The sequence below is a fragment of the Canis aureus genome, chromosome 4 (genome assembly GCF_053574225.1).
Source record: "Canis aureus isolate CA01 chromosome 4, VMU_Caureus_v.1.0, whole genome shotgun sequence".
Taxonomy (NCBI): Eukaryota; Metazoa; Chordata; class Mammalia; order Carnivora; family Canidae; genus Canis; species Canis aureus.
The window spans coordinates 76,802,641-76,874,229 of record NC_135614.1 but is presented as its reverse complement, the minus strand read 5'-3'; the positions used below and the strand labels follow the sequence as shown (position 1 = coordinate 76,874,229).

The 71,589-nt window shown below is 42.9% G+C and overlaps 1 protein-coding gene and 1 pseudogene across 4 annotated transcripts; one reads left to right on the top strand and one right to left on the bottom strand.

Annotated features, from left to right (window-relative positions):
* Nucleotides 1-34,717: 34,717 nt before the first annotated feature.
* Nucleotides 34,718-41,562, bottom strand: LOC144311743 (large ribosomal subunit protein eL21 pseudogene; annotated as a pseudogene).
* A 7,659-nt stretch (nucleotides 41,563-49,221) lies between these two features.
* SUB1 (SUB1 regulator of transcription) lies at nucleotides 49,222-69,779 on the top strand. 4 transcript variants are annotated; one of them, XM_077896331.1, is made up of 6 exons: nucleotides 49,638-49,726; nucleotides 50,187-50,246; nucleotides 51,880-51,952; nucleotides 53,778-53,900; nucleotides 64,966-65,074; nucleotides 66,774-69,779. In XM_077896331.1, the coding sequence occupies exons 1-6, from the start codon at nucleotides 49,653-49,655 to the stop codon at nucleotides 66,851-66,853; spliced, it is 519 nt and encodes a 172-aa protein (XP_077752457.1). In that variant the 5' UTR covers nucleotides 49,638-49,652; the 3' UTR covers nucleotides 66,854-69,779. The 4 variants fall into 4 exon arrangements, with proteins under 4 accessions (XP_077752460.1, XP_077752457.1, XP_077752459.1 ...); XM_077896334.1 differs by lacking the exons at nucleotides 49,638-49,726; nucleotides 50,187-50,246 and adding an exon at nucleotides 49,222-49,354; XM_077896333.1 differs by lacking the exon at nucleotides 50,187-50,246.
* The last annotated feature ends 1,810 nt before the right edge of the window (nucleotides 69,780-71,589 follow it).

Below are 71,589 nucleotides of genomic sequence, written 5' to 3'. Positions count from 1 at the left end.
ATAGACCGTCATTTTTAGTTCTTCTAGTGGTTATTGTTTTAACATTAAGTAATGGACATGCATGTCTCTTTCTTGTTCCAATGATTTTAGGCAATATCTTTGTGATTTTATTAAAAGTCAAAAAAGCTTGCCTTTCCCTTGAACTCCTCTCTCCGTGCTCTCCTTCCCAAGTCCTGACATCTGTCATTTTGTTTTCACGTTATCCAGGCTGGTAAGGTTTACATTCCATTTTTTTAAAAGTGTATTTTCATTTATTTATTAATGAGACACACAGAGAGAGAGAGAGAGAGGCAGAGACACAGGCAGCGGGAGAGGCAGGCTCCACGCAGGGAGCCCGATGTGGGACTCGATCCCTGGGTCTCCAGGATCATGCCCTGGGCTGAAGGCGGCGCTAAACCGCTGAGCCACCCGGGCTGCCCTACATTCCATTTTGTAACCATAACTTGTTGCTCCAGACTTTGTCCAGTTTGATTCTAAAAGGTCAAAGTCTCTGGGGGAGGAGAGAGATTTGGCAAGTCCCCTGAGACAAAGCCTGACCTGAAAGGGCCACCTAGATGGGCTAAGGGACTTTATTCGAGGCCTCCAGAAGTGAGTGGGAGCTGAGTTGTCACCTGTCATTACCCGTGCTCAGGGGCTAGGGCAGCTGTGCTTTGAGAACTTCCCAACAGTAGCCAGCACCTCACCCAGTGTCACCGCAAATGGCGACTCCCTAAACCTTTGCTCAGCCCCTATTTGTCTTACCATATATATGTGGCTAACCCCCAAAACGTAATATCCTGAGACATCAATAAATTCCCCCAAAAGGAGCCCTAAAACTCATCAGAGGCAATCCTCTACGCTGGTCCTGAGATCTGAGGGGCTGCAAAGGTACCCAGCTTAAGACTCTGCATCCAGCACCCCGGGGCTGGAGCAGTGGTTACACTTCATGGCTCCTGTAGACCTTTTGTAGACACCTTGGTTTCCTCCTCACTTCTCCATCTGCCTCTGTCATACCCACAGAACTTTGGGAGGCAATTTCCATGGCATTTCTACACATTTTATGGCAGCTTTTTTCCAGATAAACTGCAAGATTTTTTTCATAGCAAACATCCTTGGTAGCTAGAGATAATGTGTCTCTCTCTGGGTCAGAAGATGGTTCCTGACTAATATAATGAAGATACCGTCTTCCTCAGGGACATGGGGGTAAGGGAAAGGTTTGCTAGCAGTTCCCTTATAAGACTGGGAGTTTCCTCAGGTACAATATGGACCTCTGTGTGGGCAGTGCTCACCCCAGCAGGCTCCGCATCACCCTACTAGACATGGAGGGAAGCTTCGTCCTGGGAGTTAGACCTTCCCTCTGTATTTAAGGCAGTGGTTTCCTCGATTCTCTGCCTTTAAAATCCCTCCTCTGCTTCTCTTCTGTTCTCTTCCTTTACTGTCATTTGAATGAGGTGTCAGGTGTGGCCAGAGATAGATTATTAATGTGTGTGCTCTGATTACCTAGTTGGACCAGAAACTCCATTTGCAATTCAATATAAACTGAAGAAATAATACAGAGAGATCTTTTTGAGATTTTCAGGAGGCTCATATCATACAACATTCAATAGTAAATTGCAAGGCATATTGCATGATAAAAAGGGATATTTTTGCTGATTCCCAAATCTTTCTTTTTTGCATGACTCCACAGATTTTCACCATAGGGATCAGCAGAACCTCCCCCCGCCCTCCCCAGCAGAATCTTTTAAAGATCAGAGGCTGGGTGGAATTTTTTAGCAGCATGAAGAAGGGGAGACAGGGGAGACATGATGCCCTCCACTGCAAATCGTAGAGGTTGCCTCTGTGGATTGTTTTCCAGAACACTGTTCACACATTCCTGTTCACAGCCTACGGTTACCAGACTCCTGTGCAGCTAGGGCTCCTCAAAACACTCATCCAGTGAGACTTCGAGGCAGGAATGAGACCCCGGCTGAGGGCTAGGAGACTGTGTTTCCTGGAAAGCACCATGGTGGAGGTTTTAATTCTTCTGGAGCAATGGTGGTGGATTTCTGTTGTTTAATATCAGATGTCATGGGCATGGTTACTGCTAACTTATACAGCATCTTGTATTAACTAGAAAAAAATACCTAATGCAGCCTAAAGCACTTTAATTCCAACTGTAAAAAAAATTGTCATTAAGGGGCGCCTGGGTGGCTCAGTCAGTTAAGTGTCTGCCTTCTGCTCAGGTCGTGACCCCAGGGTCCTGGAATGGAGCCCCCGTCCCCCTTAACAGGCTCCCTGCTCAGCACAGAGTCTGCTTCTCCCTCCCTCTGCCCCTTCCCCTCGCTCCTTCTCTCTCTCTCTCTCTCTCTCCCCTGCATGGACTCTGTCTCAAGTAAATAAATAAAATCTTTTAAAAAATTGCCATTAGGACACTGATGTCTTAGAATAAGACACCATCTGCTGGAATTGTAATAAATAAGATGCCTACCATGTGAATAGCACAGTTTGGGATTATAAAGAGAATTCTAATCCAAGATGCTAAGTGGCCTGCATGGCAATAGTGAGGTCATTGTTAGTTTGCTAGGATCCTTCCCTAATCCAAGGCCAGTTCCCTTCATAGTCTTCTCAGAAATGCATAAGGAGGGGCGCCTGGGTGGCTCAGCTGTTGAGCCTCTGCCTTTGGCTCAGGTCTTGATCTCAGAGCCCTGGGATGGAGTCCCACATCAGCTCCCTGCATGGAGCCTGCTTCTCCCTCTGCCTGTGTCTCTGCCTCTCTCTGTGTGTCTTTCATGAATAGATAAATAAAATCTTTAGAAACAAATGCATAAGGCCGCTTGATACCTTTAATTAATCCCTTTCTGCATAAACTAACTACAGGGGTTCTTGTCAGCCACTCCCAACTCTGATGGATACAGACCGAAAACACAGAGAAAGTAGCAGCAGTGAGGAGGAGAGGGGGAAAACCAAATGAGTCTTTTTTTTTTTTTTTTAAGATTTTATTTAGTTATTCATGAGAGACACAGAGAGTAGAGAGAGACAGACACAGGCAGAGGGAGAAGCAGGCTCGGTGCAGGGAGCCCAATGCAGGATTTGATCCTGGGTCCCCAAGATCATGTCCTGGGCTGAAGGCGGCGCTAAACCACTGAGCCACCCGGGTTGCCCGCAAATGAGTCTTTGAGGTCTGTAGGAAGGAAAAAAGTTCACAGGAAGAGAGATGTGATCTTCCACTTAGCTGCTAGGAAGACAGAGTGAGTTCCTTGAAAAGACTCACACTCTGGTTATAGTTTCGAGAGAGGAGAAAAAATATATTTATGTGAAAAATGAATGCACTAGATATTTTTAAATCAGCAAAATATCCCTTTATATGCTGTGTTACAATTTGCAATGTACTAGTTGAGTGATCTTGACATAAATAAACGTGCGATTCCTTTGGTTTTACCTCCGTGTTGGAAAGGAAGTAGCTGTCTTGTCCATGCCACAAATTGATATGCTGATGGAGCCCAGACACCACGTCTGGAAGGATGTCCATTGGAAGGTTCACGTGGCTGACAGTGGGGGGTGCTGGAGGCCTGGGGGTGGCCTGTGTCCCCCTGTTTCATCAGCTTCCCTCCTGGTTTTCCTCACTGGTGTGGAAAACTGAGATTTTCACAGTTTTGAGCCAGATTGCCTCCTCTTCCCTTGCTACCCACCTTTTAGTTATCTTATTTCTGGTGAAAGCTAGGTGGGGGAAGGGCCGGGTCCTTGATTTTGTCATCAGTATAGAGACTGTATCTCCACTTATAGCTGCATCTTCTGCTTGCAGGCGGAAAACATACGGGCCCATAAGAGATAGCATAGAGACCTCCTGCCCTCATTTTCTACCACCTTGGATTTCTTTCTTTCTTCCTTTTTAAATATTTATTTATGTATTTGAGAGCATGCACACCCACGAGTGGGGGAGGGGCAGAGAGCCTCCTCAAGCAGACTCCCCACTGAGCCTGGAGCTGCTGCAGGGCTTCATTCCACGACCCATGAGATGGTGACCTGAGCCAAAACCAAGGGAGGCTCAACCAACTAGCCACCCAGGCACCCCTACCCCCTCAGATTTCTTATCTCCTCTGCCTGTCCATGGAGGCGCTTCCTTCCCTTACCCCTTTTGCCCTCTTCCTCAGTTTGAATTCAATCTTCCAGCCTCATCTGGTTCTTTCCCAATAGATCCAGGGCTTGGGGCCTGGAGGATGCTGGACCAGAGGGCAAGAGAGGCCTCTGGGAGGAACTGCCCTTGAGTAGTGGCAGAGGGAGGTACCCAAACCGTTGACACTTTCCAGTCTAACAGATCTTTGGGTTATGATGTTAAGAGGCATGGCTGCCTCCTTCTGTTATTCCAATCCATTTTGTGTTCAACCCTGGAGGAGGAACGGTAAGGGAGGCGGGAAATCCCTTTCCTGCCACATATAAAATATTGCAGATGTTAGCTGATGATTACAAAGACAGTAAGGCAGGCCAAGAAACTGGCGGGGGGGTGGGGGGGTGGAGAGGGGAGTTTGCCGAACTGACTGCTCAGGGCAGATGCTCTGGAGGATTAAATTACTGAGAGTGAGGTTGTCGATGCCATTCCTCGGCCCTGCTCCTGCTCAGTACGGCTGGCAGCTATTTCAAGCCTGTGGGCAAGAGAGAGTAGGCACTATTTGTCTTGAGGAGGTACTTTATTTTATTCCTTGTTCTGGAAAATGATACCCACCCCTGCATGTATGTGGGTGCCTTTTTTATGATGTGTTACTCAGAGATTCAGAGTAAGGAACAGTGGTAGACTGGACATTTTCTTTCTTTCTTTCTTTCTTTCTTTCTTTCTTTCTTTCTTTCTTTCTTTCTTTCTTTCTTTCTTCTTTCTTTTCTTTCTTTCTGATTTCACTTATCTAGAGAGAGAGAGTGTGTGAGTGGGGGGCAGAGGAAGAGAGAGAATCCCAAGCAGGCTCTATGCTCAGCACAGAGTCCCACATGGGGCTCGATCCCAGGACCCTGAGATCATGACCCGAGCTGAAATCAAGAGTTGGATGCTTGGGCAGCCTCGGTGGCTCAGCGGTTTAGCACTGCCTACAGCCTGGGGCGTGATCCTAGAGACCTGGGATCGAGTCCCACTTCGGGCTCCCTGCATGAAGCCTGCTTCCCCCTCTGCCTGTGTCTCTGCCTCTCTCTCTCTCTCTCCTCTCTGTGTATTCTCATGAATAAATAAATAAAAATAAAATCTAAAAAAAAAAAGAGTCAGATGCTTAATTGACTGAGCCACCCAAGCATCCCATGGATTTAGCTTCTTCTGCAGCCATTCTCCCCTCCTCTGGGAGCAGCCCTATGATTTTGTGTAGGGAACATCTTTCTTTGCTCTCAGTTTACCGAATCGGTAAGACTGAACCCATCTGACCCACCCCTATTCCAAGCTGGCGCTTATGTCAGCGTAAGCCATCTGTCACAGTGAATGTATGGGGGTGTCCATGTGACTTAAGTTGGGATGATGAGAGTCAGTCCCAGAACTTTGCTGTCACTTTGTGAAAGTGGGGCTTGCCCTCTGCTGTGGGTGCTAAGTGGATGGAATAGAAGTCTGCAGTGGCTCCTGGCTTTCTTGGTGAAAGCCTGATGGAGAATGTAGGCCAGTACAAGACATCCAGTTGTGTGATGACGAGAGAAGGTTCCTGAGAACGTTGTCTGAGGGTCTGCATCCAGCTGCAGCTGAAGCTGATACTGCCCCAGGACTTTTCATTACTCGTGCCTCTAAGTCTTCCTTCCCTCTGTCCTTTATTTGCACCATTTTGCATTTGGATTCCTGTCACTTGCAACAGGAAGGGTCCACGTGGCTCCAGAAAGCTCAGCAGGTCCCTCCACGGTTGCTCTACTGGGCAGAACAAAATAAGTCCCGCTAAGCCTTTGCCTCTGACACTGCTCTTGCAGTGGATGGAGCTTGCAGGCTTCTTTCCAGGTCATGTTTAACTCAGAGCACACAGCTGCCTCTGAGAAAGATTGCCAGCCAGGAGTCGGCAGCCAGAACTCAGCTAAACAACCAACGCACTCAGTTCTTTGCTATTGTATGCCAGAGCTCGCCAAGGACACCCAAGAACAAAAATGAAACATAATAAAGGTCTGTCATGAGTTCGGAAAGTCCAAGTTCCACTTGCACCCATGTGAAAAAAAAATTGTTCTCAGACCCCCTGGAAGAGATAACTCTTGGCTCACTGACATGAGCTGATGTGAAAATGTTCCTTGAGTGGAAGGCAGCAGCTGTGAAGGGTATGGGCAATTGGAAAGGAGAGGCCACTTTAATATTTGTTTGTCTAGCAAACATTGATTGGGTGCCTTCTATTGTGCTAATGACAGAAACACTAATAAAAGACAAGGTTCATGCTTTCAAGAGGCTCGCAGGTAGGTCAGAGAGTCGGGCCAGGAAATTGATGGATACATGCAATTAATGATACTTCCTATGGAGATAATAGAAACTAATAGAAAGGTGATGCCCCTCCAGTGGTGCCCATCGCTTCTTCCTTCATTCATAGAATCCTGATTTTATTCGAGGAGGCAAGATGCTCAGGTGGGCGGGCCCCACTCAAGGCTCCGGATGAACCATGATAGGCGCAAGCTAGTGATTCACATTTTGGGATGCATCAGAATCACCCTGGGAGGGGCTTTTAAAATCCGGAATCCCAAGCCTCACCCTGAGTTTCTGATTCACTAGGTCTAGGTGAGGCCCAAGAATTTGTATTTCCAGCAAATTCCAGGTGATGCTGCTGCTGCTGGCCTGAGTAGGGGTCATCTAAATCAAACGTGGTGGCCTAGTTCAGTGGGTCTGGCGTTTGGGTTTGGGGTGGGGAGGGGTACATGACCAAGTTCTGGCCAATGAAGTTTCGGGATTTTTCTGACTTTAGTGGCTGCGGTTCATGGTCACACCGCTCAGAAGTATGAAGAGGTAGGAGCAGACAAAGAGTGGTGGGCAGCAAAGCAAAGTCTATTGAGCTCCTGGAGAGAGAGGGAGCCCGAGAGGGTTGCTCTCAGAGTTAAAAACCCCCATGTTTAGGGGTTTTTATGAGCTCTTTTGCACTGAGGGTGTGCAGAGTTGTGCCAATTAGGGCTTTGGCCACGTATCTGTCTACCTATGAGGTAAACATCTATGTGCTGATGGGCTTTTTGCTGACATCCGGGGGCTTATGTCTTAACTGCCCCTTGCCTGTGACAGTGACAGATGCTTTGTAGGTTATTGTCTTATTTTAGGACATTTTGCAGAAGTCGTTTCTTTAAAGGCTGCAAAGGAGAATGCTGGTGTGGTTCTGTCTAAGCTGTGAAACAAGGTGTCAGTGCTGTTTTCTCTTAGCTGTCCTGACTCCGTAATTTCTAGTTGGGGACCCTGGCCCTGACTACCTAACTGTCCAACTAACTCGTAACAAAGTGAAAGGGAAAGCCTATGGAGAATTTCCAGGAAGAATGTTTACTTCCCAAGAAAAAGTGAGTTGAAAGGAGGCCTTCCCTTTCATCCAGCTTTGGGTGGAGTCACATATGTGAGGAGACACAATTGACTTGTTCTGACTCTTGGATGCGGCTGGGAGACTTGCAAAAATCCTGACATTGGTGAGGAACTAAGCAAACTCCAGAACCCCGCACCTTCAGACTCTGCTGTGTGAAATAATTAAATGTTATTCCCGCTTTCATTTAGAGCAGGAAATATTCCAGCTGATTCTGAGGGCCACTGATCTGAGAATGAGTGGGATGGAGTATCAGGAAAGGCTTCCAAGAGGAGGTGACTCACTCTTGTTTCCTGGCTCTTCAGGGAGAATGGTTCCCACTTGTGCTTTGGCAAAATGACAAATGATGACACCTTATAGACTCATTATATTATAGAGTCACTTTTGAACTGGGTAAAGGAGGAAGTTAAATTTATCAATACCAAGGGTTTATTTCACATATAAAAAACTGTGTAGGAACAGAGAGTGAAGAAAGCATTCAGTCTACCTGTGGTAGAGTCGAGGAACAATTTGTGTAGGAGGTGACATTTGGTCCAGGCCACTTATAGCTGATGCCAGGAGGAAAAGCATAGGGCTAGAGCCTAGTTGTAGTATTACCCATATGTTTGTAAGGCATAAGTGATCTTAAGAACATGTCATCCAGGGGAAATGGCATAGACAATAGTCCAAAGACCCAACAGAGCTTGGTGTCTCTGGGTAAAAGCACACAATGACATGATGACCTAGCGGCAGGATGGGTTGGACTGTGCCATGATATGAAAAAGTTGGAGAGCATTGGATTAGATAAAATTAGGAAGCAAATTCAAGGACGTCAGTTAAGTCAACCAAAAAAAAAAAAAAAAAAAAAAAAAGGACTATCCCAATCCTCAAAAGCTTCTGAAACCCAATCCCTTCTCTTATGGAGGCAGTCTTTGCCTTGGAGAGGGAATCGTTTCTCATTGTTCCATGCTCTGCTTGTCATTTTACAATGCCGGTAACCAAAATCTTAATACAACATGGCCTGGGGTGGAGTGGAGCAGGAAATGATAGAAAATGATCATTTAGATTATTTTGGGTTAAACGATGAGATTGCTCACAGCTGGGGGTTTCCAGTCCCAGGGCTCCATTCACCCGCCCCACCCAACCACCACAAGGATGAGGGGACCAGTAGCTCCACACATCTGTAACCCATTGCTTTTTTTTTTTTTAATTTTTATTTATTCATGATAGGCACACAGTGAGAGAGAGAGGGGCAGAGACACAGGCAGAGGGAGAAGCAGGCTCCATGCACCGGGAGCCCGACGTGGGATTCGATCCCGGATCTCCAGGATCGCGCCCTGGGCCAAAGGCAGGCGCCAAACCGCTGCGCCACCCAAGGATCCCACCCATTGCTTTTTTACTTATGAAAGTCCTGATGACGTATCTGAGAATGAATTTGAGGATCCTTAAACAAAGATGATGGGATATGATTTTAGTTTGGGCTGAATTTAGGGGAAAGAGTGCAGTTATATGCTAGTGCGGACGGAAGAGTCTGGCTTTTCTCTTTTTCAACAATGGAAAATAACTTTTGAAATGATGTATAATAATGTTCATTAAAACAAATAAAAAACTTGTGAATCAGATTTCACCTTTGGTCCCAGGAAAGATGTACCTTAGACCCACTGCCTGGGGAGGGCAGCTACTTCCTTTTGATCTTTCAGTGACAGCTTTTTTTGAGATACGATGCACCTGTAAAATTCACCTTTTTAAAGTGTACAGTTCAATGGTTTCAGTATATTCACAAGATTATGGAACTATCCTCTCCATCCAAGAGGACTGCCTGAGGGAACAGTAGGACCCAATGGAAACAGTCCGGGGGGGAGGTCAAGTGTTGAGAGGTTGCATCCCCATCTTCCAGAGTGGCGTGGGGTGTTGGAGGGAGCAGAGAGTAGGCTAGTGTAGAAGGGCAGTCAGAGGACTTCCTGAGCAGCTCCCCAGAGCTAATTGGGACAGAAGCATCATCTTGATCATTTAACTTGTTCAGAGAAACTGCCCAGCTGGAGTGGTCAGAAGTCACAGAGAGAGGGAGGGGCTGGCAGAAGGAAAAGAAAAGGAAGCATCAGGACACCCTTCCTCTAGCTGAGGGAAGAAATATGCTTCAAGTTCACTCCAAGCTAACAGTTCTGATGATTACACCTGACAAGACATTAATTTCTTTTTTTTTTTAAGATTTAAAATGTTTATTTATTTGAGAGAGAGTGAGGGCACATAAGTACAGAGGGAGAGAAAGAAGTGGACTCCCCATGGAGCAGAGAGCAGGACTTGGGGCTTGATCCCAGGATTCTGGGATCAGGACTTGAGCTGAAGGCAGACGCTTAACCGACTGAGCCACCCAGGTGCCCCAAGATATTAATTTCTAAAATTCAATTTTTGTTGTGGCTGAAAGCAATGAGAAAATATTTTTCTTTTCTTAGAGTAAGTGGTAAACTGTGGGGTTGTCCCAGGTTTCATTCTGGACAATTCTTAGCAAGAATTAACCCCATAGGGCCCCTAGTTCTTGTTCAACATAGAAGTTACCCTTATTAATAAATGACTTCAGGAAGTGATAAGTGGTATGAGGAATAAAAATTGTTCAGGTGAGGGACCCCTGGGTGACTCAGCAGTTGGCCACCTGCCTTCCACCCAGGGCGTGATCCTGGAGTGCTGAGATCTAGTCCCACATCAGGCTCCCTGCAGGGAGCCTGCTTCTCCCTCTGCCTGTGTCTCTGCCTCTTTCTCTGTGCCTTTAATGAATGAATAAATAAAATCTTAAAAAAAAATTGTTCAGGTGAGAGATGAAGATAAGGGGTTTGGCTCAGGGGTTTAGCACCTGCCTTTGGCCCAGGGCATGATCCTGGAGTCCCGGGATCGAGTCCCACATTGGACTCCCTGCATGGAGCCTGCTTCTCCCTCTGCCTGTGTCTCTGCCTCTCTCTCTCTCTCTCTGTGTTTCTCATGAATAAATAAATAAAATCTTAAAAAAAAAGAAATAAGGTATTTGGGACAAATGGAGAAAATTGCTTTAAAAATGGACATGATTTGGGGTGCTGGGGTGGCGCAGTCCATTAAATTGTCCAACTCTTGACTTTGGCTCAGGTCATGACCTCAGAGTGGTGGGATCAAGCCCTGCCTTGGGCTTTGCACTCTGTAGACAGTCAGCTTGAGATTCTCTCTTCCTCTGCCCCTCCCCCAACATATGTATGCATGCGTGCTCTCTCTCTCTCTCTGATAGATAACTAAATCTTTTTAAAAAGGGACATGATTTAGTAGAAGATTAGATATGAGAAGTGATGAAGAAGGATGAGTCAAAAAGAAAAAAAGAGGGAACCCTGGGTGGTGCAGCGGTTTGGCGCCTGCCTTTGGCCCAGGGCGCGATCCTGGAGACCCGGGATCGAATCCCACGTTGGGCTCCCGGTGCATGGAGCCTGCTTCTCCCTCTGCCTGTGTCTCTGCCTCTCTCTCTCTCTCTCTGTGACTATCATAAATTAAAAAAAATAAAAAATAAAATAAAATCTTTAAGAAAAAGGGAAAGAGAACATGGTAACCACACTCCTAACATAGGGAGTGAGGGAGGATGTTGGAGCCACACAACCACTCCTTTCAATAGGACAAATTAAATCTTGGTGATGGCTGATCTAACAGTAATACTACACTATTCTTCACAGCACATCAGCTAACATTCTTGGCCCAATGATAAGATGTGGCTTTGAGCAGCAGATAAACTTGCAGAATCTCGCCTGCTCTTTTGCCTGGTGACTCCTTAAAACCAATGACTTGACCCTGCAAGATAATTGGATAGAGTTGGGTTTTGGACCAAGGTCCAGAATGAAGTCAACTGTTGACTTCTGGATCATTGATCAGATCCACACGCCTTAACATGGGATAAAAGGCCCTTCGTGCTCTGACTACTGATTCCTTTTCAACCTTATCTTTCACAGTTCCCTTCTGTTTACCTTACCCTCCATGCAATCCATTTACTCCAATGTGTCAAGTGCTCCCTCACCCCTCATGCCTCTCCCTACGTTGCTTTCTCAGCTTGGAATACCAGTCTCCAGCATAAAACCCCCGTCAGCTTCCCCTTGGTCTTGGAATAAAATTCAAATATGATGATGTATGACCATATCTTTGCCTCTTGATAAAGAAAAACCAACCCCATGAGGAAGTTTCATGCTACCTAAACTGCCAATTAGAAGAAAAATTGAAATCTTGGGAAAGGCACAGCTCTGTAAGTTTTTAGTGGACAGTGTGTGCCACCTGATAGGTAATGCTTTCGTCATCTTTCACTGAAGCCAGACTTTTTTTTTTTTTTTTAACTTATTTATTTATTCATAGAGACACACACAGAGAGAAGAGGCAGAGACACAGGCAGAGGGAGAAGCAGACTCCATGCAGGGAGCTCGACATGGGACTTGATCCCGAGTCTCCAGGATCACACCCTGGGCTGCAGGCGGCGCTAAACCGCTGTGCCACCAGGGCTGCCCTGAAGCCAGCCTTTTGAATTTTCTAACTTATAATCATATTTCCCCTCCTCTGTGGAATGGCTTGGTATCCTTCTCCCCAACCTCAGTTTCGTGAACTTTCCCCTTCTTTCCCTGAATGTCACAAAATCTCTCCTCCCCTACGTGTCACAGGACAATTCTCAGCCAGGTTCTTAAGTGTACCTATATTAAAAGAAAACCTGTCACATGCTCTCGGTTGTTTTCTTTCCCCAAATCTGTAGCTTCAGTCTAATCTTGGGAAAACATCAGACAAACCCAAACTCAGAACATTCTATGAAATACCTGGCACTCTTCAAGAATGTCAAGGTCAAGAGAAGCAAGAAAAGACAGAGAAACTGTCATAGACTGGAGGAGGCAAAGGAGACATGACAAGTGACGGATATGGGATCCCGGATTAGGTCCTGGGAACAGAAGGAATGACTTAGTGAAAATTGGAGAAATCCAAATAAACTGTAGTCAATAGTACCGTACCAATGTTAATTTCTTATTTTTGAGGAATGTGCCATGGTATGAAAGATGTGAACATTTAGAAAACTAAAAGAACTCCTATACATAACTTGATATATTAAAAGAGCTAAGGTGTGGGGTCACCCAGCTTCTGGCTGGTGAATACTCTCCTTCTTCCTTCCTTAGTTCTTAGTAAATGACAAATCCTTAAATTCTAAGTTCCACACTACTTCTCTGAACTTATCCCATGCCATCTTTCCTTTTATCAGGTTCACTCTAGCCTGCGCCTTCTAGTTCCTGGGACACCAACCTCCACTGCAGGGTCCTTGAGCTCGTCATTTCTTATACCTCCCAGCTCTTTCCCCTACTTCTTTGCGAGGCTGGCTTCTCTCCTTCAAATCTCGGCTCCTTCAAGGAAGGAGCGGCGTTTCTGACCACCTGTCCCATCGAACTGTCACAGCATCTTTGGTGTCTTTCTTCATTACATGAAGAAAAGATCATTACATCATCATCTGTAATGTATTGATTTACTTAGAAGATTTTCTCCCCTCCAGAACATTTGCTCCATGAGGGCAGAGACCTTGTGTATCTTGTTCTCTGTTCTACCGCCTGCCCTTAACACAGTGCTTTGCCTCTAAGAGTTGTTCAACCAAAAATATTTGTTAAGGGAATAACAAAGGGTAATTTTCCAAGAGTTGAAAACATGACACTCATCAAACATATTGTGAGCATGTGTCAAATATTTACTTGACTCATTTAATGAAGGAACCAGCAGGATAATAAAGCTGGTCTAAGGAGAATTCTAGGAGCAGAGTCAGGAGGCATGCTGAAATAAGTTAGCTTCGTTCCAGGTAAATCTGGTTAATGTCAAAGGGCAATAGACTATCATCTTTGGGGTTTGTCTTTTCTTCTGAATCATTTGCATCTCTAATGGATAAAACCCTACAAATTAACAGGTAACTACACAGAACCTAGACCCTAATGATAAGTAACAAGTCAAACAAAGGTACATTTTTTAAAAAGATTGTGTTTATTTATTTGACAAAAGAGAGCACAAGCAGGGGGAGTAGCAGGCGGAGGGAAAGAGAGAAGTAGGCTACCTCCTGAGCCAGGAGCCCTATGCAGGGCTTAATCCCAGGACCACCTGAGCTGAAGGCAGATGCTTAACCAATGGAACCACCCAGGCACCTCTGAAGGTACATTCTTTAAAGGAACTATGCTTGAGTACGTCTGCTGGCATGCTCTGGCATGACATTCAAAGGACATAGAATCATCTTTTTGCCTTAGTTCTGAGTATTGGACAATCACAAAACCCCAGAATGAATGAACAAATGGAAAATTTCCTATTGAAAAGGGGAGGGTTCAATGAGTTAGGGAGCAAGGCAACAGCTACCCACTTTAGTACATCTTCCCTGGGAGCCAGCATCTTCTTCAGGAGTTAGCTGGTGTGTCTCCGTCTCTGGGAAGTTCACCTCGAGCTTCTGCTCACCCCTGGTTGGGCAAACTAGGGTATTCATCATCATTATTGAGACAGAGATTGTTATCCGGGCCCTAGATTTTTTTCCTGTGACGTGTGTAGCCCTGCCTTATGCCAAGACACCCTACCCCTGTTGTACCCCTCGCTTCCCAGGCCACATTTTTTGTTTTGTGGGTGTACATGAGACGTCCCCTGGGATTCCCAGAAATAATTGAGGTGGGGTTGGGAGGAGACTCCCAAGGTGAGATGCCCCATCCCTGCAATCAGTAAGTGAGGCCAAGGGGTCAGGACAACGTCATCAGAAATGCACAGAGGACCGCGTTTGTGTTCGGGCTGCTGAAATCAGCTGCACGCCGCTCAGACAAGTATCAGAGCTGCTTCCTCACTGCTCTCTCGATCCCATGAGGATGCTACTCCGCAACAGGTCCAGAGGCCAGCCTCTCACAGGCATCCTTCTCTAGTTTTAGAATTTACTTTATTCTGGGGGATAACAATCTCTGGGACCAAAGGCCTGAGCATCGAACCGGGGACTATTCCAAGAAGAAATCCTTTCCAGGCTCACAAAGACTCAACCCAAGCTGAAAACGGTCCCCTTAGTACATCAGAAGGGACCTTCAGGCATGTGGCATCTGGCCAGGGAACTGACTCAAGACAAATCTGTAGCAGCCTGGAGGTGCTGGAGGGGAGTTTGGGGAACAGTCAGCACTGGGAGCCCAGGGCAGCAGCTCGCAGGGGTTGCCTCCTCCCGCTCTGATGCTCCTCCTCTGCCAGCTCTGCTCGCAGGAGCCAGAGGCGGTTCCACCAGGAGATCAGGAGACCCTGGAGCCAGTCTGGCCCATCACTTTCATCGTGCAGGTGAGGAATCCAAGGCACAGAGAAAGGAAAGGATTTGCCCGGAGCCACACAGTGGACAGAAGCTGGATGTCTCGGTCAAGCATTTCCAATCCCTGGTAGTGGGCGAGGCAGGGGCCGAGGCGACACGTGGGGTGACCCTCCGGCTGATGCAAGCCTGTTCCTGGTGCGGAGCTCAAGCATCAATCAACAAACAGGAGGAAGCGAGATGAGGCCCAAGTGTACGGGAGCAGCATGTGACATCCCCGCACAGACGTAATTCAAAGCAGTGCCATGGCAACCAGCGCTCACTCGGGGCCCAGACAGCACCGGCAGCTTCATTAAAATTGGGTTCATTAAAAGTGGCTTCTCACTGGCTGAGCAGAGTGCTCCAGCCTCAGTTTCCCCTGTAGTGAGTGACCCTAAAATACACCAAGCTCTGACTAGTTCAGCTTCTTCACCAAAGGTTGGGTGTGTGTGTGTGTGTGTGTGGTTCCAACAAGAGAAATAAACTCCACAGCCTTGGGAATCCCCAAGAATTACTATGTCTAGCAGTATGGTTCTGCTTCCTCTTAGAGCAACGCATGTTCCAAAATGCGTTCCCTGAACACTGATGTCCCAAAGAGGTGCCCCGGGTGGTGAGCGGAAGGCAAGGGGGGAGGGCACCACCACCTATCTTGCTTACATACTGCAGGGTCTGCTGCTACCAATAAATAAATACGTCAATTGTAAACCGAGGCAGGAGACCAGGAGGGGTCTGGGCTGAGTTAAGCTTCATCGGGAGGATTGGTTTCTAAGCCATCACACTGAGATGCTGAGGCTTCCTTGACTTTAACCTGAATGCTCATGTAATCGGCAACACAGAACCCCTCAAACAGACCATTTGTTGTCTCTTAATATGTGCTTTCCCCTTCTTTTTCTGATTTTTCCAGTTGGGCCCCTTGAAATACAGACCTCCACTACCCTGACATGTTGGCATGGGCCTGTGACCGGTTCTGCTTTTTCTACTGAGTGGACGTGCGGCTTTCCGGATGTGCCCTCTCCTGGGGCCTCCCCCTCTTCTCTTTAGCTGCTGATAGTGTGACAAACCACAGTGGGCCATGGGGATGAGGGCCACACCGCAGAAATGGCAGAGCACTAAGATACTTTTGGATAATTAAAAAATATTACCACTTATTTTATGAGTCTAAAAAAAAATAAGGTAGGAAGTACTCATATGCTAGATACATGCAGCCTGGTTTGTTCTGAAGGAAGCACTTGAACCTGAACTGCCCTACCAGCCCTCTATTTTTTTTTTTTTTTTAGTACGCTCGATGCCCAGTGTGGAGCGCAACACGGGGCTTGAACTCATGACCCTCAGATCAAGACCTGAACTGAGATCAAGAGTCGGACATTGGGCAGCCCTGGTGGCGCAGTGGTTTAGCGCCGCCTGCAGCCCAGGGCGTGATCCTGGAGACCCTGGATCGAGTCCCACGTCAGGCTCTCTGTATGATGCCTGCTTCTCCCTCTGTCTGTGTCTCTGCCTCTCTCTCTCTGTATCTATGAATAAATAAATAAAATCTTAAAAAAAATAAAAAAAATATCTTCATAACTTATCTTTAAAAAAAAAAGAGTTGGACATTTAAGGATTTTAAAAATTTTATTTATTCATGAGGGACACACAGAGAGAGGAAGAGACACTGGCAGAGGGAGAAGCAGGCTCCATGCAGGGAGCCCGACGTGGGACTCGATCTTGGGACCCCGGGATCATACCCTGAGCTGAAGGCAGACGCTCAACCACTGAGGCACCCAGGTAACCCAAGAGTTGGATGTTTAACTGACTGAACCACCAAGGTGTCCCCAGCCCTCTTCTTTTATTCTTTCTGTATTAACAGCTGAATCGGCATCCTATAATATTCCCACTGAAACTGCCATTGGTTATGCTAAAAGTGTTATTTAGGACACTTTGGGGTACATGTAACCATAAGCCTACTGAAAACAATTTTAAGATATAGGTGTTAAAAAAATGATGTCACTTCAGGGGCACCTGGGTGGCTCAAGCACTTGAGCGGCTAACTCTTAATTTCAGCTCAGGCCATGGTCTCAGGGTCATGGGATGGAGCCCAGTGTTGGGCTCTGGGCTCCTCGGTGGTGGTGGTGGGGTGTCTCCTGCAGATTCTCTCTCTCCTTCTTACTCTGCCCCTTCCTCCTGCTCACATTCCTAAATAAAGAAATAATAAAATCTTAAAAAAAAAATGATGTCACTTCAGAAGAAATCCAGAGGTAAGGAGATCCCGGGGCTGGTTCATCATTAGGTGTTTACTGATGACAAATTGCTGCTATGACAAGTTATCACAAAATTTATGACTGAAAACAACACAACTTGATTCTCTTACAGTTCTGGAGGCCAGAAGTCTGGAGTCAGTTTCACTGGACTAGTGTCAGTTGGCAGGGCCGATATTTTCTGGAAGCTCTAGAGGAGAATCTGTTTGCCTCCTTGAGCTTTTGAAGGCCGCCCACTTTCCCTGGCCCATGGCCCCCTCCTTGAGATCCTGCAACATCACATGTCCTGCTGTCCAACCTCCCTTGGCCTCCCTGTCCTAAGGACCCCTGTGGCAAACAGTTAGGGCCCACCCGGATGATTCAGGATAAACTCTTATTTGAAGATCCTTAACTTAATCACACCTGCAGAGTCCCTTTTGTTACATAAAGTAAGATTTGCAGGTTCCGGGGATTAGAGCATGGATATCTTTGAGGAGGTTGTTTGAGTTGTTAAGCGCCCAGGCTCTTTCTGTTTTCCTGCTCTGCCACTCTCAATATTTTGGTGGTATCTCCCTTTAGGATTTAAAAAAATTAATTAATTTTAAAATTCCAGCATAGTTGGCCTACAATGTTGTTAGTATCAGGTGTACAACAGTGTTTCAGGTCTCCCTTCGTGGCTTTAAAGTCATTTTGGGGCTCCAAGCATCACACCTTTGCAAGGCCTCATCTCCAGCCAGAAGAGAGGAAGGTTCCCAGCTTGTCTCTTCGGTTATCAAGGAGGACCTGCTTTCCCAGAGGTTCTCGACAGAAGCCACGGCAAGTCCCAGGAGCAAGGACTGGGTCACCTGTCTGTGCTCTAGCAACAAACAAGCCTGGTAATTTGCTCATCTCTGCAGCAGGACGTGGGTGCCAGTGCTAAGAGGGAGAAGGACTGTGAGGTAGGCAGCATCTCACTCTTGAAGGTCTTGCTGTTGATTCCACAAGTGTGCATACCATTGAGGAGCCCTTGTTTCCAGGCTGCCATAATCATGACAGATAAACTTCCATGGATGGAAGGAAAGAAGTTTAAAGTGTGTGTATGTGTGTGTGTGTGTGTGTGTGCGCGCGTGCATGCAAAGCATCAAACATAATGTTGAACAACTATGTTCATGAAACATGAACTCTTTAAGGACAATGTGTGATAACTGAGTTGTCTCTCATTCCTTCAATGACATCTGAATCATCTTTTTTCTTCCAGACTTCTCCATCAAGGGCTGAAGTTACAAATAGAATAAAAAAGGTCTCTGGTGCCAAAGAGATCTTGGATAATCTAGAGACAATCTAGTGAAGAAAGAGTGTCGCTCTGAGGGAGACATAAGATGTTGGGGTGAGGCATGGTGTTGCTTTATGAAACCCAGCGGCTGTCAAGTTTTATGGAAGCAAGACATGAACCAGGACTGGCTGATGGTCTCTCACGTTCCTATTTCATAGTTTCTTCCCTCCGTACCCGTACCTTCTCTCTTTCTCCTCTCTGCCTGCATGACCATGGTTGGATACCCTACAACGAATGGATGGCTTCCCCTGCAGTTGGCTGTCCCACCATAATGTGGTGAGGTCACATCATCATATAGGTGCTACAGCCACACTAGGAGGGTTGTAAGTGCAGGAGACCCCCATAGGTGTCTCTCAGAGATGACAAAAAAAATGAAGATGTGGGGGGGCAGGCTGGAATTTGAGGTGGTGGTTGTAATCGGAGTCACTTATGTTAGCTGTCTGAACCCACTTTCAGACAACTTGTTCCACTTCTTTGAGCCTGGAAAAGAGTGAACAAAAATCTTGCTAGGTTTGGAGGAGGGGGGGAGTGGCCCACTGCTCTCCCCAGGGAGCACTGAAGCAGGCTGCCACGGAGAGGCTCACGGCAGGTGTGGAGATGTGGGGCTGGCGCAAGGCCAGATCCTGTTGTGTTTTGGATTAAGTAGGAAAAGTTCCTGCCCAGAAATAACAGAGTTGGCAAACGTGCGTGGGATTTTCATCTTGTGCTCAGCGGGTCTCTAGCTCCATCCTGGTCCCACGTCAGGAAAGGGAAGTTGGGGTGCTGTTGCCCCTGGCAGGCAACTGTTAGTCCTGGCACTTCTTTAACAGTTCCATTTCCATAAACAATCACAGGTCAAATGCTCTGACTATGACATTGTCTTTGTGGGGGAGACATTTCCGGTTGCAAAGACCCTGAATCTTTAGGAAGCTGCACTTCGTCACTGGAGATGTGAGGGGTGGAAATGGGGTCCCTAGCTAGCTGTTAGTAGCTGGTGTTTTTCTCAAAAGCTAATGTACTTTTCATCTTGACTTCAAATTAAAAATGATGATTGGTAAGAATACTTGTAGTAGATGTGAAGGCTCATTTTGTTATATTTTATTTTTTTAAGATTTTATTTACTTATTTGAGAGAGAGAGAGAGAGAGGAGAGAGAGAGAGCAAGCAGGGGGAGTGAGAGGCAGAGGGAGAAGCAGACTGCCTTCTGGGCAGGGAGCCCGCTGCGGGGCTTGATCCCAGGACCCTGAGATCATGACCTGAGCTGAAGGCAGATGCTTAACCAACTGTGCCATCCAGGTGCCCTCTTATGTTGTTTTAATCCAAAAACATTTTGTCCTTTCTGGGGCCTCAGGAGGCTGGCCTCACCTGGCCAGGCATTCACTGGGTTCACCCTCTCATCCAGGGAAGGAAAGTGAAGCAACTCTTTTTTTGAAAAGCTGTCTTCTCCTGTCCTAGAAGAAAGTGGGTCAAAAGGAGAATGACTTCTTCTTTCTTGTTGTTGAGAGTCTAGTTTTGAAGGGTCAGGGAGGCTTTTTCTGCTGGTCCATTAGAGACAATTTTGAGGAAAAGAAAGAAAATGAAGAAAGAATAAAGAAAATAGGAAGTTTGAGGGGAAAAAGCTGGGGATTTTGAAGAGAAAAGCTGGAGGTAGTGGTGACAGGGGCTGTTGTCCAAGAGGTGCCAGAGGAGGGGCCCCCAGAAGAGGGTCATTTAGAAGCTGTTCCTGAGTTGAAGTCCTGCCAGCTTTCCTATGCGGCTTATGCAATTTTCATTCCACATTCTGGCTTTTTTTTTCTGTAACAACTGAATTCCCAGTTCCTAATCCACCAGGGCTTCACCCTCAGTGTCCTGGGCATTTATCTGAGTTTAAATCTGCATCTGCAGGGCTTGTGAACATCGAAGTGTGGCGATGGTGGCAGTGAAGGCCCATCTGATCTTCGCTCATCTGTCCACATACGTGTCTGCCACGACTGTCCCTCCAGCACACCAGCTCATGCAGCTTGCACCTGGGATGCCCCTCGTTCCTGTCCACTTGGTTCCTTCAAGTCCCAGAGCCTTTCCCATGCTACTCCTGTCTTAGTCTCGAGGGCAACAGACTCTGAGGCATGAACTCTTCTGTAGCAATTAGGGCACAAAGCCTCAGGCCCTGGGTCACAGTGACATCTGTCTTGGTTGCCCATCCCTCTTTTCACCAGCGCAAAGCAATTTTTTTCTAGAGTGGAGAAGGTGCCCTCCTCCCATCCCGCTTCCAAACATCTGACCCTGCCTGACTCTTCTCAGTATCTCTGGGCTTCAGACTTCTAGAAGCCACAGTCAGGAAGAAGCCTGTCTGTTTATCTCTCTCATTCTCTTCTGCTTCTGCCCTTCCAAAAGGCAAGAGGCATGAAATAGACTATTGGCTGGAAATGGGTAGACAAGAAAAATACATAGAAAAAATTAGTTAAAGGTTCAAAATATTATTCTGCATGTGCATAGGTGGGAACCTCATGTCATCTGCCCAGAACTAAACCAGCTTGTACATCTGGAATCAGAATCACCTGTGTGCCTGCTAAAAATATAGACTCCTGTGCCCTACCCAAAGTCTGTTGAATCAGAAGCCTTCCAGGCAATTCTTGTGTGCACTAAAACTCAAGAGTGTTCTCGTCCCAGTCTCAGTCAAATCATCTACTGGGTTTTAACATCGAGTCGTCCTTGTTCTCAAGTTGGGCCTGAGCACTTAATGTGTGTGTTTAAATCGTTGTTAAGTTGCGTGGTGGGACGTGAGATTCCCCATTTCTAACAAATGCTGCTGTGGTTGGAGGACCACATTTGGAGGGGCAGAGTGCTGGACAGTCTACGTTCCTATGCTCTGCAGGCCTGTGAGGCTGTCTTGAGACTTCTCAAGTCCCTGGTGCCAGTGGCTTGCTTGAACTGGGATTGGAAATTGGGGCACACTCATGGATACTGTGCTTTGTTGACTGGGCTCTACCCAGTGGTCATCTAGACTCACTCTTCCCTCCTCTTGCTGACCCCTACTCCCACCCCACTCTGCTACCCCTGCTCGGCCCTAAGGGGCAAACCCACTGCCAAGCCCCCAGTCTTCCTCACCTTGGGAGCCTCATCTGACTATAGATAAATAGCTGAATAGATTCCCTAGAGAATCTTTAAATTTGCTAATATGACAAAGTCCTTTCTGGGAGAAAAGAGGAAGTAAAATTTGAGCAAGCAAATAAAGATAAGTCAGGAGCTCTTTTTTCTCTTTAGGTTCATCTGCTGTGGGACAGAAATGACAGCGACAGACACTAGCCTTGACTTTGAAAGAAGAGCTGAGTCTGAGGCTATGGGAACTCCTGCCCCTTTTTGATAGGTGGAGGGTAAAGAGGAACCCTAAACTTTCTTGCATGGTATGTACTCATCCCTCTAGTCCTTGGGGAGTAGGGAGGAGAGTTCTAGGACGTAAGAAGTGGTGAGATTCTTTTCTACAGCCATGGAAGACTTCTGATGTTCAAACCATCGTGACTTTGATCTCTGTTTTCTAATACTAAGAAAGCAGACCTCAGGTAGAGGCGCAGGGAAAGACCTACCTGCGGTGTGCTGCAGACATGGAGAATCATTGGTCACATTGAAGGGTCTAAGGTTGGGACGCCTGGGTGGCTCAGCAGTTGACCGTCTGCCTTTGGCCCAGGGTGTGATCCTGGAGTCCTGGGATCGAGTCCCACATCGGGCTTCCTGCATGGAGCCTGTTTCTCCCTCTGCCTGTGTCTCCGCCTCTCTCTGTGTCTCTCATGAATAAATAAGTAAAATCTTAAACAAAAAAAGGCCTATTGGAGTGAAGCCAGTAGTGGTCAATAGACTGTAATGCCAATGGATCCAGAAAGAAATCCCTGACCATATGCCTCTGGACCGGAATGAGATCCCCTAGGCCTGGGAGGATAAGAAGCATTGGCCCTGTAGCCAAAAACAACACTTCTCGGGCAGGGGCACCCAGGCAAGGGTCTGTGGAAAGCTCCATCAATGGCACTTGGGGGAATTTAATAACAACAATTCCAATGCCCACACCAAAGAGGCCGATTCAACAGGGCCCAGTGGACTATATTTTAAAAAATATTCATCAGGCAGTTTTATATAGACAGTCAGGTTTAGGAACCAATGCCTTAGTACTCAATTTGCCAAATTTTTAGCAGAATGATTCATTCATTAGATACTTATTGAACAACTGCTATATGTCATGTGTTGTTTAAAGCCCTGGGCAAGCAGTAGTGAATGAGATTAGTAATGTATTTGTAGAGCTTCAAAATATGAAACAGATAAAAACAAGGAGCGGATTTTTCAGGAATTTTAAATATTTGTTTTTTGGCCAAAAATACTGGTTTTTGCTGAATCTCTGAAGCACCACCAGATTCTGTGGTATATAGTTTGAGAACTGCTGCCTTGGAGGGCTGGGAAGCAGTTTGCAGCAATAAAACTAAGACGGGCTTTCAGTTTCTTGATCGATTCGGTGGGGACACCTTACGGTCTTACTGTGAGTAACAAAAGAACCAAACACAAAGCATGGGGGATAGTGCTTGGTGTGCAGCCCCCCTTTGCTGCATCTTCTTTCTCTTCTCTTTGCGTGGGGAGCAGGTTACTTAAGCAAGAGGATGATGTGGAGGATGAAATGTACGTGGAAGTGTGTTGCAAGAGGGATCTGTGGGTCAGGCAGGATAATGAGAGGCACAAAATACAGAGGCCAGGGAGATGCTCTATCACTACCATAACAAGGAGCAACCACAGTTGCAAAATGGTTCAGCTGCTGTGGGAAATAGGGAGTACCTCAAAAAAGTTAAACTCAGTATCACCATATGATCCCTCAAGTCTACTCCTAGTTATATGTCCACGAGAGAAGAAGATGCATGGCCATACAAAAACATGTAACCAAAGTTCATGGTGGCATTATCCATGAGAGCCAGAAGTAGACACAACCTAAATGTCCACCAAGTGATGAATGGATAAACAAAGTATGATCTATCCACACAGTGGGATATTATTCAGCCATAAAAAGGAATGAAGTATGGCTGATAATGTGCAACAGCATGGACGAACTTAAAATAGTTATAGGGAGTGAAAGGAGCCAGTCTCAGAAGACCATATATTGTCCAATTTCATTCATATGAAATGGTCAGAATAAGGAAATCTATAGAAACAGAAAGTAGATTAGTGGTGGCCAGGGACTGGAGGAGGGAGCAGGGAGTGACTGCTAATGGGCAAGGAGTTTCTTTGGGGGTAATGCCCATGTTCTGAAACCAGATAGTGGTGACAGCGACCCCATTTTTAGAACATACTAAAACCCAGTGAATTGTACACTTTAAAAAGGTGAATTTTATGACATGTAGATGATAGCTCTCTCTCTCTCTCTTTTTTTAAGATTTTTATTTATTTATTCAGGAGAGACACACAGAGAGAGGCAGAGGCATAGGCAGAGGGAGAAGCAGGCTTTCTCTGGGGACCCTGATGTAGGACTCGATCCCAGGACTCTGGGATCATGACCTGAGCTGAAGGCAGATGCTCAAACACTGAGTCACCCAGGCATCCCACACGTACATGATATCTTAATCTAAAAAAATTTTTTTAAAAAGACTTCATTTATTTAAGAGAGAGAACACGAGCCAGTGAGAGAGAGAGAGAATGAGCAGGGGGGAGGGTCAATGGGAGAAGCAGCCTTCCCCGCTCAGCTGTGCTCCCCACTCTCTCTCTCATGCTCTCTCAAATAAATAAATGAAATCTTTTTTTTTTTTTTTTTTTTAAAGAAGCAATTAGAGACCATAAAGCTAGCCAATGTTCTGTGTCCAAGAAATAAGACAGGGATGCCTGGGTGGCTCAGTGGTTGAATGTCTGCCTTTGGCTCAGGGTGTGATCCCGGGGTCCTGGCATGGAGTCCCACGTTGGGCTCCCTGCCCAGCTGGGAGCCTGCTTCTCCCTCTCCCTCTGCCTGCCACACCCCCCGCCCCTTGTGCTTTGTGCTCTCACTCTCTTAAAATTTTTAAGTCCTTTAAAAAAATACAAGAACTAAGACAATACTCAGAGCCTGTCGTGCCTTAGCCAGAACCCACAGGCAGCTGCAGAAGGCAACCCAGGGTTCAGATGACAAACCTGGTCAGGCCCAAGATTGCCTTTCTTTGCCAGAGTTTGAAGAGTTTATCAGTCTCTCAGAGGGACGCCTGGGTGGCTCAGTGGTTGAGCATCTGCCTTCAGCTTGAGTTGTGATCCCGGAGACCCGGGATCAAGTCCCATGCTGGGTTCCCTGCGTGGAGCCTGCTTCTCCCTCTGCCTCTCTCTCTGTGTGTCTCTCATGAATGAATAAGTAAAATCTTTTAAAAACAAGTCTCTCAGACAAGAGGGATTAGCGATTAACAAAACTATGCCTGTTACACTTATAATAATAATATTTTTTTCTGGGCCTATGTTCTTTATATATGTTCATATTCAAGCCATAGGAATGGTTTGTTAATTTTCAAATACTTAATTCATTTTGCTATTTTTCAAACACCCAGTTCCAGAAGCTCATTCTGGTTGTCAGACATTCAGTGCCACGTCCTGCTATAGTGCAGGTTGGTGGTCTTGGGGACTAGACACAAGCTCACCAGACAACAGGTACACTGGCCTCGGTCATGTGAATCTCCTGATCAAGTCTGACAGCCTCCTGTTGGGTGGGTGAGGAAAGTATTTTGAGGAACAGCAACTTGGAATTTACACGCTGTATGAAAATGCCTTAGGGGGACAGAAGGTGTTTTTGAGCATGAAAAGTTTGGATCATTGATGGGAGAAAAGGACTGCCAGGGAATCATAATTCCACTTTCTGGCTCATCACCGCCTTTGGGTTTTCTCCCTTGACTGGTTCTGACAATGTGCCATTTTACAGAATGTGTCACTGTTGCTTCGGAGCTGCCACATATGCTCTGCTGCACATCTGGGATTATTGCATCAGGTTTGCAAAACCAGTTAAAAAAATCTTTTGAAGTTTGCCTTTAGCATTTTGCAAGGAGGTTACTCATCAGCTGTTTGTTTATGCTCTCTAGTGATTTTTAAAAATTTTTTATTTATTTATGATAGTCACACACAGAGAGAGAGAGAGAGGCAGAGACACAGGCAGAGGGAGAAGCAGGCTCCATGCACCAGGAGCCCGACGTGGGACTCGATCTGGGGTCTCCAGGATCACACCCTGGGCCAAAGGCAGGCGTCAAACCGCTGTGCCACCCAGGGATCCCACTCCCTAGTGATTGTTTTGCACATTATCAACGAGTAGCGTGCAATTACATCATTATAATGGCAAGTATAAATGGAATTCTCAGTAGGGCATTTCTGGGAGAATAGATGGCCTCTTTCTAGGCCCAGTGCACCAAAGAGACTCCACAGTTAGACAAACCAGTGGCTGCAGGGAGATGAGGGCCCTGTGGTCATATTGCCAAAACTAAGGGCTTCTAGCAACCCTCCTTCAGGCCATTAGCCAACAAATCTCAAATGTTGATGGCACACCAAGACAGGTTTGCCAAGAAGACCCATCTGAACCTCTTGCTACCCGTATTTCTGATCCAAATTATTCATGACAAACCTCCCTTCTCCTGGAATTGACACTGAATTAAAACGATCCCAATGTTCTGGATGTAATTAAAACCTCATTTGTTCATGCATTTTTAAACAACAGCTTTTATTGAGATATGATTTACATATCGTAAAAGTCACTCTTTTAAAGTGTACAGTTCAGTAGCTTTTAGTGTATTCATGGAGTTAGCAACTCTACTCTTGAATTTTAGAACATTTTCATCACCCCAAACAGAAACCTTGTACCCATTAGTGATCATGCACCATTGCCTCTCATTCCCCATCTTCTTCTGATCTCTGTAAACCACTCTTCTACATTCTGACTCCAAATTTGCCTCTTCTGGGCATTTGATACAAACAGAATCATACAATGTGGTCTTTTGTCACTGGCTTCATTCATGTTGAAACATGTATCAGTACATTCATTCACTTAATTTTTTTAAATTTTTATTTATTTTTTAAGATTTTATTTATTTATTCATGACAGACACAGAGAGAGAGAGGCAGAGACACAGGCAGAGGGAGAAGCAGGCTCCACGCAGGGAGCCTGATGTGGGACTCAATCCCGGGTCTCCAGGATCATGCCCTGGGTAGAAGGCAGCGCTAAACTGCTGAGCCACTCCGGCTGCCCTTAAAAATTTTTTAATTGTGGGGGCACCTGGGTGGCTCAGTGGTTGAGCATCTGCCTTTGGCTCAGGTCATGATCCAAAGGGATGGAGTCCTGCATTGTGGTCCCTGTGAGGAGTCTGCTTTTCCCTCTGCCTGTGTCTCTGCCTCTCTCTCTGTGCCTCTCATGAATAAATAAATAAAATCTTAAAAATTAAAAAAAAAGTTGTAGTAAAATACACATAACACAAAACTTATCATCTTCACTCTTTTTAGGTCTATAGTTCAATAGGGTTAAGTGTGTTCATGTTGTTCTGCAACCAATCTCCAAAACTCTTTCAACTTGCAAAGCCGAAAATCTATATCCATTAAACAACAATCCCTCATTCTGCACTCCTCGTGGCTCCTGGTAACCCCCATTCTCTTCCTGTATCTATGAATTTGACTCTTCTGGGTGCCTCCTGTGTGTGGAACCACACAGTATTTTTGTGACTGGCTTATTTAACTTAGCATAATATCCTCAAGGGTCATCCACGTTGTAGCATATGTGAGGATTTTCTGCCTTTTTAGAGCTGAATAATATTCCTCTGTGTGTGTGTGTGTGTGTGTGTGTGTGTGTGTAATATACCAATCACACTTTGTTTACATATTCTTCTGTTGATGGACACTTGGGTTGCTTCCATCTTTTGGCTATTGTGGATAATGTTCTGACCATGGGTGGCTGCTTTCAATTCTTCGGGAATTGAAACAGAATTGCTGGTCATATGGTAGTTCTCTTTTCAGTTTATTGAGGAACTACCATACTGTTTTCCATGGTGGTGGTGGCATCATTTTACATTCCTGCCAGCAGTACATAAGGGATTCAATTTCTCCTATATGTCTCCAACATTTGATGTTTACTGTAATTATTATTTTTTGACAGTAGTTATCCTCGGGGGTGTGAGGTGGCATTCATTCATTTTCAATGCTAGCTGGGAAGAGGGGCTGTCAGCAAGAGAAAAATATATACAAGATAGTAGACATAATCTTTGCTTCAATCTTAAAATTCAATTAGGGAAGTAAGATCATAATTTTAATTTTGACATTTTTAAAGCAATTACAATGTTCCAGGCACTGTGCTAAATGCTTCTCTAATCCAGAACATTTTCAGCAGCCCTGTGTGGTAGGTCGGATTACCACCGTCGTGGAGGACAGGAGCCTGGGATGTCCCAGTGCTTTGCCAGCTGTCTCCAGGTCAGAGTTGAAAGCCTAGATGAACCACCTCTCACTCTGAAGACTCTGTTCTCTCTCTAAATCAGAGGATGAGGTTAGCTTGATCTTGTTAGCCCAATCTTGCAGGGCTGGAGAAACTGGCGTGGCCTGCAGAGGTAAGGGCAGGTGGTGCTAGGCTTACACTGGAAACGTTAGTCATCTGTTTTTACATCTGTTTTTACACACTTTTACCCACTGTCTAGAACTGGAACAGAATTTGTAAGTGGAAAGGATAGAGAATCCACCTGTCCTCTCTCCTCCCCACTGTGATTTTTTTTATATATATTTTTTTATTTTTTATTTATTTATGATAGTCACAGAGAGAGAGAGAGAGAGAGAGAGAGAGAGAGGCAGAGACATAGGCAGAGGGAGAAGCAGGCTCCATGCACCGGGAGCCCGACGTGGGACTCGATCCCGAGTCTCCAGGATCGCGCCCTGGGCCAAAGGCAGGCGCCAAACTGCTGCGCCACCCAGGGATCCCCCCACTGTGATTTTTATAGAGGAAGGAAAAGGACCCCTGAAGTCTCTAGCTGATGACATCTAACCGATGTCATAGAGATGGATATAGCAGGAGAAGTGAAATACCAGGAGAGGTGGTGCACCAGGACCTGAATGCTGGCCTATTGACAAGTCTGATTCTTGTTTATTCTAGGACCATGTTGCTGTTTAATGCCCCCACTGAATCTCTATTCTCTCTCTGTCTCCAGGTTCCCCACATTGCCACTGAAATAATTTTTGGCCCAGACCTACTTGAAGGGGCTCACCAACCCTCCTAACTTTGAACTAGTGACAAAACCCAGCAGGCCCTCATAGAGGGAATGGGGGTTCCAGCAGGAGTTATAGTTTTAGAACAAGCGTGAGCAAGACGAGAGTAGGGGAGGCGTGTGGAAGGCAGAAGCTATCATTTATCCAGTTGGGTTCTCGAGACCATTGCAGAGGGGCTCCCTAGGGGCAGTCACCTGTATCTCAGCTCTGATTCAAGCCCTCTTGAATCCAGTTCTATTCCTCTAGGCAGGATTTTAGGACTACAGTGATGGTCAATTTTATGTATCAACCTGGCTAGGCGATGGCTGTGTTAACCACGAGCCTAGATGTTGCTGTGAAGGCGTTTTCAGATGTGATTAACATTTAGATAAGTAGACTTTGAGTAAAGCAGACCACCCTCCATAATATGGGTGGGCCTCATCTCATCAGTTGAAAACCTTAAGAGCAAAAATAGAAGTTCCCCAAGAAAGAGGGAATTGTGTCTGCCGTTTGCCTTTGCACTCAAGACGGCAACATCAGCTCTTCCCAGCCTGCCTTGCAGACTTCAGACGTTCCAGCCTTCACAATCATGTGAGCCAATTCCTTAAAATCTCTCTTGCTATGCATACATGTGCGCGCACACACACACATACAAACTCTTGGTTGTGTGTGTGTGTGTGCTTTGAGAACCCTAATGCAACTACCTCAATGTCCAAAGATATATGGCCTTGGTGCTCCTGTAATTTGGTATTAGGGTGGAATTTACAGCTGGTGGGGGTAGCTTAGCTCTCAGGCCCCATCTCACTGGGGACAAGGTTTTAGGGAAAACCAAAGGAGGCACAGAAGGAAATACATTGCACACTGACAGCCCAATTTAAACAGTACCCACCATCCTTATAGCAGCTTGTTTTGAAAGAACCTTTTTTAAAAATCATGGTCTTTCCCCCCATTATAACTTTTTGTCTGTTTCCCTCTCTGATGCTGTTTGTTTTTCTCACTCTTGTGAGGCATCTGCAAGATACCAGGCCCCATCCCCGGGCTTATTCATTGGCGGGGGTGGGTGGGGGTGTCAGTCAAGGAAGTAATGGTCCATCTCTGTGCTCTAGCAGAGCTCATCACCCCACCAGGTGGACAGGAGACAGCAGGGAGGCACTTTACTGATGGTCAGAGGCCGGCTTGAAGCGGTTGAAATTGAGGTTCTGGGAGGAGAGAGCTGCAGAGGCAGCTGCAGGCAGAACCAGTAGGAGAGGGGATGGGCTGGAAGCAGGAGAGAAGATGGGCTGGGCCGGAAAGCCTGGCCTCCTTTAAGCAACACCATTACCTGGAAAGCCACGAGAGAGAGTGCAAGGGCTGCAGGGGGGGATGGTCCTGACTGGTGATGTCTTTCCAGGGGCCCTGTACATCCTCTCTGCTGACAGAGGTAGTTAGGGGCCTATTGTCCTTGGGAACGTTCTGGATGCAAAATACACAAGAAATAGCACTAATCATTTTCCTGCCTTGTTGTGAGCATCCCGAGAGCTGCTGTGTGTGGAAGCACCTGAAGCTATACCAACAGCACCCATTTTACCATTACCTTTGATACCTGGAGAAAATGAACTCCTTTAGCCAGGTTGCTATGCCAACTGGAACAAAACATATGTCATCTATCTATATGCTTCTCTATGGATAGACAACTATTTATAATTATCTAATTATTCACTACATTATAAATTTTATGAGGTTATTATTTGGGGCCCCTGGGTGGCTCAGTCGATTAAGCGTTTGCCTTGGACCTAGGTCATGATCCCAAGGTCTTGGGATCAAGCCCCACATCAGGCTCTCTGCACTGCAGGGAGTCTGCTTCTCCCTCTCTCTCTGCCTCCCCTACCCTGCACATGCTCTCTCTCTCTCTCTCTCACATAAATAAATAAAATATTGAAACAAAAAGTTATTAGTTATAGCCACTGGCATAATTTTCAGACTAGAAGGGAACATTTGCAGGTGAGTGTTTGTGTACGGAGATGTGAGGGTACAGCAAGGCCCCTTGCTCCCTCCCCCTACACTAAGTCAGGGCTCCTACATAACATGTAAAATATACCATTGTAATATACTTCCGGATATAATTTTAGGATCACTCGAATGATGAGTTATTGCTCTGTGATATGTCATCTTTCTTCTTATTCAGAATTCCCAGGAATGAATGTCCTAGGATGGCAAAGTCACTCTGATTAAGTCAGCTCCCCAAAGCCGCAATTCTCAAGTGGGGAATGTTTTGCCTCCTGGAGGATATGTGGCAATGTTTGGAGCTGTTTTTTGGTGGTCAGGACTGGGGGAGGGGTGTCATTGGCATCCAGTAGAAGCTAGGGATGCTGTTTCCCATTTTACAACGCACAGAAGAGCCCCACAACAAAAGATTACTTCTCCCATGGGGCACCCAGGTGGCTCAGTGGTTGAGCATCTGCCTTTGGCACAGGTCGTGATCCCAGGGTCCTAGGATGGAGTCTCGCATCGGGCTCCCTGCGTGGAGCCTGCTTCTCCTCTGCCTATGTCTCTGCCTCTCTCTCTGTGTCTCTCATGAATAAATAAACTCTTAAAAAAAGAAAAAGAAAAAGAAAAAGAATTACTCCACCCCATACGCAATAGTTTCTGGGTTGAGAAACTCTGCCCAAGGGCCAATCAGCAATCCTCCAGACTGGCCCCCCTTCCCAGTCTTTGTGGGCAACAGGCATATCCCTGGGCTTCTTTCTTCTGCATTTTAGGGCCGCTTTGTCCTTTCCCTGGGATAACTTCCTCAGGAGAAACAACATGTTTTTTTTTTTTAAGATTTTATTTTTATTTCCTTATTATGAGAGACACAGAGAGAGGCAGAGACATAGGCAGAGGGAGAAGCAGGCTCCCTGCAGGGAGCGTGATGAGGGACTCGATTCCACGACCCCGGGATCACAACCTGAGTGTGGAAGGCAGATGCTCAACCACTGAGCCATCCAGGTGCCCGCAACATATTTTTAAAAGTAATGAAAGCAAGCACTCCTGTTCAGACTTGGAGAGCTGCAAGCCTTATTTCTTCGTCAGCTTGCCTCGTTTCTCCACCACGTTAACCTGGGGCGTGCAGGGGCCGTCCAGAGGAGGAGGCTCACACGGGGCTGTGAGGGCCCGGCCTCCTACGCAACTCCCTTAGTCCTCAGAGAGACCTGCTTGAGGTCAGGGGGGCCCCTGTGCAGGAGGGGATCCAGCCGCCCGGGGCCTCCTTTTACATCTTTGAGGGACATGGACCGTGAAGGGAGTTAACTGAAAGCAAATGGCGGGAAACCTTCAGCTTCTGTTTGCAGGCTCCCCTGCATGAGGGAACGTCTTGCTTCAGCACAACTGTCTAGGCTCAGAAACTAAAGTGTCTGCAAGGGGCAGGAGGAAGGCAGGAGGAAGGTTGATAAAGTATACAGTTTAAAACGTCATACTGGGGTCCTGGGATGGAGTCCCGCATGGGCTCCCCTCAGGAAGCCTGCTTCTCTCTCTGCCCATGTCTCTGCCTCTCTCTCTATGTCTCTCATGAATAAATAAATAAAATCTTTTTAAAAAATAAAATAAAAAAAAATAAAATGTCCTACATTGTTCAGGTGTACCGGGCAAGGCCCAGACAAACCTTGCTCATCTAGAAGCTCCCCAGGCCTGGGTTTAGGAGAGGAGCTAGCAAGGGGCCTAGGGTGCGAATGCACAGAGCCGCTCCCTCTTGGGGTCCTGCGATTTCAGGGGCAGGGCAGCACCACCCTGAGAGCGCTCCAGCTGGCTCTCTTGCTTCCCCTCTGCCTGGCCTGTGGGTCCCCCAGCTTCAGAGGGGCAGGAGCTGCCTATGCTACTGGAAAGTGTACAGCAGGTCACAGGATGCTTGCGAGCAGACGTCCCCAGGGGCCTGAGTGATCTTGAATCTCCTTTTGTCCAGCTTTAGAGATAAACCCTCACAAAGTCTCCTGGTCTCAGATTCTTCCTTCCAGCTCTGCCCCAGCCTATTCTTAGTCCGGATTATTTGACTTGCTTCCCTAGAATGTCCGCAGTACTTTTCTCATTTCCAAATCACGTGTGTGCTCCTCTTTCTGCCTAGCCAAGCAGTATCTCTCTTTCGACCCTCTGAATCCTATGGTTCTCCGTGAGCTCTCTTAACAATAATTTTTTTTTAATCACAAAAAATGTGTTGTTGAAGTACTCTTCACATACAATCTTATATTAGTTTTGGGTGTATAATGTACTGATTCAACAATTTTGTGCTCCGTGCTCACCATGACAAGTGTCATCGCCATCTGTCACCATACCACGTTATTATATTTTTTACTATATTCTCTATGCTGTACTTTTCATCTCCATGGCTTATTTATTTTACGACTGGAAGCTTGTGTCTCTTAATCCCCTCCATCAACTTTACCTACCCACCTCTTTCCGTGGTATTGGTTACGTGGCTTGATTGTTCTCTGTATTTAAGAGTCTGGTTTTGTTTGTTTGTTTTAAGATTCTACATGTTACTTTAGCATTTTATTCAAAGCACTTGCCAATGCTGTCATCCTTTTTCTCTTGCACTTATTAATTTATAACGTACTGTTTGTGGCAGGCTGAATAACGGCCACTAAGGATAGCCACATCCTAATCCCTGGAGCCTGGGAATGTACTTCACGTGGTAAGAAGGACTTGGCCATCGTGATTCAGCTAAAGACCTTGAGATGAGGAGGTTTTCCTGGATTATCCGGATGGGCTGCAAATGGGATCCCAAGGCCCCTACAAGACGGAGGCAGAGGGAGAATTGACTATAGCAGGAGGTGTGATGTTGCAGGGACTCCAGAGGGGGCCATGGGCTAAGGACTGTGAGTGGCCCTCAGAGGCTGGAAGCCAAGACGACCAGGGAACATGGTCTCCTTTCAGAACCTCCAAAAGGAAACATCCCTTCCAACATCTTGCACTTAAACTCCATGAGACATGTGGCCACCACAACTGTAAAAGAAGAAATCTGTGTTATGTCACCTAGTTTGTGGTTATTAGCTTCAGCAGCGATAGGAAGCTGGTATGCTATCCTTGTGTTCTGGTAAACAGTACGCACGTTTTTCTAGACTATACATGCATGAAGGAGTCAGTGTGGTTTCGGATTAAGAGTAATGGCTCTGGAGCAATCAAACCTGGGTTCAAATTCTGGCCACCCCTTGTAGTGGACATTTGCCAATGTTTTGTCCCCTCAGGCTTTTGGACTTTCTTCCTCTGTGAGGCAGACTGTGTGACCTAATATTCATTTTCCACTTTCCATTACTAAGAGAACTCTGATTTTGTGAATGTGGAACACGTGACCGTCTTAAAAACAATCACATTTCACCCTCTCCTTTTTTTTTTTTTTTAAATTTTTATTTATTTATGATAGTCACACGGAGAGAGAGAGAGGCAGAGACACAGGCAGAGGGAGAAGCAGGCTCCATGCACCGGGAGCCCAACGTGGGATTCGATCCTGGGTCTCCAGGATCGCGCCCTGGGCCAAAGGCAGGCGCCAAACTGCTGCGCCACCCAGGGATCCCTCACCTTCTCCTTTGAAGCTACAGCAGCCACTGACAGTTCTGGCCTGTGGTCCTTTCTAGGAGGGGCTTCAGAGGAAGCTCTTTAAAGAGGATTAGTTCTGGGATCCCTGGGTGGCGCAGCGGTTTAGCGCCTGCCTTTGGCCCAGGGCGTGATCCTGGAGACTTGGGATCGAATCCCACGTCGGGCTCCCGGTGCATGGAGCCTGCTTCTCCCTCTGCTTGTGTCTCTGCCTCTCTCTCTGTGGTGACTATCATAAATAAATAAATTAAAAAAAAAAAAAAGAAAATTAACTTATAAAAAAAAAAAAAGGATTGATTTTGATTAGCATGAGCCTTTGCCCTTTGACTTGAAGGCCACAAGCTAAGGATGGCGGAGTGGAAAGGTAGATGTATGTGGGGTCCCTGGTGGAATCATGGAGACAGCATTCCAGCCTAGTTCGCACACTTCCATGCTTGTTACTTTGTAGGAAGAATAAGCCCTTTGTTTCGGGAAGCCACTGTTTTCTCTTTGTTTTTGCTTTAAATATTTCTTTGGGGGAGGGGCTATCACACTTCTCAACTAGGAGAAACATTTTACAGTTTAGAGGTCTTCTTTTTTTTTTTTTTTTAAAGGTTTTATTTATTTATTCATGAGAGACACACAGAGAGAGGCAGAGACACAGGCAGAGGGAGAAGCAGGCACCACGCAGGGAGCCCAATGCGGGGACCGGATCCCAGGACCCCGGGATCACCACCTGAGCCGAAGGCAGATGCTCAACGGCTGAGCCACCCAGACTGCCCTCTTTTTTTTTTTTTTTTTTTTTTTTACACACTTTATCATGCCATGAATTTGTAGGGAGTGGGTTTCAGCAGCTTAAGCTCCTTTCTGTTGGTTCTCACAAAGTGTGCTTCTTGGATGGAGCCAGCAGGCACTTCAGTTGAACCCAAGTAACTTCTCTTTGGCTTCCTTCTTTTTCTGGTCATTTTCCTTCAGAGGCTTCAGCAATCTATCTCTGCTCTTAGAGTGCTTAATATGCTCACTACGCACATCGATTCTCTTGGCAAGCCTCCTGCCCTTAACTTGTTTGTTTACAGCAATGCCAACAGCATGCTGGGTACCATTGTAGACTTTTCCAGTTTTGCCATGGTAACGTTTGTGGGGCATTTCATTTTTAACAGTGTTCACTCCCTTGATGGCCACCGTATCACCTGTCTTGTACACTTGCATGGATGCAGCTGAAAGAACAAATCTATTTTCCAAAAGGCCTAGAGAACATATAGCCGGAGCCCTTCCTCTTATCTTCTTGTTGGTCATCTTGGTGTGTTACTGGAAGATGGAGGATCTGGCTAAAAGGCTAACCCACTGGTTTTTTTTTTTTGTGTGTGTGTCCTCTATTACATTAACCCTATGATTTATCATTTCTTTCACTTTATGGAACTTAGCCGTTTTTATCTTTGATTCTAGTATATTCTAGTCTGTTGTACATGTATCTGTGACCAGGCTCTAAACTTCTTGAAAGAGGCAAATTACCAGTGGGTAGGAACACAGTCTCTGGAGTTCCATAGCCCTGGTATATTTGTTAGGATAAGTGGTACCAGTGGGATAGCAGACAAAACTCAAGTTCTCTGTGGCTCCATGCAATAGAAGCTTATTGTTCACATGAAGCCCTTTCTGGTGTGCACTGTCATTCAGGGAGCTAGGCTCTGGCTGTCTCATAGTTCTTTATTGCCTCGTCTCCCCAAAGTGGTTTTCCCACGTGCACCGTTAGGAACTTGGACAGATATAGCTACTCATTAGATTGAGCTGTAAGAAACTGATGATGTTTGAACACAAAAATAGCCTACAAAATGGCAGTTTCACATGATTCTGCTTAATTTTACATGTGTGATTTTAAGCAAGAGACTCTGAATCCATTTCCTCAGCTGTAAAATGGGGTACCAAAACTCCCTCCCTCTAGGGAGGTTATACAGATTAAATAAGAGGATGAATGCAAAGGACCTAGTAAAGAGTGTGACACATAGTAGGTGGCTCAAAAGGCTAGTGCCTAGCTCAGGCTTTGGCACATACTAGCTATTCTTTAACTATCTTTAAAGAAATTGAGATACAATTCACATACCATAAAATTCACCTCTTTAAAGTGTATAATTCAGTGGTTTTTAGTATATTCATAAAGTTGTGCAACAATCACCACCAATTCCAGAACATGTTCACCATCCCAAAATGAAACCTCATATCCAGTTAGCAGTCACTTTAATTACCTTCTAACTGCTACTCTAGTCCTGGATTCAATCATCTTTTTTCCTTAATATTATTATTTATTAACTTACTTTTAATTGAGGTATAGTGGACACACAACATTACATTGGATTCAGGTGTACAACAAGATGATTCGATAACTAGATGTTACACTATGCTCAACCCGAGTGTAGCTACCATCTGTCACCATCCAAGGCTATTACAATACCATTGACTGAATCCCCTGTACCTTTTATCCCTGTGACTTTATTTATTTCATAATTGGAATCAATTATTTTTTGAAAGAATAAACTTTGTTGAGAGTACCTTGCTGAGAGTACTTGGTTATAGGACTCACTCAGTATTTATTAATTTTAACTCCTATAGAGTTAAATAAACATTACTTATTTATTCATCAATTCAGAGCTCAATTTCATGTGTGTGCGCATGTGTGTGTTAAGTGTATATAATCATGGACATCTCACATTGAAGCTCAGGAAATCAGATTCTCCTACACCGGAATAATAAAAAAGACAAAGATAACAACAACAATAATAACATGGGTAACAATCCTGGCTGTGTATTTAGGAAGACATAAGGAAGTCATTTTGATGCTGTGCGTCTGCGGGGATCTCTACCTCCAGGTCTGGGAGAGAATCATGGGAGAGTGGAATCCTTCTCGAATGCAGTGACCTTCTTCATAATCCTCCGCTCCTGGAGCCTCAACAGAAGAAACAGAACCAGTGTTTAGGAGGGTGCCTAGAAAGTTCCTCAATTGTATTTAATTTTTTATTTTAGAGCACTTTACAAATAGCACTATTTTGGGCACACACAAAGCAGGGCAAGTCAAAGTGAAATAGTCCTTCACAGCTAAGAATGTCTACTTTCCACACCTGTCAGATTGGACAGGATGTGTCACTGGGGGAGTTGGCTTGATTCTGTTCAGTCACAGCTGTAGAAGCAGATGCATTTTTGCCTACTTTACATTCTTAAAGAAAGGTCATCCTGGAAAACAAGCCACTTGGGTATTTACATTACTCTGCATGGTGGATGGTTTCAATAGTTAATCACTGAACTATATTTATTTTGGAGACGGTTCATTGCTCTGATTTCGAAACAGTTCTGCTGTTGCACCTGCTGTGGCTACCAGTGCATTGTTCCGGCTTGGGTCCCTCCTTAAAAGTGTGAGCTGCTGTCACCTCGGAAGGAGCAAGAAATACTGTGCCACTGCATGGAAATCAAAATAGTTCCATTATTTTAATTTCTGATGCCTAGGAATGAACAGAGAGATACAAGAAAGAAATCTTTAAATGTGAATGTGACCAATCTGGTGATAAAACATTTTAAAAAATGAATAATCAAAATAAAAGTTGCAGACCCAATGGAGGAACAAAAGTGAAAATAAAAACAGCCCATGGTGGGTCAGTGGGTCCAGCCAGCTGGCTACACAGTTGTCTGGAATCACATGGAATACTTAGTTCGACTGCTGACAGAGCAGGAAACTGAGAGGCAGAGAGGTGAAATGACTTGCCCTAGCCCTATTCTGGTGGATATCACGATTGGTCTCTGCACTTGGCTCTTCAGCATTCTTTCTGTCACCCTATACAGCCACCATGTGTCAATTCTGAGTGACAATAACATGGAGTTTGGGCACCTGTAACTCTTACCTTGAATTCTGCAGGCTTAATACTTCTACTTAGCTTATGAAGTCTGGAGCAACCCTGAGTAGGTTTGGGAATCAAGTAACAACAAATACCACCCTTGAGAGCATGGACTATGGGTTGTGCTTGATATTTGGGATGCAGGCATTTGAGAGCAAACCCTGGTCCCTTTACTCACCAGCTGTGTGATGCTGGTGTCCCAGGGTCGCCTTAACAAATTATTACAAACTGGCTGGCTTGAAACAACAGAAATGTATTCTCTCATAGTTTTGGAGCTAGAAGTCCAAGATCAAGGTGTCAGCGGAGTCATGCTACCTGTGATGGCTTCAGGGAAGAATAATACTTCCTTGCCTTTTCCTAGCTTCTGTGCCTTCCAGCAATCTCTTGGCCATTGGCTTGTAGACACTTCATTCCAGTTTCTGCCGAGGTCATCACATGGCTTTCTTCTCCATTTCTCTGTATCCAAATCTCCGTCTCTTTTCTCTTATAAAGACACCAGTTCTTGGATTTACAGCCTGCTGTAATTTAGTATGATCTCATCTTAATTGGATCACATGTGCAAAGACTCTATTTCCAAATGAACATTGTACATCCACAGGTACTAGGAATAAACCAGTAAACCAGTTCTGGGTCTGAATAGCAAAGAATTAATAAAAATTGCAAAAATAACCTAAATAGATGTAAATTTGTGTAGTGTGTTTAAAATAGGCAAGTTTTATAACAAAACTATACTGGAGAAGAACCATTCAGTTTCATAGAAGACATCTCATCTTAAAAAAAGATCTAGATTTTCCAGGAAGAGACATTAGTAATCTGAGAATATACTTTTGCAGAATCTAATGCGGTAAGGGGTCTCCAGAAGTTTCTTTAAAGGTAAATCTTGAGCAATGGCGAAGAACAAGAAAAAGCAGAGAAGTAAAACAGCAGAGTTGTTGAAATTGCCAATGGTTATAACAGTTGAAGTTCTTTTAGAGAATAAATAGAAAAAATATCTGGAGAGGAATCATTTACAATGACTTTTAAGTCATTTAAATTTTAAATCATTTAAAATTGTTCATTCATGTTTTCCATTAAAAATAATTAAAATAAAGATGATGTCACTGATTTCTTCACCTTGCTATGTCCCTCTGTGTGTAGGTTCCTGTTTTCCTTATTTGGCTTTTTTTTTTTTTTTTTTAAGGTTTTATTTTTAAGTAATCTTTACACTCAGCATCGGGCTGGAACCCACAACCCTGAGATTACAAGTTGCACGCTCCACTGACCACTGACTGAGCCAACCCCTCCTTATTTTTTTCTATGTTCCAGTCTGACATAGTTAGATGTGCTTCTATGTAACTCCAAATATTTAATTTAATTAATATTTAATTTAATTTATTTTAGCTTTCCAAACTATTTAAGCTTGCAGTCTAGGCCTAACAACCTTGCAGAAGTCACTGAAGCACATATGTCCACCTAAGGTGTTATTAAAAAGTAGAACTTTTAACAAACAGAGAGAGATACCAGAATCTATATATCTATCTTGATTCCTCAATCATAGTTAAATGTTTGAAACTGAAAGTAAGAAGTTGACTGCTTTTGAACAACATGTATTTACTAAAGATAGAGTGATGTAAAAAGACCACAATTCTAAATAAGATAAAGTAGCATTGCCGTGTGGACCCTGATCTGTAGGTTTCTGTGATGGTCCAGATCCAATATCCTACATAGCTACCCTGAACTCCATTATTCAGAGGTATTCACTAGATTAGTTGGGTTTCTCAATGCAGGCATCACTCAGCCCTTCGGTCTCTGGTTAAGTGGCTTAACAGGGCTGTGGCAGATGGAGTTCTTGTTTCAGCAGAGACTATGACAGTATTTGATTGTCATTTCAGTCACTATGCTACCCTGTTGGCCGATATGGCTCATGCTGTGCGTATAGACAGTCTTCCTAGGGTGTGATGGCCAATCAGCCAGGTAAACACTAGGGTTGGGCCCTAGGTAAAGAGGAAAATGCTTGGATTGGATTTTCTTATTGGTTTCTTTCTTTCTTTTTTTCTCTATTTCTTCTTTTTTTCTTTTTAAGGTTTTATTTATTTATTCAAGAGAGACACAGAGAAATAGGCAGAGACACAGGCAGAAGGAGAAGCAGGCTCCATGCAGGAAGCCCGATGTGGAGCTTGATCCCTGGACTCTAGGATCACGCCCTGAACCAAAGGCAGATGCTCAAACGCTGAGCCACCCAGGCGTCCCTCATATTGGTTTCATTGATTATCAAAGGCAACATAGGATGCATGTTAAGTATGGAGCCCTCCAAAAAAGTTTGACTAAGCAATACAACACCTAAATGAACAGTCCTCCGTGGTAGTCTCCTTGGGAGATTATATACTTGTTCAGTGATACCACATTTATGCTGGAATTCTTCTTCTTTTTTTGAGGGGTGAGGGTTGCCACCAGGGCCAGTTAGTCATCCATATAAGGATATCATTTTATTATGAATGTTTTAATGACTCATATAATCATGGATCTGAGACTTCTTTTGCTCTTAACAAATAAAAATTGACCTCAAATGCTAAATATTTCCCGTTACCAGGGACAAATAAAAGACCATGCTTTAAGCTCTGACAGCTATTCTCAAAACAGAGTTCTGAAAGTTAACTCTGACCAATGTCAGAGTCATTGTGATAATCGCATAGCTTCTAAGAAGACTTCTGAAGGGGAAAATATTCATTTGGATGTAAGTTATGGCATATTTACTAGAAACTACACCATTTTATAGGGTATTCAATATGTCAGGTATAGGTAGTAAGAGGAGTTACGCTATTCACCCAGTAAAAACGGTATGTATATTTTTGTCATTATAAAATGCATTCTTCTATAAAAGGTGATGTAGCATTTCTAATGAAAGTTTGATCTAAGAATAGCTCTACTACCAAGTTCGGAAAAGCCACCCTAGGGGAAAAAATGCTTAGCAGTTTGTATTTAAATAGCCTCCTTAAATATATTCCTGTTGCTCTTTGCATATGACCTTACATATAATTCATATTTATTTATAATTACTTGAGTGAGAAGTATTAAACTTTGGGAACTATAAATTATTAACTTTTTAATGTTCTACTATGAAAGTTAATTTCAGCAGATAAATAGGAAAAAAAAAAAGCCTGTAGTACCCTGTTTGGTAGAAGAAAATTCGTGGCAGAAGGGCATAGCCCCACACATTCAGGAGCAAACAAAACCCTCCCTCTCACCTCACATTCCTATCAGTTTGTCCATTTTGGTCTCTAGCTGTCCACAGAGGAGGAATTTTACTCTTTGCTTTTGATTGCTGTTGGCTTTTTTTTTTTTTTTTTTTAATCTGGTGTTAGGTCTCCCTGAAGCCAGGCCTGCATGACATTGGGTGAATATTCTTTTTTTAAAAAATATTTATTTATTCATGAGAGACACACAGAGAGAGGCAGAGACATAGGCAGAAGGAGAAGCAGGCTCCCCATGGGGAGCCTGATGCAGGACTCAATCCCGGGACCCTGGGATCAGGATTTGAATCAAAGACAGATGCTCAACCACTGAGTCACCCAGATGCCCCCATTGGGTGAATATTCTCACTAGTTCCTTCCCTCCCTGTCTCTAGATCTAAGTTCCCAGACTCTTAGCAGGATAGGAAAAGGAGAAAGAAAACTACTTTTTCCATCTTCCTCAAAGCCTGTGAAGTTTTTTCTCACTGTTCTTCCTCTGAGGGATGTAGCTTGTAGCCGGCGAAGATAGATATTTCCAGTGTCTCCTCTTAGGGAGAGGGTGCACCACCGTGTCATGTTGTACCCTCCCCCTTCCCACTTGTCCAGCATCCTTGCACCAAAGGGTGCCCCGGGCTCACTTGCACTTCTTTCCTCATCTGCATGCATGATCCAGATGCCCCCTCCTAGGTGTTCCTGAGACCTCTAGATATCCAAAGACCCCAATACTTTAATATTTAGATGGAATGGTTGTCATTTCACTTGCTGCAGGATCTCCAGTAGTCTTGCTAAGTTGTCTAAAAATATTCTGAAGGTCTAATCATTCTGTGCTGTGGTCTGGTTCCCTATTTTAGCCTAGATCCTCTTGACCAGGGAGGTTTTCTATGATTGCATTTCAGTCACTATTCATTCCATCTAGTGGCAGAAACTTCATCCTGGCCAATTTCAGGTTAAACCCCCGATTTCTCCCCTTCCTACTTTCTCCCCTTCTAAATTCTGTGCAGGGGTGGGGTGGGCTTATGCTGCCAGAGCATCAAGAGTGGTGGTGGTGGGATCCAGCCTATTTCCCCCATCTGCCCATGCAAGGTCTTCAGTTAAGAGTGGTCATGTCTGATTCTTGTCTTTCTTGCTTCTTCACACTGGTGTTTGTTGAGATGTCCTTTGTTCTGTGCAGTCTATTCCGATCACGGCTGGTGGGATCTCCTTGCCCTTACTGCAAGGCCTCCACAGATCTGCTGGTTGTCAGCACCACATCCGGACAACTCTTGGCAAGTGAGGAAAACATTCTGCTGAGTCCTGCGGCACCTTGGTGGGCCCGGGAAATGAGTGAGGCTGGCGTAGGCCTGCCCTTCTTGGCACACAGATGTCGCTACACCATGTGGGGTACAGAGGACTTCTGGGAGCCTTCCCACCTGGCTAGCAAGTCCCTGGTTTGCTTTGCTCTCAGATCCTCAAATTCTCTGGGGATCTTCCCCCAGGGCTGGTCTGGAAACAGGACACAGGAGTCCTTCTCAAAGACACCAAAGATAACTTTTATCTCATTTCTCTCTGGCTCTCCCTTTCCATAATCTGGAGAACATCTCCAGGGGGTTGGAGTAGGGACAGAAAGAACAGGATTTGACTAATTACATATTGTTTTAAATCTATAATATATGCCTGGAATCCTAAGATTTCATTAAAAATTTTTCCCTTTTTATTTTATTTTTTAATATTTTATTTAAATTCAATTTGCCAACATATAGTATAACACCCAGTGCTCATGCCATGCCATCAAGTGCCCTCCTTAGTGCTCGTCACCCAGTCACTCCATCTCCCCACCCTCCTTCCTTTCTGCAACACTTTGTTTGTTTCCCAGAGTTAGGAGTTTCTCATGGTTTGTCTTCCTCTCTAATTTTTCCCTGCTCAGTTTCCCTCCTTTCCCTTACCCTCCAGCTCCAACTACGTCATAGCAAATGGTAGGTATTCATCCTTTCTGATGGCTGAGTAATATTCCATTGTGTATATAGACCACATCTTCTTTATCCATTCATCTGTTGAAGGACATCGTGGCTCCTTCCAGTTTGGTTATTGCAGACATTGCTGTGGTGAACCTTGAGGTGCAGGTCATTTCACTACATCTGTATCTTTGGGATAAATACCCAGTAGTGCAATTGCTGGGTCGTAGGATAGCTCTGTTTTTAATTTCTTGAGGAGCCTCCACACTGTTTTCCAGAGAGGCTGAAGCATCTTGCCTTTCCACCAACAGTGCAAGAGGGGTCCCCTTTCTCTACATCCTTGCCAACATTTGTTGTTTCCTGTCTTGTTCATTTTAGACATTCTTACATTCTTACTGGTATAAAGTGGTATCTCACTGTGGTTTGGATGGAATCCTAAGACTTTAAAAGTCAAAAGCCCAGAACACAGCCCAGTACTCTGCTTTAACATCCTGCTCCTCATGGAATGCTGTAGCTGGGGAAGTGGGAAGTCAGGAAAGGGTAAGGGTCAGAAAGTGGGAAGTGTGGGGAATGGGCACTACTCCGGGTAACATTTCAAAATAATATCTTGCCGCCTCAACAAATCTTCTTCTAAAGTTTTGGAAGCAATGAGTAACAGAGGTGTTCGCAGGGCCGTGCATGGCAGGGAATCACTGAAAAGTCCACCCCTACTCCCTCCAGGGCTCTAGGAATTTCTCCCATCTGTCTCGTCCTCAAGCTCTGGTCTTCCAGGGCAAATAAACTGGTTCCCTCACTCTTTCTTTTCTCTTCTCATCTCTGCTCCCCAAAGCGCCTCCCTTTCTGTCTACCTACAGATACTCCAAATTCAGCTCAGTTTGTATCACCCACTTCTTCCAGAGCAAGACCTGGAGTGAGGAAGGGGGTCCGTTCACATCCAAAGATTCCAAAGATCCAAAAATCCAAAGATTCCCTCTGGGACTTTTCCTATAAAAGGAACAATTCCCAGGACGCTTGGCTGGCTCAGTCCAAGGAGCTTGTGGCTCTTGATCTTGGGGTTGTGAGTTTGAGCCCCACATTGGGAGTAGAGATTACTTACAATAAAGAAACAACTTTTTTTTAAAAAAGGAGCAATTTCCCACCCCGTTCTGTACAAAGGTACATGAATTCACCTCCTTCCTATTATTTGAAAACAACCACAGTCCTATTTTGCTGTAAATAAAAAAAACTTCCTTCCTCTTTCACCTACATGTAAACATTGATTTTTATTACTGTTTTGAATTATATGCATATTTTTTTAAAAAGTGGAAGTCACTTATTTTCAAGGATTTGCTAACAGTTTCACCAAGTTTCAAAACCCAAGAAAACAGCCAACTACATTTGCATGCAAAACCTCACATTTCCCTGCTTCTAAAAATTCATACTTCCTTAACAGTTCTCCTCCTCCCAGAGCTCAGAGAATCGAAATCCAAACCGGCTGCAGGCATATCGCCCAGTTCGCTCAGTGACACAGAAACTGAATGAAAACTTTTGTTAAAGGGGGAGGGAATGGAGACGCTGAGGACGCTGTATTTATATGTATTGGTGCTGGATTTACCTAGAATAGTAAGCAAGATTTTGAAGGAGACCAAATATGTCATTCCAGAATATGCCTTGAAATTGATATCAAAACTATTTTGAGCTAAACGTACTTAAAAAAAAAAAACCCATCAGGTACAAGAATGACACTGACTATCCCCCCTTTTCTAACTAAATGCAGAAGATAAAACCCCCATATGGACGATGTCTTTCCCAAACCAGAAGGAAAGTAACGTTCTTATCAAGACAGGATGTTGAGACTGAGAGAATTCTGTACAAATAGGCCCTGTTCAAATTCTTATCTTTCTTTAGCCTCCCCACATAACTGAGTTACTTTTCCACAATTGCCTCTACTTCAACCTAATATAAAGGCTTGTAGGTTTTGCGACTACTTTGAGTCTTCATTTCCTTCTGCGGGCCGCAGTGCCAGGCGAAACTTGCATTAAATTTTTTTTTGTATGCTTTTCTCCTCTTTATCTATCTTATGTCAATTAAATTCTCAGACTCAGTGAAGACCCTAAGAGGGTAGAGAGAATCTTAAGCAGACTCCGGGTCAGTGGATAGCCTGTCATGGGGCTCGATCTCACGACCCCAAGATCATGATCTGAGGCAAAATCAAGAGTCAGATGCTTAGCCTAATGAACCACCCAGGCACCCCACAAAATATATATTTTTAAGGAACTAACTTGTATTTTTGTTTACATTTAATCTTTTAAAAGTCAAATAATCCTAGAAGGGAAAGGGTCTGGAGACAGATGTTTCACTGGAGTGTTCAGACTTAGACGCAGCTTCTGAATTCAGCTTGTTCCTCAAACCCTTCACACAGGCCATACATACTCCCTCCAGCTTCTCCAGAGAAGATACAGCTCCCTTCTCCTGTGTGATGGGGTGGATGGGAACCACTGATCTCCTTGCTCCATATATAGTCCCAACCATTCCCTGCCCCCTCAACCCTTCCATGGCATCTCAGGCCTATAATTTTGAGCTTCTCTAGGATTCTGCAGCTCCTTTGCCATTCTTCTACCTGCTGTTCTTCTTCATGTTTTGAGATTCTGAACCATGTTTCCTGCTAGGGTGGCCCTGAGAATGCATATCTCTGTTCTACTTATAGGGAGTGAGGTTGACTCAGGGCCGGGTGATATCTGCTGAGTACTATTTTTTACCAAGTGTTGCTCTGCTGGGGTCGTGGCCTCTGCTCTGTCCTGGGTACTGTGTCCTCTCTTATACACTGAGGGCCTCGGAGTTTATTTTTTGGTAGTCACCTTGAGGCCGCACAATTTCACAGTGGTACCATAATCATAAAGAAGGAAGGTTGACTCTGTTTCCTCTGTATTTAATGCAGGCAAATGGGTTTAAAGCAAAGTCACTTGGACCCAGTGGGTTTAAGTTTAGAACAGCTCTTTCTTCTCCTTATTACTTCTGGTGGTCTCTCTGTTGGACTCAGACATGAGCACAGAGAGCTCAGCAGGGGCCGAGCCCATAGAGAGTCACTTTGATATTCTAGAAATGTATCACTTCTTATTTTAGGAATCAGAGAAACCTCCTTGACAGTGTTTCTAGCCTCTAGCACTTTTTTTCATTCTTCAACCCTATGTTCATATCATTCCAGACATTCCCAATCATTTTAACTGCCCTGGCTCAAAAATCTTCCACACTTCACTGTCTTTTTTTCATAAGGGATAATCCAAACTCCTTGGACTTCATTTAGGGCCTTTTCCCATTTGGCTTCATCCTACTTTTCCGAAGAATTTCTTACTCTTCCTCTGTGCCGACTCTACTCCAATTGATTGATATTCGTAATTTTTCAATGTGCATTAGTCATTTTGTGGTCACACCTTGCAGAGTGTTCCTCTTTTCTCACTCCACATGTTCTCTCTCATCCTCCCAGGTCAAGCTTAAGACTGTCTTTCTCTTCAAAGTGTTTCCAGTTCATTCCAATCTGGAGGCCCAGCTATCTGTGGAATTTTATAGTATTTGTGGCAGTAGCTGTCATTTGACAATTATACAGAGCCTTGCGCTATTTCATGTACATCGATATCTCAAAACACAACAGCTTGGCTAACACAGATCTATTTCTCTGGGCACAGACACCTCTGGAGGGAAGCTGTGGGATTCCTTGGCATTGATTAGTAATCATGAGTAAGGAAAAAGCAGAAGTGCTGTCTTGGATCCTGGAGAAAAGTCAGAACTGGGCCCCTGCAGCTCTGTAGAGCCAGCATTTCCTAGGACTTGGGCATTCCTAGCACTGAGCCTGGGTAGCTGTCATGTGGGCCATATCTCTTGTAGCCCATGGTCTCTGATGGGCTTCTACATCAAGTGAATTTTTTGATCTTCACACTTGTCCGGACCTTAGGGCTTTTGGTTTCTTTGACATCCCGGTGCATGGAGCCTGCTTATCCCTCTGCCTGTGTCTCTGCCTCTCTCTCTCTCTCTCTATCATAAATAAATGAAAATTGAAAAAAAAAAAAATTAAAAAAAAAAAAAAAAAAAAAAGAAACCCCCAGCACCAGGGAGCCTGGGTGGCAAAGTTGGTTAAGTGGCCGACTCTTGATCTGGACTCAGGTCATGATCTCAAGGTGGTGAGATGGAGCCCTGTATCTGGCTCCGTGCTCAGCACAGAGACTGCTCGAGATTCTCTCTAACCTACGCCCCCCCAGCTCCTGGGCTCCTCCTGCTTGCACATGTGCACCAACTCGCTCCCAAATCAATCAATCAATCAATCTTAAAAAAAGAAAGAAAGAAAGAAAGAAAGAAAGAAAGAAAGAAAGAAAGAAACCTCCAGCACCAACATTTTTAGTCCTGTTATCCCTTTTCATTCAGGTCCAAGCCCAAGTAGTTCCATTTCATCCCGAATCATATCTAAATTAACCTCACCTAGCAGTCTGTATGGCATCATCCATACAGACTGTTTTTCTTTTTTTTCATAGCACATATCTGAAAAATGTTTGCTTATTTATGCTGTTTCATGTGTTTACAGCAGCCCTATCAATCTTGTTTATTCCTGCATTCCCAGTACTTAGAATAGTGATAACATATAGTCGGTGCCAAACACATGTTTATTGAATGAGTGCATAAACTGGAGAAGGACCTTTGGACTGTTTCTTGCATTTGAGCAAAGAGAGTTGTAACCCTATTGTGGAGAAGAAGACGGAGAGGTTGGGTGGCAGAAGGCTACAGCCAGAGCTCTGCACCCTGTCCCTTCTCAGCCAGCCCCAGGTTTCCAGGGAGAGCCACATTCATGGCTTTCAGGGCCTGGGAAGCCCAGTGATCCTCTAGTTACCCCAGTATTGAGTTCAGTACAACCACAATGCCCCCCACAATGCCCTAGGGCACTGTTGGCCTCAAGGGAACTCTGGTCAGCGGGCCATAGTGTTGATGAGGGAGCTCCCCAAACTTCCTTTGGGCATGCAAGCTCTAGGCTAGCAAGCAACCATGCTAGAACAGTGGCTGTTAAGTATGTTCTTTTTTTTTTTTTTTTTTTTTTTTTACAAATTAAGTACTTTTTACCTTTTCAACTTTCTCATTGAAGTGTATCTTGTGTATTGTGAAATGTACAAATATTAAGTGAAATCTTACATCTGTGTACACCTGTGTCACTGTCACCCAGACCAAGACGTATTCAGCATCCTAGCAGATTCCTTCATACTTGAAGTGATATCCCCTGAGGGTAACCTGACCTAGATCCCCATAGATTATTTTTGCCTTTTTTGGGGAACATCATATAAAAGGAATTATACAGTAAGTGTTTCATTTTTTGAAAGTGGTTATCTAGCCTGACGCTGCATGAACGGGAAAGGGATAAGAACTTTTGCATTCTCCCTCCGTCTGCAGTAGTGTGAGTCAGGCAGCGGGGCGTTTGAATCGTGACTCACTCCCTGTATAACCTCCAGATGCTTATTCAGCCTTGTTGAACCTTGGTTTTTCTTCATTAGGAAATAGAGTAATTAATTATTCCTACTTTGGAAAGTGCTTGTTAAGATGAGTAATGTATGCAAAGTGCCTCATGCAGTGCCTGGCACATAGTGGGTGCTTGATAAATGTGTGTTGGATAAATAAAGCTTTATATATATTCTTGGCTAGAGTAGGCATTCATTAAACATACACTCAAATAATCTCTTGGCCGTGTTCTTGCTTGTGCTATAGATTTCTCTTGTCTTCTGCGAACTACCTCTAGGAATCAGTTTAAACATAAGGGTGTGTGTGGCCAAGGACTTCTGTTAAGATTTCTTATACTTTCTGGAATTGAATGTGTGACTTTGGCCTATTTCCTTCGGATTTTACAAACCAGAGTTAAATACTGGGGATGGGGGTAAGGGCCATAAAATGGGCTTTTTCAGTATGGACATTTCACTTTAGTACAAGAAACATTTGGGCAGCCCGGGTGGCTCAGAGGTTTAGCGCCTGCCTTCGGCCCAGGCCCAGGGCGTGATCCCGGGGTCCTGGGATCGAGTCCTGCATCGGGCTCCCTGCAGGGAGCCTGCTTCTCCCTCTGCCTGTGTCTCTGCCTCTCTCTCCGTGTCTCTCATAAATAAATAAAATCTTTAAAAAAAAAAAGAAATATTTGTGGAACACGTGCAAAGCTCAATGTTGCTCCTTCCCGTTTCATTCGTGCCCTCATCCACTCACAGGTGAGACGCCATCTGCAGAGCATCTCACTTTCAAGGGACCGGCTCAGGACGAGGGCCGGTCCCTTTAAGGCCCTGGAAAGGGTTTCGGTGTTGGTTTCGGCGGCGAGGCCACGCCCCGTCACGTGTGCGCAGCCCCAAAGGGGCGGGGCCGGCGTCTCCGGGCTTCCGTCACTTCCGTTTCTCTGTCAGTTGCAAGCGAGCGAGCAGAAGGCAGTTCGGCCGCGAGAGTGGAGCGTGAGTGCCGGCTCCCCGCCCCCACCCCCACCCCTCGAACCCGGCCCGGCCGCCCCCGCCCCCGCCCCGGGCCGCGAGCCGCCCGCGGCCTCTCCCCCGCCCGCAGGCCGCGTCCGCGCGAGCGGCGGCGCCGCCGGGCCTCGCCCGCCTCCGTCGCCGACCCGCGCCCAGGCGCTGCAGGCCCCTCGGCGCCACACGCTGGCTCCGGGCTTGGCTCTGGCGCGGCGGCCGGGGGCGGCGGGGCGCGGCCGGGCGGGGCGGGGAGCCGCGAGGACGGGGCCGGACGCCCCCCGGGACAATGCAGCGGCGGCGCGGACGCCGGCCCCCCCCCCCCCCCGAGGCCTGGCTGGGGCTCCCGGGCCGGCGCCCAGGGTGGGGGGGCGTCTCGTCTGGGGGAGGGCGAGGGCGGCCCGCGTCGGAGCGGGGCTGAGGGCGCGGGGGGAGGGCGGCCGGCGCGCGGGGGAGCTCACGCTTCGAGAGGAGAAAATGGCGCTTGGTGCAAGTCCCTCCCCTTCCACACGGTCTCCTCCGCACTTGGCCGCCTCCCACGCCCCCTGCGACCCGCCTGCCTCCCCCTCCTCAGCCGCCGCGGCCCGGCGTCCCGGCGGCGTCCTCGCGCGCGCCCCCCTGGCGGCCGTGGGGCCCCGCACGCTCGCTTTGCCCTCGTTAGTCCCGGTTGATGCTCACCTCGGCTTTTCCAGTCCTCCCTCCACGCCGTTCCTCAAAGACCGAAGATCCCCCCCACCAGTGGCGTTTTTGTATATTATTCTACGCTTTAGCATTTTAGCATCACCTGCCTGAATTACTGGCCTTCCTCCTTTTTCTTTTGAAGGGCGAAGATTCACGAAGTAAACGTGGAAATGTATCTTGTCCCGAGTTCAGAGTGGCTTCAGTTAGCATTACCTTTTTCTTCTCCTTTTTTTTTAATGTTTTGTTTTTGTTGAATGGCCTTCTAATTTGGGTTAATTACGAGGTCGTTCTTTGAAATGATTTTAGGCTGCCCTCCCTCCCCCCCGCCCCCCCGCCTCGCCCGCAGCTTTTATTAATAGACCGTATAGTTATGCTTGACTGTTTCAAAGTGGGGAAAAAAAAAAGGTTATGTCTAATTTAATTACCTTTTAAAAAAATGATTGTTGACGTTATTAGCTACTAGCGTAGAAAAACCTGAATTGCTTTTGGAGTTCCGGTTGTAAAATGGAGCAGTAGCAGCCATAGGATATAAAATGTGGTTCTGAACGCTGCTGGTTCACCCCCCCCCCCGCCCCCCGAATTTACTGTTCTCATCACGAAATTACCAGTTAAAATCAGCATGGCTGGTTGAGCATGTTTGAGCTTTTTGAAATTAGTGGCCAGGATCGGGATGGATGGCCCACTTCTTTTACCTTGACCTCCTCTTGTGGAACACATTTAGCGTTGGTGCCAAGGCAAGTTGAATCTGGAGAGCTGGATTCCTTAGTATTCTTTGAGGAGAAAATGAAGTGGTTTTTTTTTTCCCCGTTTATTCAACATTTACAGACTGTGTGCTGCATATATGGGGCCCTTTAGGGAGTACAAAAACTAATAGGACTCAGTCTTTTTGGAGATGGAGACAGCCTAAGATACTTTGATAATTCAAATTCGCCTGGTATTATCAAGTGCCTTGAAAAGAGTGTCCTGGAATGCTCTGAAATTTGGGCTTTAGCTTTCTTTTTTTTAAAGTCTCTGCAAACGTAGATACGCACAGGACTCTGTCCTGCTGTGCTCAGGCACTCAGTAAAAGTCTACTGGAAAGCAGGATACTGGGTTATGTACTATGTACCTCTGGGGGAGCTAGGGTCACAGTATGAATTTGAGAAAAGATTTTGCCCCTCCCCTAAGCAGATTCTTCAAAATTTAGTTATATTTCAGAGTGGAACATCAGTGTGAAATGTAATGAACTGTAAAAAATTATGTACAGCCGTGTGAACTCTGAATTAGTGCTTATTTTGATGGCATGGTCAAAAAGCCAAGGAAAATTAAGAACTTAAACAAAATATGAAAAAATAGGATTATACAGGCAAATGAATTACATCTGTATAGTGCAGCTGTTCCCCATGTTCTCTGAATGTTGAGGTCAGTTCATGCAGTGAATAATGCTGTTAGGTCTCATCAGTGAGAAATAGAAAGCAGTGCTGAGAATTTTCCTATTCCTGGTTTTAACAGAGATTGCTGTCAGCTGCCTTGTAATTTATCTTACTCATAAATCTCTAACTCGTCTAAAATGAAGTATAAAAAGACCCGATGGGCTTTGAGAAAGGGGTGTAGGAGTGTGAGATGTGTATGACATTGAATTCTTTCTCTTTGCGGGATTCTCCTGGCTAGTTCTGGGTGTTCTTTTCAATTGGAAGAGTATAGACTAAGAATTTTAGCATTGTGCTTAGCGTAACAACTCCAGTACCACAAAATGGTAGAACCATGGAACTTCCTGAATTTTTGCTTGGAAGGAGTTAAGTCAAAGGTAATAGAACAATTTGTAAATTATTGTGTATAATGTATTTTTCTTTCAGAATGCCTAAATCAAAGGAACTTGTTTCTTCAAGCTCTTCTGGCAGCGATTCTGACAGTGAGGTTGACAAAAAGGTGACTATTAATGCAAGTCATTTCTCTGATACTTCATTCAGCAGTATTTCTCGCATTCAGGTCTGAAGGACAGTAAGACGTATAGGAATGGTAATGGGAGAGCCTAGATGGGGGTCTCTGAAAGTGCACATGGCTCCTGGACCACTTGAAGGTGCCTAGGGTACTTGACCGAGCAGGCTCCTGGCCCCTACGCCTGACTTGAGCAAATCTTTAGACTTAAAGGAGTCTCACATCAAGGACTTCTAGGAACCCTAAAGCTATAGAATTACCACCTTATTCTCTAAGGGGAGCAGCATTAGAATTAGGCCAGAGCCTCTGCCTTTATTCAGAAATTTGACTGCCTTCTCAGCCATTGATCTTTATCCAGCCCACTAGGATTACTTAAAATGTACCAAGCTTACATTTTAGGTTAGATTATTATTTACTCTGGTCCTCTCCTTTTAGTTAAATCAAGACCCAGCAAAGCTAACATGAAGTTACTCATTTTGATAGCGGGCTTTTTTATATGAGATGACAACTCTGCTGAAAGTGTTGTATTCCGCCTAACTGAGCAACTCACACTGTAGTCAGAGCTTCCTTCAATGCGGAACTGTTTTTTATTTCCTAGGAGCTTGCATAATGATGTCTCAAGTTCATTTGGCAGTGTTAGTTAAGTGAGCTTATGGGAAACTCTTGGAGAAGATGGACCTTTAGGGAAATACAGAATATTAACCTAAAGGTTGGAATAAGACCTCAAAGAGCATACATAGCTATACTCCAGAAAAAAATATCTATTAGCTTTTTTTATTTGCACTAAGTATGGCTTTTGAATATTCATTTAATAAATTTTTACTGAGCTCTTATGTGCCAGTCCATAGAGAATATACAGGCCCTGATGTAAAGAAAAATCACTTTCTGCTTTATTGAGCTGAGTTAATTTTTGCTGTTTGTCCATAATAGTACTATTAATCCTATAAACACATTAAATACATTCATTTTTTTTCAGTTTATATACATGTGTATATTTTACCTACTTCCATCTAATTTAGTAATATACTAACATTATTAGTTTTTACTTCCCATTAGGGAACATGACTGCCCTCTGCTGTTTAGGTTTGGAACTCTGCTGGTTTTCATTGGCTGTTAGGTTGTATTAAGAATGAGGCTATATAAAGTTTTTACAATGCTGCTTTATTTAAAACATTGTTTTGATTTTGAATGCTAATCTAGCATATTGCTGTCCACTTCCAGTGAAATTTTCTTTTTTTTTTTTTTTTTTATTTGTGATAAGGGAGTTCTTGAGTTGTTGACTTCTAATGCCCGGTAGTAAATAGCTTTCTTAGCATATTCCTAAGTTTTCAAAGTCAATTTAAGTCCCTTTTGAAATAGGCAGGGCGTAAATAACATTCTAGATTAGAGTTAGTTGGTTATGTTTTTTCTAATTAATACATATCTTTTATAAGAAACAAGTTGCTAACTTTAGTAGACTTACGGCTTCCAAAAGCTTATTCAAAAGCAGCAGGCCTTCATTTCTCTTTTTTACCCCCTTCCAAGGAAATCATATGTGGGATACTGGTCTAGAAAAGGATTGTTTCTCTGGTTATTATCACTGTGATGCCTGAAGTGGTTTTTTTTGGCTTCTGAGAACATATTTTGAAAACACTGTTAGATCTTAGCTCCATGGTTATATCGTCAAGTGAAACTTGCCTGTGTATATATTTATGGTTTTCTTTCTTAATAAATGCAGTCCTTTGATCTTTTAAGTCTTAAAAAGTAATGAAGTGTTGAACCTGAGATGTGTCTTATGTGTGCAAATTTTAACCATTATGCTTGTTTTTCTTTCAAGTTAAAGAGGAAAAAGCAAGTTACGCCAGAGAAACCTGTGAAGAAGCAAAAGACTGGCGAAACTTCAAGAGCCTTGTCATCCTCTAAGCAGAGCAGCAGCAGCAGAGATGATAACATGTTTCAGGTAATTTCCTTAGATCCAGAGGAATTGATCTGACAGATGTTAAAAGTAATCTAACATGTATCATATTAAGGATATTCATTGAAATACACAAACAAGTTCATAGAAATAATTTATAAGATGCTAGATTATTGTTAAAGTCTAGAAGCCTGTAGTTTGGCTAAGTGTAAAACAATTTAAAAGTTACAGACATCCAAAAAGATTGATAACTGCACATTTATTAGGAAGCAGTTTGGAGGAGGTAGGTCTAGTATTGGGCTGTGTGATATGGATGGGATATTACTGGAGAAGCAGCACCAATTTGGCCTACATAGTTTGGGCTTGTTAAGAAGAGGTGACGGGCACCTGGGTGACTCAGTAGGTTAAGCGTCGGACTCTTGATTTCTGCTCAGGGTTCTGGGATGGATCCTGTGTTGGGCTCTGCCCTCAGCAGGGTGCTTGCTTGAGATTCTCTCTCTCCTCCTCTCTCTGCCCCTCCCCCTACTCATGCTTGCTCATGCTCTAAAATAAACCTTAAAAAGAAAAAAAAAACAAAACAAAAACAAAAAACAGGAGAGGCAAATGGATTTACTGAAATTGGCCCTCTGTATATTATGGGGAATAAAATAAGATTGAAAATCTAGGTAAAGCAAGGGAAATGTTTCAAGGGCAGGGGGCAAATATTAGTTGAGGCCAAAATGTTGGACAGATTGAAGCTGCAAACATTTGACTTGTATACATGTATGCATATATGTACACACATGTATGTATATATAAAACACATTATTTCATAATACATATTTTAAACTACATATTTTTAACTTTCTGATGGCCTTGAAAGATAATGCCAGGATTAAGGTTAAATACATATTTTTTATACATATTTTTAACTTCCTAATGGCCTTGATAGATAATGCCAGGATTAAGGTTAGAATGGGAAAATAGGGGTTCTGGGTCACTCAGTTAAGGGTCTGCCTTTGTCCAAGGGCCCCACGGTTGGCCCTGGGATTGAGCCAGTCAGGCTTCCAGGAGGAGTCTGCTTTTCCCTTTTCTCTCCCCCTGCTTTTTTTTTCTCTTTGTCTCTCAAATAAATAAAATCTTTTTTTAAAAAAAAGATTGGGAAAAAAAAAAAAAAAAAAAGATTGGGAAAATAGAAGTTGGATATTTTTACTCGCTTTTGCTTAGTTCTGTGTGTGGATAAGGAAAACACACGTAATGGCTATATATAATACGATGGAGCACAGAATATGCTAAGACAGTTTTCAGGTACACTGATCCCATGATAAATGGTAACTAAACTGATACTGTAATTTTCTTGACTAGTAATCATTTCACTATGACTATATCAAGTCATGTATTTCTTTGTCAAAAAATATTAAAAGTATAGACAAAATGCAGATGAATTCTTTAGTTATGGGTAGAATAGGGGAGGAGACTAATTTGGTAGAGAACATCAGTCACTGTATATAAGGAAGAATTATGAAAGGGCCCTCATTTCTTTGAGTTGATAATAAGTTGAATGATTACTGTATTTCATCAGACCTTGCTGAATTCTGAGTGTGTAGTGATGAGCCAAGTAGATGTGGTCTCTGGTTCCATGGAATTTATGAGGATAAATATTATAGTCATAAAACACATAATTTAAGTTATGATAGGAGCTGAGACGTAAAAAGGCAGATTGTTTTAACAGAGAAGTTGCTCTAGGAATCTCTTTCTAAAGAAGTGATACTTGAAGCTTAAGGCATAAAGGAGGAGCCAGTCACATGAAGAGGGAATCCTTTTCAGAGTAGAGAGACTTGTGCAAATATTTTGTGGCTGGAGCTTGGGAATTCTGGTTGAGTGTAGATCTAGTTGGTAAGGAGGTTGAGGGGCAGGTCTTGTGCCATTTTCCTGTTGGAAGGTCATTTTTAGGAGTTTGAGTATTATTCTGAGTGCTGTGGGAAGCTCTCTTAAGGGGCAGAATGAAATGTGATATCTGTAAGAGGCTGTCCCTTCCTTTCATAGACTCTGTTATGTAGAATGAAGTACTGCGTTGGAATATTTTAACTTAATATGTGCCATGGAGGTAAAAACTTTCAAGTACCTGGGCAACTATCTTGGGCTTTTCTCTAATCTGTTCTTGTTCACCATACACCTACCTTTGCCTGTGTAATAAGAGTATCTGTGTCATTTTAATGGGTTTTATCTTGTACATTGAAGAAACCAGGACCCACATTTAGAGATTGTATTCTGTTAGAACAGCTTGGGGAAAACCAGATCTATTTTTAGGGGATGGTTATTTCACCAAATAAAGGGAGTTCAATTTTAAAATCTCACTTGGAAAGCTTCTTGAACATCATACAGCTACGAGGCTCCTCACCCATTTGAAAGTGCCTCTAGGAGGAACCAGGTATTTTATTCTTAAAGTGACTTTTCAGAGATCTTAGTAGTGATAGGCATTCTAAGAGATAATCTTTTTTTTTTTTCCTAAGAGATAATCTTTAGTTTTGTTGCCATTATAGCTTTTTCCTTGCAATGGTATTTTGGCTACAGAAAAATAGCTGGGTGGTAATACTTAATTTTAATTGGTTTAAGAGCATGTTAGAATACATTGGTTGTATAATATAAAACGAGGGCTTCATTTTCATTTGTAATAATGGTTTGATAATTTTATTAGCCGGGTGAAGGGTGAGGTTTTTGTTTTTGTTTTTTTGTTTTTTTTTTTTTAGGGTGAGGTTTTTGGAAGGAAAAATTAATCTCGTGTTTCGTAAAGGGGTGTGTGTGTTTATAAATAGCTATGTGTTTTTTATGTGTGTGTGTGTGTGTTTTTTTTTTTTTTTTTTTTTTTTTTTTTTTTAACACCAAGAAAGGGCCTTGAAGACAGCTCACCAAATGGAACTTAAGACATTGCTAGCATCTGTCAGGACTCAAGTTCTCAGTTATACTTTGTCAAAAACAAATAGATCTAAAATCTAAATTAGAACTGTTTGGCTATTAGTAACTCTAAGACAAGATTTTTTTTTAAATCTCCATATCCATCACTTGAGAAATAATCGTCTGGTAAGCAGCGTACATAAACATAAGCAGCTCTTTAAATGTAATACTTGAAGAGAATTGTACCCAAGGAAAGTCATTGCACTGATCATTCAAACTCCAGAATGTTTTGGGCAGAATCTTGACTAGAGAGGAAATACTACTAGATGCTTGGCTTGTGTCTGGTTCCTTCAGCTCTGAATTTAAGAACTTGGTTTTAAAGAGACGTCATCTCCTTGAGGTAGGACTTACGTGATCTTAAAGACAGTCCAGAGACCTATTTGTAAAGATTTAGAACCTGTGTCCTAAAAGATTAGAATGTTAGAATGGTTGAGACAGGGGACTTGGATCTGTATGTTTCTTCAAAGGTAAACAAGGGTAAGTATAAGTAATACTACCCTAGTTGATTTAATTATTTAAGGATAAACCTGATCCTTTAAAATTCTGTCATTACAGAGACAATTTTTTTTTTTAAAGATTTTATTTATTTATTCATGAGAGACACATAGAGAAGCAGACACACAGGCACAGGGAGAAGCACGCTCCATGCAGGGAGCCTGACGTGGGACTTGATTCCGGGTCTCCAGGATCACGCCCTGGACTGAAGGCGGCGCTAAACCGTTGAGCCACCGGGGCTGCCCAGGACAATTTTTTAAAAAAAGATTTTATTTATTGGACAGAGAGCAAGTGCACGCACACAAGTTGGGAGTAGGAAAGGGAGTCCGATGTGAGACTCGACCCCAGGACCTTAGGATCATGACCTGAGCCTAGGGAAGACACTTACTGACTGAGCTACTCAGGAACCCCAACAGAGACCATTCTTAAGCTGGTGTGAGGTTGAGGGTTCAGATATGTATTCTAGAAACTCATGAGATTATTTTCTTCTTTGAATTTTTTTTGGTATATGAAAGAATTATTCATAACTTTCATGAGATCTCTAAAGGAGAAGTTAATCAAAAAAATTTAAGAATCAGTGTTCAATATAATGTACATGCTTTTTTCCCCCCTTGTTAAATTCCACATTATATGCATGTAAGATTATATGCATTCTGTCATCTGATTTTATTATTTCCTCTCCTAACACAATTGTAGAGATATTTATTCTTCTCTCTCTTTTTTTAAAGAGTTTATTTATTCATGAGAGACACAGGCAGAGGGAGAAGCAGGCTTCATGCAGGGAGCCTGATGCTGGGACCCTGGGATCACGCCTGAAGGCAGACCCCCAACTGCTGGGCCACTCAGCCATCCCTCTTCTTTATTAATCTTGTCTATATATTATTCCTGCTCGTTTCTTTCTTTTTTTTTTTTTTTTTTCTTTCTTTTGGTGGCGGAAAGGGAGTTGGTGACTTTGTCAGCTTCATTTCTCCTCAAGGGAGTGATGACTGTTGGGCAAGTTCCTTTCTTTTTTTAATAAACGTTATTGAGAGATAGTTTATATATATAATGTGCACATTAAGCATAATTTAGTGAGCTGTGGTAAATGAACACACTCTTGTAACAAGGCTCTATTATCCCAGAAAGTTCCCTCTTGCCTTCCCTTTGCAGGCATTCCCCCCATCTGAGGTAACTACTGATCTGATTTTATCACTATAGATTTTTTTTGCTTGTTCTAGAAGCTCATAGAAACAGAATCCTACAATTTGTATTGTTTTGGGCCTGGTTTTTGCTCAGCATAACATCTTGGGGCCAGTTCTTATTGTATCAGTAGTTCCATTTTATTGCTGAGTGGTATTCCAGTGTAGGATTATATAACAGTTTGTTTATCCATTCACTTTGGATAGACCTTGGGCTGTTAGGAATAAAGCTGATGGGAACATTCTTGTTCAAGTTTTGTGGATTTATTTTTTTCCTTGTTGGGTCAGTATCAGATGCATTTACTGGGCCATAGGCTAAATGTATGTTTAGCTTTATAAGAAGCTGTCAAAACTCTTTTCTGTAGTAGCTGTACCATTTTATGCACCCACTAGCAACATGTGAGATTCTAGTTGCTTCATATCCTCATTGGGTTTTGTCAGGGTTTAATGCTACTCCCCTAAGTTAATGGATATGTAGTAGGAGCTTGTTATAGTTTACTTTGCATTTGTCTCCTGTCTTAATCTTTTTTGGAAGATTTTGTACAAGTCTTTTTTTTGTCCATTAAAAAAATAGAGGTCATTTGATTTATTGAGTTGAAAGAGTTCTTAATGTATTTTAGATACAAGTTCTTTGTCAGTTACAAGTATAGTGGATATTTTCTTTAGGTCTGTGGCTTGCCTGTTAATTTTCTTAGGCATTTTTAGGAAGTTTTAATTTTGATTAAATCAGTTTTTATCACTTTTCTTTTTTGGTTAAATTTTTTTTTTTTTAAGATTTTATTTATTCATGAGAGACAGAGAAAGAGACATAGGCAGAGGGAGAAGCAGGCTCCATGCAGGGAGCCTGATGTGGGACTTGATCCCTGGTCTCTAGGATCATGCCCTGGGCCGAAGGTGGCTGTAAACCCGCTGAGCTACCTGGGCTACCCTGGGTAATGCTTTAATGACATTTCTCTACCTGCTCCGGAGGCCACACAAATTTTGCCAGTTTTTTTTTTCCCTAGAATTTTTATAGTTTCAACTTTCATGTTTAGGTGTGTGATCCATGTCGAATTTAGTTTCTCTGTGTGTGGTGTGAAATAGAGGTTGAGCTCATTTCTGCCCCCACAGAGCTATCCAGTGGTTCTACACCATTTGTTGAAAAGACATTGACTCATGTTGGATTTTAGTTTTTTGTTGTTTTGTTTTTTAAAGATTTTCATTTTATTCATTTATTCATTTATGAGAAAGGCAGAGACAGCAGGCAGAGGAAGAAGCAGACCCCTGTGGGAGCCTGATGCAGGACTCAATCCCAGGACTCTGGGATCATGATGTGAGCCAAACGCAGATGCTCAACCACTGAGCCACCCAGGCGTCCCTCATGTTGGGTCTTTGTAATGAAAATCTGTAAATATGTAAAGTATGTGTCTATTTCTGATCTTTTTTATTCCATTGGCCTATATGTCTTTTACTTCAGTATCACAGTCATAATTACCGCACTTTTATAGTGAGTCTTGAAATCAGGTAGCAAAGGTTCTTTGACATTATTCTTCACCTTCAGGATTTTTGCTCTTCTTTGAATTTTGTATTTCCATACACATTATGGAATCAGGCTTGTCAAGTTTTACTGTAAACCTACTGGGATTTTGATTGGGATTGGGTAAAGCTGAAGATCAAATTGGGAATAGGCAGGTTGGCAGTGCCAGTGAACTGGCAGTCTTCCAGTTCATGAATATGGTGTCTCTGCATTTATTTAGATCTTCTTGAATTTCTGTTTTGTGAATTTCATTGTAGAGGTCTTGTTAAACTTATTCTTAAGTATTTTATATATATATTTTAAGGTCTATTTATTGAGAGAGAGAGAGAGTGTGCACATGCTGTGTGGGGGACCAAGGGAGGGGCAGAGGGAAAGAAGCAGACTTCCTGCTGAATGCAGAGCTCAGAGGGGCTCCATTCCATGATCCTGAAATTGGGACATGAGCTGAAACCAAGAATTTCAACTGACTGAGCCACCCAGGTACCCCTACTATTTTACGTTTTTTGATACTATCATAAATGTATTCTCTCTTCATTTTCCAGTTTACTGCTAGAAAAAATGTTGTTATATAATTTAGTGTAAATATATGTGTATCGTATGTATATTTATTATAGGTTACATGTGCCCTTTTTAGAGACTTCTTATAACTTTCTGTGGTGGTGTTGATTTGTGAGTTTTAATCATCCTTTTAATTCTTTTTCTTTATTGTTAATATCCCACTATGATACTGAAAACAGGTGGTGAGCATAGACATTCATGCCTTGTTTTTCATCTTAGGGGCAAAGCATCGTTCTAACTCTCTCCTTCCTCTGATGCCATCCACTGTTGTGTAAACTCTGGAGCAAATATGTGTACTGCTGTAGTTTTGCTGGTGTGGTATCAGAGAATGAAAAGCCATAGGGATAAACATGGTGCATTTTCCTGTAGGGCCCCCTCTTTGGGATGTTCATTAAAATTTTCTATGTTAAAATGAACACTGATACCCTGGGGATTAGTTACAAAATGCACAGTAAATTTTAGATTATAATAAGAGACTCAAATTTTGGTAGAGCACTATTAGTCTGTGTTTCCACATTTTCGCTTCCATCCAGCCCCACAGCTCTTCAGTGCTGGTGTTCTCTGAAACGTTAGCAAATTTTAGATTATCATTTTACTGATCTATACTTTTTTCTTACTTTGAATAGTTTCTTGTTTACTATATACATCAAAAACAAGGTATTTGGAAAGTGGTTAAGGACATTAAATTGTAAAATCACAAAGTTTTGGCTATGGATGGTCAACCTTTTTTTTTTTTTTTTTTTAATTTCAACTTTATTTGGCTAATGTGTTCAATTCCAGTATCATGGTAGAAATGGCTGAAGAGGGATCCCTGGGTGGCGCAGCGGTTTGGCGCCTGCCTTTGGCCCAGGGGCACGATCCTGGAGACCCGGGATCGAATCCCACGTCGGGCTCCTGGTGCATGGAGCCTGCTTCTCCCTGTGCCTGTGTCTCTGCCTCTCTCTCTCTCACTGTGTGCCTATCATAAATAAATAAAAATTAAAAAAGAAAAAAAGGCTGAAGAATAGCCTTCATGTGGTTCAGCTCAAGCACCCTTGGGAGGAAGAAAATGCCGCTTCTGTTAATCTGTAGCAAACAAAAATATTTATAATACACCTCGATGAAGTCATGGGTAAAGGAGCTTCTGAGAAGTTTCTAGGGAGCAAGGGTAGAAATTAAAGTACCTAGCTATCCATTTGTTGTGTGTTCATTGTATTGTTCCATGTTCTTTAAAATAGTTGAATAGTTGTAGTAATTTGAGTAGTAAAATGCCATTAATATACTTACAACATGTTTGTCTCTTTAAAAGAAAGGTTTGTTTTCAGTCTTTTTTATTCTTTTTCTAGTGAGATTTTAAAGTTTTAAGTCTATTTTCATATTTTATTTTTTTAAGGATTTATTTTTATTTATTTATGATAGACATAGAGAGACAGAGACACAGGTAGAGGGAGAAGCAGGCTCCATGCCAGGAGCCTGATGTGGGACTCGATCCCAGGACTCCAGGATCGCGCCCTGGGCCAAAGGCAGGCGCGAAACCACTGAGCCACCCAGGGATCCCCTATTTTCATATTTTAGATTCTCAGGAATACAAGCCTTGCAGAAGAGAGTAGTGGCAGTATTTTTTCTGCTTCTGTGTTTTTTTTTTATTTTTTATTTTTTATTTTTTTTTTGTCCTTAGCTCAAGAACCTACAAATTCCAGAGTTCTCTTCCTGGTTTTTCAAGTCCTCTTCAGTATAGCTCCATCTGTTCAACCTGTCTTGAGTCTCAGCAGTGTTTTATCTTTCTGTTAGTCCCTTCTATGCCCTTGTCATTTTTTTCTTTTACTTAATTAATGAGCTGTTATGTTCAAGGTTAGGTCCTAATACCTAAGGTCTCTGTCACTTGCTCAAGCCCACTCCAAACTGTTACTTGACTTTTCAGTATCACTTTATTTAGTAAGGTTTCAGTACATTTTAATATATATATTCAGGTAGCTGGTGGGCTTACTACAGAGTGGGTTTACTGTAAAAACCAAAATGAAACAATGTGTATAGTTCAGTGCTTAGCTACCTAAGATACTTCTACATTTCTTAGTTACTAAATCAGCATTATAAATCACAATTAACAATTTCACTATGATAATTGTTTTGTTCCTATTTAATTTATCCATTAAAACAGTTTACTGGGAACCCAGTATTGATAGGCGCTGGAGGGGGGGGCGGGCAGTGCAAAGAAGACTGTATAAAAATTAAGCCATTAAAACTGACAATAAGATCACTGGTGACTTTAGGCAGTGGGAGTTCAATGATTAAAAACAGTATTTTTTTCCTTTTAAAATTTAGCAATAAAAGGAAGAAGGAAACATGGAGAAAGTTATAAAATGTTGCAGTGTAGAGAAATGCTTTATTGAAAAAGGAGAATGAGCATGTTAGCAAATGGTAGATAAGAATTTCTCCAATGGAAAGAATTTTCATATGCAAGAAATGGCATAGGGAAAGTAAAGAAATTTTAAGAACTGATCATGATGTGAGTACAGAGAAGAGAGATTTGAAGGCACTTACCCATACGCATTGGACTTTATTTTCTCCATAAAGCATGGGGCATACCCTGGAAGTAGGGGCATGAAACTTATGTGAGGGTGGAAAACTAAAGGAAAATGAACCAGATCTAGCTGGGATAAGGAAAAGCAGTCTAAGAGGACATAGACAAGATGGATGCCAAATAAAATTTACTGATCAGCACAGCTGTGGTCTACAGTAATATTTGATATCCCAATAAAAAGGATTATTTAATAATCAATGGACCCAGTTGGAAGAGAAAGGAACAGGTTAAATCCAGAATCTTTACATGTTAATGTGTTCCAAGCACAAATATCACAGCCAGTTTTTAGTTAAAATTGAAGAATAGTCTTAGAATGAGTTAAAAGTTTTGATCAGAAAGTATGATTTCTTAGTTGGGGTGTTAGTATATTACAGTAGTGTACGACATCCTGGAAAGTGCTTCCAGACATTTTGTTGAGTAAAGCCTTTTCCTTCCCTGTGAAATTTGTAGTTGTTAAACACAATATAAGGTTTGTGAAAAATGGTTTTCTATGGATAATTTTAAGTTCTTAATTTGAGACTGGGTGAAGTATTAAAGATGTTATTTGAAATGAATGTCTAAAAGGAAAAGCTTTCTCATGTTCTGTTTGCTGGGTAACTGGATTCTTAGAATGGTATATAGCTAGTGGGGCCTGGATTCCTTGTGGTTGTAGTTGGTACTGCAAAAGTTTACTTTCTAATGATTTTTATTGTAAAAAAGACAACCTAAAATTTACTATCTTAACCATTTTTAAGCATACAATAATAGTGTTACATATGTTCATATTACTGTGAAACAGATCTCCAGAACTCTTTCCATCTAGCAATACTTAAATAACTCCCCTTACCTCCTCCCCTGGCCCCTGATAACCTCCATTCTGCTTTCTCTCTCTGAATCTGACTAGTCTAGGCTCTTTTGTATAGTGGAATCATACAATATGCATCTTTTTAAAAAAAGATTTATTTATTTTAGAGTGAGAGTTTGAGTGTGGTGGGGAGGGGCAGAGGGAGAATCTCAAGCAGACTCCCCACCCAGTGTGGAGCCCTATATGGGACTCCCATCTCATGACCCTCATGACCTGAGCTGAAATCAAGAGTCGGATGCTCAACTGACTGAGCCACCCAAGTGCCCCAATATGCATTTTTTTGTGACTGGTTTAATTCACTTAGCATAGGTCAGCAAAGTTATCCATGTGATGGCATTTTCTTTTTAAAGGCTGAATAATATTCCACGGCATGTATACATACCACATTTTGTTTATCCATTCTTCTGACAATGGACATTTGGGCTGTTTCCATCTTTGGGCTGTTGTGAGTAATGCTGCTGTGAACATAGGTATATAAATAACTATCTTTTCAAGACCTTTCATTTTTTTTAGGTACATACCCAGAAGTGGGGTTGCTGGATCATTTCGAGATCATATATTCTATTTTTAATTTTTTTGAAGAACCTCCATACTGTTTTTCATAGTATTGCTCTGTTTTACTAATGATTCCTTTAACGTGAATGTGATTGAAAGTATGAGATGTACTTTAATTCTATCTTTTTAAGAAAGGTTTCTTAACAGTGACCTTTCCTTTGGTTGTAGTTTTGATACTGAGAATAGTAGTTATTTTCATGATTAAAAGTAGAAGGAATGTGCAGCAAGTTGTGAATATAAGTATGGACACCACTGTTGAAAATGAATACCTTGGGATGCCCGGGTGGCTCAGCGGCTGAGCGTCTACCTTCAGCTCAGGGTGTGATCCTGGCCCCCACCCACATGGGGCTCCCTGTAGGGGGCCTGTTTCTTCCTCTATGTCTCTGCCTCTCTTTCTGTGTGTCTCGTGAATAAATAAATAAAATCTTAAAAAAAATGAATACCTTTCCATGTTTTTATTTCTTTTGCAGATTGGGAAAATGAGGTACGTCAGTGTTCGGGACTTTAAAGGGAAAGTCCTAATTGATATTAGAGAATATTGGATGGATCCAGAAGGTGAAATGAAACCTGGAAGAAAAGGTGAGATTTAATTTCCTGAATTTGGTCCTAATATGAGGACTAAACTAAAAATAAAGTAACCTACCTTATTTGAAACAAATAATGTTGGCAGTGCATTTGGAGCATCCTCATTCAGTTCATGAGTAGTAGTAATCTTTTAGACATGGTATTTAACTTATTTTAGTGACATATCTTAAATAGCTGTTGGAATACAACCCAGAAAAAATTATACCCCTAATATCACTTCATTTGGCTGCTAATTTGCTTGGATAGAACTTAAAAAAAAAAATTTACATGAGTTCTTGGGTAGACATTATCTGGGAAGTTGTAAAATTAGGAATCAAAAATTCTGGTTTACAGTGTTTCCTTTGGGTTCGTCTCCTGAAGGATATCTGTTGGGGGGGGGGGTGAGTATCCTTTTAGTGGGTCTTTGTCCTTTTTCTGTTGTGCTTCACCCAGTCCCAGGCATATCTGCATCGTAGAAGCATACTTCTCATATAGCTAGAGAATGTTTATATACTAACAAATTCATATATTTGGGTAGTTGGCTGTTACAGGTTGATCTTTAGCTAATAAAAAAATACCTCCTTATCATCTTCTACTCTGCCTGTTTGTCATCTTGAAGGACCACTTGTTTGCTTCATACAGATCTTAGGTTAATTGAACCTAACCTGTTTTCTTATTCAGGGCTACTGCTGGATTGCTCATTCAAGTCATTTCATTGTGCCCTATGCCAGATTTCTTTTTGTTCCTGCAAATGTTTACTAAAACAATTTGATAGCTTTAAAGTCCTTCCAAAGTGTTGACCCACTATGTTCTTCTGCCTTCCTCTCAATTTCATGGTCTCCCAGCAGTTTTCTGAGAAATACAGTAATTCTTCCACTTCTAGTTTATTTCTCTGTTTAGTTTATTTCTCTGTTTGTATGGGTCAAGTATTAGAATATTAGAAGTTCCAAGTGCAAAGTACTTTCTCTTCACATTTTTACCTCTTAAATAGAAAAGACCTGTTATTAGCTGACATTTTAAATGTTTACTTATGTGTCAGATGATAGGCTTTTTATTCAGAGTAACTCATTTATTGACTCACAACACCGCTTTGAGGTGTAAATACCATTTTACTGGTGAGGAGACTGAGGCTCAGATAATATCCCTGCCCCCCCCCCCCCCCCCCCCCCCTTTTTAAGGTCATATAGTTAGTGATAGGGAGGCTGGTATTTTAACCCGGACAGCAGGACTCCAGAATGCATTTTTAACCACTGTGTACATTCTGAGAACTCCTGTTTGGGTCACATCCCAGGAATTTTTCCAAAATGAAATGAATGCTTCTGGGAGAACTTAGCACAAAGTTGTTCACCTTGAATTCCTATAGAAATTTTGAGCAAATTTTGGAACCAATTAGATACAGAAATGGAGTGTCACATGCCAAATCTGGACCTGGCCACTTAGGCCTGCCTGCTTGGTTGCAAGCTTTTGTGAGTTACATCTTCAAATCATTTGTTCTCACAGGCTATCATAAGTATTATGCAGGATACAATGTTGGACATAAAAATGAACATAAGACTGGTCTGCTCGGGTAATTGTGATGAATATGTAATTAACAATATTTGATTCTCAGTATGGTACCATTGGCATTTGTCTATAAAATATTTTAGTTGGAAGTATGAAAATTGTCAAAGCTTAAATAGATTTCTGACTTTAAACTTTTAAAACTTTGTTTTAGGTATTTCTTTAAATCCTGAGCAATGGAGCCAGCTGAAGGAACAGATTTCTGACATTGATGATGCAGTAAGAAAACTGTAAAATCAGAGCCATATAAAACCTGTACTGTTCTAGTTGTTTTAATCTGTCTTTTTACATTGGCTTTTGTTTTCTAAACGTTGTTTTCCAAGCTATTGTATATTTGGATTGCAGAACAATTTGTAAGATTGAATACTTTTTTTTATGTGCATTATTAAAAGTGTTCTGAGTGAAGCTAATTGTCAACTTGATTAAGGAGGATTGCTTTGTGCCCGCCACCTAGTGTAAAATAAAATCAAGTAATACAATCTTAACTGTTGTGGCCTTTTTTCAAAAGAATTGGTACTGTTTAAGGCCAAAAGTAACAGTTTATAGACCTGTTAGTTTCACCATGGCTTTTACATTCAAAAGGATTTGTATTGCATTGAATTTATAAACTCTGACTTGTGAAAACCATAGTTGATCTATTTTCTTCCAGCCCAATGTCTAGACTTGTTGGTATTTCCAGTGATATTTCCCTTCCCCCCCTTTTCTCTTTACATTGTTTTCCTTTTGTAACTTGTCATGTTCCGTTTTCATTTCACTTTTTGCTCTTTTTCTTGAATATATTATACTAATTTGGAAAGTCAGTGAAACTGTCAAAATGTTAGTTATCTCAATAAGGTACTTGTAATTAAAATATATGAGAACTACAATCACTAATTCTACTGTATTAAATATTAGGAGATATAGTTTGATAAACATGGCTTGTATGAAAACTGAGCAAGTAAGTGTATGTTGTTACCTGTAGTGTTCTGTGTAGTTACCTTATTGCTTAGTCTGCAGAGAATAATGACTTAGATGTCTGATTTGCTTTCACTTATTAAACTTGTTCACCATGGGATGATGTCTATAAAAAATCAGATACTGTTATATTAGATTAGGATTTAATAAAAATTGTGAAAGCTTACTGGCCTAACATTTTATTTTGTAACATCGAGTATGGATTATATATAGCCAGGAATATCACTGAGCTTTACTGTCATAGTAGGTCATGTGGTTAGTTTTTGGAAGAAAGAGTATATGGAACATATACTTCTGTTTTTTGGCCTTTTCTTAGTAGACTTGATTCCTTTGCAGTTAGTCTACTGAACAGTAGTATTCTAGACTTAATGTTACGAAGTTTTAGCAGGCACTCTGAAATAATTTTCATTGAAGCATAGTGATAAGCAGATCCAGATTGAGGCACAGATTTCAGGGGCTTTGCAGCAATAAACACGGCATAGTGTGCCTTAGGAGAATTTAAGGGAACTACAACTGAAATGAAAGAAAGTGGCAGTGAAGAAGAAGGAATTCTCTTCAAACTAAATGAAACACATGATATTTTGATCACATTTATAGAACACAATTCTAGATGGAATAGTTGAAAGGTTTAAAGACCTGTAAAAAAAAATTCTTGGTAACATTGTTTTTGGTAGCTAATCTTAAATGGTTTATTGCCATATCAGAGAGTTGCACTATTATACCAAGTTTGATTACTGCGTCTAAAACATTTTATAGTAGAATTGTCGAGGACTTGATTTCAAAACTAGTTGCCAGGATACACATAGTTACTACATTTTTTTCTGGCAGCTGTTCTGTTTTGAGTATGTTTTTACAGTTTTTAGATAATTTTTCTAGTGTTTTTAGCATTAACCCTAATAGGTGCATAATTGGGGGAATCTCTCCTGGTATTTTAGCCTCCTTCAAATAATAGGTATCAAAAATGTTCAAAATGGTATTTTAGACAAACTATACTTGATTGAAAACTTTCCCCTTATTTGGGAACATATATGTTCTATTAACTTAATTGGATGGATTTTTAAAGTATTCCTTTACTGCGTATACAGAAAGGATATTAGAACTCAGAACTTTGATTTTGGTGTAGTTGAAGAGGAGAGGATGGGTCGATTTCCTAGGTATATATGAATTCAGGGTGTATGCACATTTTGAAGCAATCTGCTAATACAGGGATGGTGCTGAAATCTCTTACCTAGGCATTTTCTTAGCTGTATAGCATTATGTCATTAAAACCTTCATATAAGGAGTGCTTCCCTGACATATTTTGATAAGCTGACTGCTAAATTCATTTGAATCTATTACTGGGTATGCAATATACAGAAATTTTTGTCTTTTTTTGGGTATAGGAAATGAAAAGGTTTAAAAGAAGAGACTGGTTAATTGTACTGAGAAGTTAGAGGACTGAGGTTTCCTGTTTAAACTTCCCTTCTTGGTAAGATTTCTTCCAGGAAGAAAACTTGGCATTTTAAGGCAGCGGTTTTTTACTTTGTAATGCCAGAATGAATTTAATTAATGCCAGCCCTGAGTGTACTTGTAGAAGAGTTTTCCTAATGGGGTTATCTTCTTTATCTTTTAAAGTATGAGTAGCTTTTGAGCAATTTCCAGTGCTGTTGGCATTTTACTTAAAGAACAGCCATTAAAAAAGAAAAACTATAATTTGATTATTCTCTTTTGCTTTGCTTCATAACTGCTTTTGAAGACTACTCCTACCTCATTAGCTCGTCACGTTACTGTGATGATGTACGTATTTCTACATAGGAAAAAAAGACTTCGGGAAAAAAAAATATGTACATCCTGGCTTGGCTATTGAGGGGAGAGAGAACTGAGTGTTACTTATGTGTTTCTGATTAGGGATGTCAGGAGAGCACTTTAGTTTGAAATTTTTAAAAAGTGCTGGCTAATCTTTAGGTATCTCCTAAAATTCTTTGCTATTTAGTTTTTATAGAAAGTAATCCAGTGAAACACTTAAGTTTTTTTTTTTTTTTTTTTTAAAGTGGTATTTTCCAGATAAAGTCTAAGGGTATAAACATTGGCTTAGTCACAAATATGTAATTCTGTAATCGTGGAATAACCTGTGTGCTTTGTTCGGTGCATCTTCCATGGAGATGTCAATGAATATAGTATTCCATCTGTGAATATTTTAAATGTTCAAATAAAAATCAGAAATGTGCCCTATGTGTCATCCCAGTTTCACAGACCTAAAGACGAATGGCTTAGTTACCTGTTGAATGGGTTTTATTTAACAAATAGAATGCCTTCCTGTGTGAGTGCTTTTGGAATGTGAATTCTTAGCATAAATCTTCTGAAGACCTCTGGGACCGGACCGGACTGGACTGGACTGGATGGAGCAGGGTGGGGTAGGATGTGCAGGTTGAGGTGGTGTGGGCCTGTTTTCCCCATCTGTCTAATCCAGGTGGAATAATGCAAATTCTAAGGTGTACAGAGTCTCTTCTCCTTTTTTAACCTTTTTGTTTTGTGGTCTGATTATTCCTTGTTATACTTAACTACATTGAATGCTAGACTCCATTGAGTATTTTAAACTTACATTTTCATTTAGAAAGTGTCTCTTTTCTTAGTACTTTTGCTTTGTTATATTTTGAAATCTCATTGTTCAGATTTCTCTTCAGGGAAACTTACACAGGGATAGAAAGATCCATGGAAGACTACCCATGACTCTTCTTGGTCCATCCAATCAACTGTAAATTTGTAGAGCATACTGAGTCCAGTCAAGAAGGAAAATATTATACTTGGAATTTACACAGTTAATCACTGACTTTACAGTTGTGTAGTATGTCTCAAGTTACGGGATTAAAAATGGATTTAAAAAGCATAAAACATTAAAAAATTATGGAATTATTTACTGTATAACAGTTCATCTAAGACTTAATACATTTTAAGGTACAAGGTCTTGCTACACAGGACTTTTTCCCCAACTTGCTTTTTGTAAGTCCTTTACAGAATTTAGACCATCCTGTACCTGCTTTTAAAGCCATTTCCAAAAAAAAAAAAAAAAAGCCATTTCAGCCCTAGAGTAACAATGACGTGTTTCTGAGGAAAGGGAAACACTCCTTTCACTCTTGGGCTCTTGATCAAGTTTAAATAGTTTATCTTTCTTCTTGGGTGACTTATTTTAGCTTGGAAATGATTTTAGGGCACTTTCTTACTCTAGCTCAGCCAGGAAAAACACTTATTCTGAATCTCAGCAGTTGGATTCCATATCCCGGGGTAACAAAAGCACTGTGTAGAAAGTGCTTCCTCCTACCAGCCATACCAGAACTTCACTAAAATTGTGTATGTCGTGGCTCATGTGTGTTGAAAGCCATGTGAAGTTCCGATTTGCCCTATTCTAATAACACCAAGTCTTCTGATAGCTCCTACTCTGACTCCCACCCCATACATAGTTATTGCAATAGTGGTACATATGTAAATATATTCTCTCCATGGTAACATCGCTTAACCTAGAGGCCCCATTCAAATTCTGCCGTTTGAATTATTCCAATAATGTCTTTATAGCAAAAGCTTCTTAACCCATTTGATAGTTGTGTCTCTTTAGTCTTTGTTCTGACACACTTCTTCAGGCTTTCCTTGATTTTTACAACCTTGCCATTTCTGCAGATCTGTATTTTGTAGGTTGCTGGTGATGGTGACAGTGGGGAAGGCAGAGGCTGGTTGAACAAGAAGCAGAGATTCAGCAGCTTGGCTGTAAAGGATAAAGAGAAATGAGGGGTGATGGTACCCGGGTGGCTCAGCAGTTGAGCATCTGCCTTTGGTTCAGGGTGTGATCCCAGGGTTCCGGATCAAGTCCCCCATTGGGCTCCCTGCAGGGAACCTGCTTCTCCCTCTGCCTGTGTCTCTGCCTCTCTGTGTCTCTCATGAATAAATAAATAAAATCTTAAAAAAAAAAAACCTAAATGACAGGTGGGAGGATGTGGGGTCAGGGGAAATCAGTGTGTGATCGAAACAGTGCAACATCTGGGGTG

Bases quoted from the DNA above. Each gene is read 5' to 3' on its own strand.
- SUB1 (XM_077896331.1), top strand. From the start codon at position 49,653: ATGCAGCGGCGGCGCGGACGCCGGCCCCCCCCCCCCCCCGAGGCCTGG. The intron at 51,953-53,777 runs GTGACTATTAAT...TTTTCTTTCAAG, and splicing joins ACAGTGAGGTTGACAAAAAG to TTAAAGAGGAAAAAGCAAGT. The intron at 53,901-64,965 runs GTAATTTCCTTA...TTTCTTTTGCAG, and splicing joins GAGATGATAACATGTTTCAG to ATTGGGAAAATGAGGTACGT.